The 60948-nt window shown below is 41.4% G+C and overlaps 1 long non-coding RNA gene across 1 annotated transcript; it reads right to left on the reverse strand.

The window, feature by feature from the left end:
• Window positions 1-29837: 29837 nt before the first annotated feature.
• LOC148055150 (uncharacterized) lies at window positions 29838-45580 on the reverse strand. The gene is made up of 3 exons (XR_015705802.1): window positions 45522-45580; window positions 37173-37302; window positions 29838-32029 (listed from the first exon to the last, which is right to left on the reverse strand). It is a non-coding gene; the product is annotated as an uncharacterized LOC148055150 (long non-coding RNA).
• Between the last annotated feature and the right edge of the window lie 15368 nt (window positions 45581-60948).

Consider the following 60948-nt stretch of genomic DNA (forward strand, 5'->3'; position numbering starts at 1 on the left):
TGAAAGTAGGGAAGTATTTCAAGTACCTAGGCATAAGTGTCTAGTGCCATTTTATACTCCCTCAAGTATGAGAAATATCTGCATGTGTCTGGCAGATCCTGAAGGTATGGAGAAGACTAGGCAGGGCATCTTGTGGCATTTAGAACAACACTAGACTCTTAAGATATAAACTAATCATATCCTGGTTTCTCTGAAGGTTAAAAGACTTCAGATACTTCCCCTTCTGTAGGACAAAATTACTGAAGCCAATCATCAAACTCTTTTCCTATTTAAAAATACCTATTGAATCTTTTATCATTACATTGAAGGAAAAAAATCCAAGTTTCCAGCACCTAACAAACTCCTGCTGACGCTCTTGTGCGCAGAGTCATCGGGAAGGAATGGGCTGGGGATTACAAGACAGGTAAGAAACAAACCAGATCACAGTACCAGGATGTATGTTCCAGTAACAGTTACGAACTGTAGCTATTCCTGAATGGATAGAAAGCAGGAGATGAGTTTGCTGTCATTAAACCAGAACAGCGTGTTCTGTGTGGTCTCAGACACAATGCATTTTCAGCTTTCAGGAACAAAGTTACTTAAAAAGGAATGAGAATATTGGAAACTTAATTTCTCCCTTCTATCATACATACAATATAAAAAGTTTCTCGTAATGAAGTAGTGGTCTGGGATATGACCTGTATTCTACCAGAAAAGTATTAGTAAGGAGGCTTCCTGATGAAATATGCAGTGATAGGACCAGAAGATATATGTCCATTACTCCTTTCTAAATTAAGTCAAAATAGACTGAACACTTTCAGTCCAAAAGTCAGCAAATACAGAATGCAATGATTAGATAGTGTGATATATAAATAATAATATATAGACTATATTATTCATATAAAATATTCATACAAAATTATCACACTACCAAACATCACATTCTATCACTCCACCAGGGACCAGACCTGTTGCTCCTAAACAAATCAAAAAAGTACATAGACATTTTCAGTTCAGTGAACTATAATGGAATGAAGAACCAATAAAGATGGCGAGATCATAGTGATATTACTCTGACATGCTTGAATATTATAATTTTTACTTCAATTATAACCACAGTCTCGTCACTACAAGAACTAGAACTACTAGAACACTACAAGAGCAGGAAACATTTTAAAGCATTTAACAAATGACTAGAGATCACAGAATGGTTTAGGTCAGAAGGGACATCTTGAGATCATCTGGTCCAACCCCCTGTTCAATCCGGGTCAGCCAGACCACGTGGGCCAGGACCATGTCCAGATGGGTTTTGGCTATCTCCAAGGACAGAGTCTCCACAGCCATTCTCTGGGTGACCTATCCCAGTGTTTGACCACCCTCACAATAAAAATGTTTTCTTGCTTGTGTTCAGAGAGCTACTATTATATAGTAATAGTATATATTACTATATAAGGTAATTATTCAAAATTTACTTAACAGATACCATAAGATTTATTTTCCAACACAATACTTCAAAGCAGCTGAGAAAATCAGTTCAAATAAAAGACTTAAAATCACTTGAAACTGAATAGCAGACAACTGAAAGACATTGGCAGCTTTCATATTTCTTATGAAATAAAGAACTTCAGTTATACCCTCATATACCCAAAAAAGTAAAGAAAACTTCTTTTTATATTATTACATAATACATATTCAATATAAACAAAACTACATATCATTACATATGCTCACCAATATTGTTTTGTTAAGATTTTGTCCTACTCATCAGTAGCACTGGTAAAACAGACTCAAGACAGCCTGTTGTCCAAGCTTCCCCACAACCTCTATCCTCATCTAAGGAATTCAACATTTGGCAACTTCCTCCTCTGTTGCTGGTTGGTAATTAGTGGAAGAGCCCAGCGAACAACAGAGAGTTTCCCTACCATCACTTGCAGTGTCCAGAAACAGAAAAAAATCCAAATTTTTAAACACAGATACGACAAGAAAAATGCTGCTCATACACTGGAAGCCCAAACAAGAAGAGATCCAATTTAGCCAGAAATCAAATTGCTTCTGAGGCTCACGTGTTTCTAAAAAGTGAAACCTCACCAAGCACAGGCACAGCTTTTCAAAAAAATATTCTCCTGCTAAGTTGAGGCTTACAGTCTTAACCATGAAAAAACCCCTACATTTCTCCACCCCCTCAACAAAGCAAGTGGTATTTATAGAAGATTGTGTTCAAGTATCTTGCTATCTTTTCTTGCAGAAACAGTTTTGTCTTTTTTTTTTTTTAAAGTTAATATTAAAACTTGGAGCAGTTATCCAGCAAAGAAGAAATCAGTCCAAGCAGTTCATCATAAAGTAGTAATTAAATGGCATTAGAATGAAAAGTTTCAGGGAACCTTAAGGTGCTACCAAGTCTGATTTATAAATGACAAATACTGCTATTTGCCTGCCATACAACAAATGCCAAAGTTCTTATACCACATGTAGAGAACTGCTAATGTAAAACAACAAGATGTCTCAAACAGCCTGGTGCTAAAACCACAATGCAGAGCGACGGTCGCTAGGACCCAGGACCGGACAGTACCCTGGAGTGAGGGTGAGGGAGGGAGCCCTGTGGAGACAGGGCGGCCTTGCCTCGGCCCCATTCCCCGTGGTCTGTGAAGCGTCTTATTCCCCCCCCACACACACCTACTGCCTGGGGGACAGTCCTGGTATCACTCCTCTTGGTTTTGACTGGTCGCTGATGTAATTTTCCAATTAGCAAAACTACTAACCACTTGTGCCTTGGGAAAGGAATTTGGGAGGGAGCTAAAAGATAGCAAACTGTGGAAAACTAACGGCTCTAACCTTGAAGAAGAGCTAACAAGCCGACAAAAGTGAACATCTTGGCACCAAAGACTGGACAGTGGCCAGAGAAGATAAAACTGCAGAAAGTAGGTGAAAGGTAAATGTGGCGAGGGGAGATCACGACCACCGACTCAATTCAGGACCGAAAAGACTTGCCCCCCCACACCTGAAAGGAGCATGCGTGCTAATTTACATAGCAAGCGAGGCTAATTTAAATACAGTAAACCAACAGTGTACGAAATGTTAATCACTAACCAATAAGTGTAAATTTAGGCGGGTTTATACTAATCATGTAGCCTGATAAATGTGCTGTAGTTTGTGTGTGTTGGGTGTGCTCGTGTGTGTACCGGTACTCGTGTTTACGTTCGTGCTCATGCTCGTGCGTGCGTGATTTGTGGAATTATTCTCACCGAGCACCCTGCGCAGAATTAACATCTCTATAAGAATCTTCTTCTTCCCTCACCGAATACCCTTGTTGGCAGGACCAACGCTGGATCCAGGACTGGTGATTTTCTCTCTCTCTCTCTCTCTTTTTGTTTCACTTTTCCTAAGGTGATTAAGTTGTTAAAGTTGTTAAATTGAAGTCAAGTACTGCATAGCCTACCTTGATTTTCTGTAAAACCGCATAGCTGGGGTGAATATAACTGTGAGAGGGTTGGCGGGTATCGAATATTTGTACTCAATATTTGTCTCTATAGAAGCTTTCTATTAAAGCTGGTGTTTGTGTACGGACCTTGAGTGTTGGCCCACCTTAATCCACACCGAGAGGATTTGCGAATCTTTGTCACTCCTCCCCCCTCCTCCCCAGGTGGGACGTGACACCACACCACACTAAGACAGACTTTCCCATTCTGCGAGGACCCTAAAAACCAAGCCTATCTGAAGTTTAACAGGGTCTAGACACAGGAAACCTTCTATAATGAAGTCTGCTTCTAAGCTCAGGGTTACAGAAGACTTCTTTTTTAATATTAAAAATTGTGGTATTATGCCCAAGGAAACCATAGACAAAATTTATAATCTTAAAAAAACCCAAACCACAATCAAAAGAGTCTCTACCCCACAAATTAAAGAGATAATTAATTTCTTTTCCCTTATATCAATCCAATTAAGCTTAAATGATGAAAAATTCACATAAAAACAAAACTATAAAACTTCTTAAAAATAAGAAGATGAAATTCCATGTTAAACATACAAATGACAGTTTAAAATAAGCACAACAATACACAATAATGGTCAATATTTTGTCAGAGCTAGCAATTAAAATAAATATTTCAAATTTGTTTCTTCCATTTATTCCTCAAGAGCCAGGCTACTTTCCATGATTCATGGCTTTAGGTATATATGTTCAAAGACTTGCTATTTTTCTCCTAAAAGTCCTTATTCTTTTAGGTAATTTTCTTCAGGCCTAACCCCCCCTTCCCCATCAGTTATGTCAGTCTCAACTTCTGAGCACTTAAATTGAGAAATAATTCAATAATTAATCCTAAAAATGTAATCTTGAGACTAGTACATAAGTACTGGTTTATAAATAACTTCACTATGACTGAAGCCCATGAGCAATCTGAAGTCACCATTTTTTTCCAGTCTTAATTAAACACCAAGAAATTTTTTTCCTGTAACCTGCAATTGTCTGAAACAAAGCTGAGCAGCCCTGAAAGTCACTGGGTTTTTTGTGAGACTACAGCTCCCAGCTCCATTTTGCTCTCTACAATGACCGTTGAAACTTCTGACCAAGTCAGCTGTTTTTAGAAGACACCCTCCAACATGGCACACACATTTGGTGGTGGATCTATATACCAGGACACCTGAAGCAGTCATTGCTTCCTGTGATCTTTGTCTCCTTGTGGAAACAGGGATGGCTGAACAGCTTGAAAAATCAGTTCCTAAACTGCTAGACTGCAGCTCAATGCATTCATGCAAACCTACAGCAACTTTGTTTTAAACATCTTCATGTATTAGGCTGTAAGTTGTAATGGTCCAGGAGCTATTTTGCAAACAACTCAGCAGTCCCAACAACTCCTGTGAAAAGGGCAGGGCAAAACATTTAAGCTGTAACGCATCACAGTGTTATCTGCCATCAAATATGTCGTTACCCAGAAAATTGTTGGAATTGTTCTTCCCACTTAGTTCCAAGTAGGTATTTTCACTCCAGAATACAGGTGTCTTGCTCTCATTCCGGTTAATACATGTTAAAGCTGAATACAGTTCATGAAAAAAAGGTTATTCAGAAACTGTTATTCACAAATAACTACTTCAAAAACAGCCTCTAAGTATTTCAAGACTAATAGGATAAATCAAGGACATTCTTCCTCGCAGTGTTCATGATCAGAATTAAAAATTCTACCCTTCAGGGAAGCTAAAAATAGGAATATAAAACTAAGTATTCTTGGTTAATGGGTAACTGTTAAAGTTTTGCAAGAATTTTAAGCATATTGCTCAAAAAAGGATTTTCCTCCATAACTGGTAAGTTTTCCAAATTTTTCTTTAGGTTTCTAAAGGCACAAGAAATCAGTTCAAAACGTTAAACCATCACTTGCTGGGAGTTAGCTCAACTTGAACAAAAGCAGCATATGTTTCTCAAAAAGTAAGGTAAATTTTAGTGAATGAAAATGCAAATATGCATTTTAGCAGTCTTTAATGTATTAATCTGATAGGGTTAATTTCCATTTTCCTGCATCAGCTTTATTTATAAAGTGTCATGCCCTATAAATATACTGTTATTTTGTATAGTCAAGCACCCTCTTAATAAATGTCATTAATATGTAAATTTAAGTCAATCAGTCTTCTCCCTGACAGCGCCATGAATTCCTAGTGCACTGTATAATTGGCTTTGACTTGGCATCCATTATTTATCAAAGATGTTAGAAAAATTATGGAAAATGCAGTGGCAATTGATATGACTGCAATTTACTTTGTCAACACTTAATTGTTCCTCAAATCATACATTTACATACAAACAGCCTAAATACTGATCCATAATGATGCAAATAAACTAAATTAAAAATCTCTTCTACTGCACAAGATGCCCTGTTGTCTGTGTTCATTTAAGAACCTATTGACATGCATTTCAACTAGCTCCAGAAAAAAATTCTGCTAATTTAATTGCTGAGTAGGCAGACAAACTAAATTTTGCACTGAAGCTCATGAAAGTGGAAACAGTGTTATTAATACTATACCACTGATGAACAATTATAGGTTGACACAGGCAGTATTGTTACACAAACCTTTTGCATTCCTACAGCAGAAGCCACAGCAACTGTCATCCATCTAGTTTAAAAGAAAAAAATATATTACAGTCTTAAAGAAACCTAGTCCCATCAAGGCCTCCAACCTCTCAGTCCAAGACAGGAGGTCATCCTCCTCTTCTACTCTTCCTTTGTCCAATCACAGACTAAAACTGTGTTAAAACAATTATGAAACCTTATCTTCAGATAATTATCTGAATTATCAATACTGATTCTTTTTAAAGTTCAGAGAGAAGAATGCAAGTTACTTTCTTTCAATAAGCAACATGTAATAAACGTTCTGCTTCAAGGACTTTAGGAAAACATATTACTTGAGTGTCTCATTATCTAAAAATACTCCCCTTATTTTAAGAAATTTTCTGGAAAGATGTGTTCTTGAAAAACAATTTAATTTTCATCTGAAATGAAAAAGGGAGTTCCAGAACCCAAATAATAGTGCAAAAATATGACTCTACTTCAGATGTTTTTGCTATGTTTCTAATTTCATAATAATTATATCCCCTGCTTATTTAAGATGAAGTGAATATAGCTGTAAAATAAATCTGGCTGAAATTAGCTGTTTGTCCAAATACATCTCCTTATAATTATTTTCACATAATAAATTATACATCTATTAACACAGAACGCCACTGTATTTCAGTTCCATTCCCAGGCAAAGGGTATTAAAAGACAGTTTGAAAGAATTCAGTGATAGCTGGTCTCATTCTGTATTCCAATGCTGGAGGGGGGGAATCTTAAAAAAATTGTAAATATGTTCTTATTTATGCTAGTTACAAACCACAGTAATCTGCACTGTGTTGTGGTTTAACCCCAGCCAGCAACTAAGCACCACACAGCCGCTCGCTCACTCCCCACCGGTGGGATGGGGGAGAGAATCGGAAGAGCAAAAGTGAGAAAACTCATGGGTTGAGATAAGAACAGTTTAATAATTGAAATAAAGTAAAATAATAGTAGCAGTAGTAGTAATAATGATAATAATAATAATATACAAAACAAGTGATGCACAATGCAATTGCTCACCACCTGCTGACCCATGCCCAGCCAGTCCCTGAGCAGTGGTCCCCGCCTCCCAGCCAATTCCCCCCAGCTTATATACTGAGGATGACATCATGTGGTATGGAATAGCCCTTTGGCCAGTCTGGGTCAGCTGTCCTGGCTGTGCCCCCTCCCAGCTTCTTGTGCACCTGGCAGAGCATGGGAAGCTGAAAAGTCCTTGACTGGTGTAAGCCCTACTTAGCAACCACTAAAACATCAGTGTGTTATCAGCATTATTCTCATCCTAAACCCAAAACATAGCCCCATACTAGCTACTCTAAAGAAAATTAACTCTATCCCAGCTGAAATCAGGACACACTGGAACAGCAGTGCCTGAACAGAAGCTGAGCTATAGCAGAACTACTTCAGTCTAGAGAAATACAGTGGGGGGGAATTAAATTAAAAAAAAAACCCACAAAACAAACGATGACATGTTCTCTAAGGTTCTGGGTTCATCTTATATTCATTACAAGTAGATACCTCAAACATCCTTTTATGTGACTGTACAAAGTCCATCTCCAACTACTGTTGCAAAACAGTATACATATCAATGAATATGCACATCTTTAAATATGAATCATAGAATCATAGAATCATTAAGGTTGGAAAAGACCCTTAAGATCATCGAGTCCAACTGCAAACCTAACACTGCCAAGTCCACCACTATACCATGTCCCTAAGCACCACATCTACCCTTCTTTTAAATACCTCCAGGGATGGAGACTCAACCACTTCCCTGGGCAGCCTGTTCCAATGCTTGACAACCCTCTCAGTGAAGAAGTTTTTCCTAATATCCAACCTAAACCTCCCCCTGCTGCAGCTTGAGGCCATTTCCTCTTGTCCTGTCACTTGCTACTTGGGAGAAGAAACTGACCCCCACCTCGCTACAACCTCCTTTCAGGTAGTGGTAGAGAGCGATAAGGTCTCCCCTCAGCCCCCTCTTCTCCAGGCTAAACAACCCCAGTTCCCTCAGCCGCTCCTCATAAGACTTGTTCTCCAGACCCTTCACCAGCTTCATTGCCCTTCTTTGGACACATTCCAGCACCTCGATGTCCTTCTTGTAGTGAGGGGCCCAAAACTGAACACAGTACTCGAGGTGCGGCCTCATCAGTGCCCAGTACAGGGGCACTATCACCTCCCTGGTCCTGCTGGCCACACTGTTCCTGATACAAGCCAGGATGCCACTGACCCTCTTGGCCACCTAGGCACGCTGCTGGCTCATGTTCAGCCAGCTGTCAACCAGCACCCCCAGGTCCTTTTCTGCCAGGCAGCTCTCCAGCCACTCTTCCCCAAGCCTGTAGAATTGCATGGGGTTGTTGTGACCCAAGTGCAGGACCCGGCACTTAGCCTTGTTGAAGCTCATACAGTTGGCCTCGGCCCATCGATCGAGCCTGTCCAGATCCCTCTGTAGAGCCTTCCTACCTTCCACCCAACACTTCCACCCAACTTGGTGTCATCTGCAAACTTACTGAGGGTGCACTCGATCCCCTCGTCCAGATCCTTGATAAAGATATTGAACAGCACCGGCCCCAACACTGAGCCCTGGAGAACACCACTCGTGACCGGCCGCCAACTGGATTTGACTCCATTCACCACCACTCTCTGGGCCAGGCCATTCAGCCTGTTTTTTACCTAGCAGAGAGTTCACTTATCGAAGCAGCCAGTTTCTCCAGGAGAATGCTGTGGGAGACAGTGTCAAAGGCTTTACTAAAGTCCAGGCAGACAACATCCACAGCCTTCCCCTCATCCACTAAGCGGGTCACCTTGTCATAGAAGGAGATCAGGTTGGTCAAGCAGGATCTTCCCTTCATGAACCCATGCTGGCTGGGCCTGATCCCCTGGTTGTCCCGCATATGCCCCGTGATGGCACTCAGGATGATCTGCTCCATAACTTTCCCTGGCACCGAGGTCAGGCTGACAGGCCTGTAGTTCCCCGGATCCTCCTTCCGACCCTTCTTGTAGAGGGGCGTCACATTAGCTAACTTCCAGTCAACTGGGACCTCTCCGGTTGCCCAGGACTGCTGGTAAATGATGGAAAGTGGCTTGGCAAGCTCCTCCGCCAGCTCCCTCAGTATCCTCGGGTGGATCCCATCTGGCCCCATAGACTTGTGGGCACCCAGGTGGAGGAACAGGTCGATAACTGTTACCTCTTCGATAACTGGGGCTTCATTTTGCTTCCTATCTCCATCTCCCAGCTCAGGGGCCTGAATACCCTGAGGATAACCAGTCTGAAATTAAATTATAAAACTTAACAGTTGTAACACCCCAAGACTGTAATAAATGCAAACAAACAGAGCTGTGGAGCAATTTTATACTGTTCTTTCCACAAGTATTCTGTCTTTTAATTGAAATTGTTATTCAGAGTTAAATCCCTATTGAAACCAACATTTATAGCATCAATTTCTTGATCTCTAGTTTTTCTGTTGCTAGAAGTGATAGGATTTATATTTTAAATATCCTTTTTCATAAATTTTAAATAAGAGTATACTCATACTTACATAATAAAAATAAAAATACCCCCTTTTTTTTTTTTACACTGTACATTTCAAAAACACATATGCAAGTCTCCACACAGTCCCTCAGCACATTACATTACTTGCCTGAGCTTTGTTAATGTTCAGCATGCTGTGATAGTGGTTATTCAGATCTACAATGAAAGCAGATTCTACCCAGTTTCAGGACAGAATGGCAAACCTTTTTAACTCTGACTCTGTCCTGGTTTCAGCTGGGATAGAGTTAATTTTTTTCCTAGTAGCTGGTATAGTGCTGTGTTTTGGATTTAGGATGAGAATAATGTTGATAACACACTGATGTTTTAGTTGTTGCTAAGTAGTGCTTACACTAGTCAAGGACTTTTCAGCTTCCCATGCTCTGCCAGGTACACAAGAAGCTGGGAGGGAGCAGAGCCAGGACAGCTGACCCAGACTGGCCAAAGGGCTATTCCATACCGTATGACGTCATGCTCAGCAATATAAAGTTGGGGGAAGAAGAAGGAAGGGGGGGACTTTCGGTGTGATGGCGTTCGTCTTCCCAAGTAACCGTTATGCGTGATGGAGCCCTGCTTTCCTGGAGATGGCTGAACACCTGCCTGCCCATGGGAAGTAGTGAATTAATTCCTTGCTTTGCTTTGCTTGCGCACACAGCTTTTGCTTTACCTATTAAACTGTTTTTATCTCAACCCACGAGTTTTCTCACTTTTACTCTTCTGATTCTCTCCTATCCCACCGGGGGGAGTGAGCGAGCGGCTGTGTGGTGCTTAGTTGCCGGCTGGGGTTAAACCACGACGGTCTCACAAAAAAAAAAAAAAATCTCCTACAAGAACCACGTCACTCAAAGAGCCACAGAAAAAGAACTCTCTCTCCTGCCAATGGGATGTGCCCAGGGTAAATCACAACAGGTTATAGTCTGGAAGAATTCTCATGCTCTGCAGAAGGGTGGATGCCTTGTGTTAGTGAAGCCTTAAAGAGCTAACTTATGCATTTGACTTCTAGTTTTATTAAAGTCTGCATAAAAACACATCTTAAAAGACTAAGTATATCCAACAATGGAAATAATTCCGAATGCAAGCACACAATCATAATTAAAAAAAGTCACAAACTTATCTTCTTCCATGGGCTTACAAATTGTGTACATGCATATTGAGTTAACATGTGGATTATAACAACTTAACCCCACTCTTCCACGTCAACCAACAAGTTACAGAGCTTTCGGTAGTTCTTGTGAATCAGATCTATTCTATCTGGACACACTTCCTCAAATGCCATCACAATGCTCCCAGCTACCAGCTAGAAAACAAAATATAAACCAGAAGGTCAGTGTTCCTTCCACAGTTCATCCACAAGTGAGAATCAAAATTAATACTAGCAGTTCTCAGCACTTTCGGATTGTTTCTATTCAGTGAAAAGAAACAACAACAAAAAAAACAACCCTAAGCCCACAGAAATGGCATCTTATTTAAAATAGAATTGAGATAAGTTTATTAGAACGGAGAAAAATTTGCTGTTTCTATTACACACATAAATCTTAGCTCCCAGTCCTGAAGACAGTGCAATGTAAGCATAAATTTTTTTGCTTACAGTTATAGTTTCCAAATAAATTATCAGAGAACTTGCAATTAACTCAGAAATAACAGGAAAAAATGACAAGTATAATACAGTGATGTGCCCGACAAGGTCTATTGGGATTCTCTTATCAACACCAGCATGATCAAACTAAAGAGGAGCTGGGGGTAAGTTTCCCAGCAGTACTGGGATCCAAACTTCTCTCTCAATACGGCTAAATTAACTGTCATGAAATTTTATCTTTAGTGTTTCATGCACACACTTTGCAAAAAGGGCAAAAAAATTAGCAGTACAGAGATACAGTAATACTTTCCCTCAAAGAACACAAGCAGAATTTCTGCATGTTGTTCAGCACTTTTCTACCGGTTCCAAAGTTACAGAAATGGATCATTTATGCCCTGCTGTGTCCTCACACATTTTTTGCCTCTATAAGAAATAAATCATTGTGTATATAATAAAGATCCTCATACTGACTATGATTATAAAAATAGCTTTGTTTTCATGAGAAAATGAAATAGATTCTCAACATTCTAACACTGGAAGGCTTATTCAAACCTTCTGATAGGGTATTTTTCAAAAATAAAGGAAGGAAGCCTTTACTGGGATTCCCGTTAAAATTCTGACAGCAGATTACTTTAACTGTGGGAAAACCGCAAAAGCTGACCATGCATTATAAGGACATGTCATTGTATGCATAGAATTTTTGTTCTTTCTCTTCTAATTGCTTTAATTAAGATTTTTTTTTTGTGTGTTAAAGTACATGTTAAGTCAAACAACTAAAATGATGAGACTTTATATGAAGCAGTTGATATGTATGTGGTTAGCATGCATGCAGTATAGCTTTCTGGCAGCAAATTAGCGTCATATTCTATCTGAACGCTGGGGATCTGCATTTCAACCTCTAAAATTTCCCCAATGACTTAAAGTAAGCAATTAAATAGAAGTGCAGTTTATTGAAATGGTAGTTTTTGAGAAATATTAAATACAATTATATTCATATGTTACATTTTTCTCCCAGTATTTGGCCGACGTTTGGTTTATTAGTATGCGCCCAACATTAAAATTGAAAGAAAACAGCTCAGAATATAGTCTTGCTATTATGCTAAACAAGTTTCAGGCTCTGTGGGGATTTTACGAATTACCAATAATAATAAACATGAAGTTGCATTTATTGTCTCCAGCCCCATCCACAAACTGGTACCTGCTGGTCCCAGCAAGTATACAACTCATTCCAGGAAGCAAAATTTTATTATTTGATACAGCTAAATAAATCACGCTTTCCATCTAAAATAATTTCCTATTTTTTGCTGTATCACAAAAACAATAGGTTTTGTTATGTTGTTGTATTAAACTTTCTTCTTAATAACCTGCTGCAGTAAGCTATTCTGTAATTAAAAACTGCTGCCAGTTGATGCTTAGGTGTGGGTCCAAAGCTCAGCAGAAGACAGTGGTTAACTCCAGGCAAATCACTGTCAGTCCTGAGTAGGTATTCAATTAGGCCAGCTAATCTGGGGAGGGAGAAGAGGAAGGACAAGAACAGTTATACATTAGCAGTCACTTGCAGCAATTTTATCAGGATGCAAAACCCTGAACTACAGTTAAGGCCAACTTCAGAGGACAGTGTGACGGACCTAAAGTTTTAGAAGAAAGGGATGACACTTTTAGACCACAGAGACTTTTTTTGGTCACTGTCCAACGGACTTTATTATGTATATCCTACTCTTCCACACTACAAGACAGTATATGGTCGCTTGACAGGTTTTACATACAAGGGGAGAAAAGGAGGGAGGGAAGGGGGGGGGAGAGAGGGAGAGAGAGAGAGAGAGAGTTACGACTATAAGAATGGTTGCAGCCTAACATTTAAAAATACCCATTTAGGTTTATAGGTGAAGGACAACACAGATGCTGGTGTCCAACTGTAGTTCTGGAGTGGATACCCTTGCCTTTTACTACTACTAGTACTGCACACGCATTTTGCACACACATTCTCTTTCATTTGGATATGATATAGTTTGAAAGTTGACATAAAATAATACATATAACACTAGTTTAGATCTTTTAAAACTGAGCACACACATTTTAAAAGTTCATTTACTGTGAGTAAAACAACTTGATACAAAGAAATAGTCATACTGAAATACCGGAATTCTAAATAATTATTTATTTCAATTCACATCAGTTACTCAAGTTTACACTGAGAATGCTGTCACTTGTGAACACTTAAAATATACTAATAAAAATTTGAACATACATTATGAAATGCAAGAGGTACACTGGATGAACAAGAATTTTATTCCTGTGGTGAGTCCCTAGATTTAGTTAGATTTTTAGTTAATACAGGAATTGCCATACATCACAACACTACTTAAGATCATGCCCCTCTCCCCCGTTATTACATTTCCAAAATTAAGCTTTTCATTTTAAGGGGGGGAGGGGAATAATGTGAGAATATAAAACAGATTCAAAATGCATTACTAACAAGAGGATTTATCTGAGAAAATTTCCTAATGCTTTCTTAATAAGAGATTATTTTCTAGTTGACACTGTTCCCTCTATAGTATGAACCTATTATACATCTAAACATCAGAGGAACAGCTAATAATCTTTGTTTATTAAATGCTCAACATTCCATAAAAATGTTTAGAATTAAAATAACATGATCCAATCAGAATATAAACCCAAAAAATAGTCAGTTAATTTCCATCTCACTGTGTCAATAGTAGCTTTTTGGACAAAATATAAAACACTCCAACAAAACTAACAATGAGCTCATCAAATTCAAATGCTGCTTTCCATTTATGTATTTTTTATATTAAAGCAATAAACATGGTTCATTTGTCTTCCACTGGCTGCCACGTTTTTCTGTGCTGTTGCTATGATCTTCAGCCATTACCTGTGCTCCAAGGTAAACTACATGAACCATAAACAAAAGTGACACACAATCTATGGAGTTCATATTTTCTCCAGATTATCTAAGCTAGCTGACAAGCTGGTAACAAAAAAAAAACCACACTAAGCAAATGGTTCCTCTAATTATCTATAAAATTATGAAGGGTACAAAAATGTTTCCTTGAATCTATTTTGTCATGAATTCTAATAAACGCTGCAAAAAACTGGGAGTTCTGGGTCATCACAAGAAGTGCATCAATTTGATTCATAATACAGTGCAAGTTGGCCTATGCTACCAAGATCCCCCTCTCTTAAATTAATGGCCACCTCACCTGCCCTAATCATACAGCCCAAATGATATTCCCCTTCTTATTTCAATTTTCTGGAGGCAAGGAAACTGGAAAAGATCAGTCATTTATCTTCTAATAGCTGAATAATAGATCTATCACAATAAAACATCTGCACAAACTCAGTATTTTTTTTTTCCACAAAACTGAAGCTTTTACCAACATTACATCAATAAGTTAAGAAAACACTATCTTAGCCACATGTATTGGGTTTACACGTCAAGGTTTTGATAGCAGGGGGGCTACAGGGGTGTTTTCTGAGAGAAACTGCTAGAAGCTTCCCCTATGTCCGATAGAGCCAGTTCCAGCCAGCTCCAAGACAGACCCACCACTGGCCAAGGCTCAGCCAATCAGCCACAGTAGTAGTGCCTCTGTGATAACATATTTAAGAATGGGGGAAAAAAAACCTGCTGCGCAACAGCAGCTGGAAGACAGGAGCGAGAATATGTGAGAGAAATAACTATGCAGACACTAAGGTCAGTGAAGAAGGAGGGGGAGGAGGTGCTCCAGGCACCGGAGCAGAGATTCCCCTGCAGCCTGTGGTGAAGACCATGGTGAGGCAGGCTGTCCCCCTGCAGCCCATGGAGGTCCACGGTGGAGCAGATATCCACCTACAGCCCATGGAGGACCCCATGCCAGAGCAGGTGGATGTGCCCAAAGGAGGCTGTGACCCCGTGGGAAACCCATGCTGGAGCAGTCTGTTCCTGAAGGACTGCACCCTGTGGAAAGGACCCACACTGGAGCATTTTGTGAAGAACTGCAGCCTGTGGGAAGGACTCATGCTGGAAAAGTTCGTAAAGGACTGTCTCCCATGAGAGTGACCCCACGCTGGAGCAGGGGAAGAGTGTGAGGAGTCCTCCCCCTGAGGAGGAAGGAGCGGCAGAGACAACAGTGTGATGAACTGACCGCAACCCCCATGCCCCATCCCCCTGCGCCACTGGGGAGGGGGAGGAGGTAGAGAAATTGGGAGTGAAGTTGAGCCCAGGAAGAAGGGAGGGGTGAGGGGAATGTGTTTTTAAGATTTGGTTTTATTTCTCATTACCCTACTCTGATTTGATTGGCAATAAATTAAATTAATTTCCCCAAGTCGAGTCTGTTTTTCCCGTGATGGTAATTGGTGAGTGATCTCTCTGTCCTTATCTTGACTCACGAGCCTTTCATCATATTTTCTCTCCCCTGTCCAGTTGAGGAGGGTGAGTGATAGAGTGGCGTGATGGGCACCTGGCAGCCAGCCAAGGTCAACCCATCACACCACACATTTGGGTTCTAAACTAAAACAATTAACTTATTAACAGAACCCTACTGCTAAAAAGTAGAGCCCAGCTTTCTTTCCCCATTATCACCAAATACACTGCTTTAGTTTAAAAGATCAAGATCCTCATTGCAAAGCCATCACCAATTCCTAGGATCATTTTTTAATGTTAGAGGTGTCACTTCCCAAGAATCTGTGCTTCATCTAGTAACCATGAAGTCTGTAAAAGAAATCTCAATACTCACATGTTTGTATAAATTCTTTTCACCCCATATTGAATTGAATTCATACTAAGTTACATCTGTTATATTTAAGAATAAATTTTCACACCAGAACAGAACAATAAATAAATGTAAATATTAGAAGTAGTTTAATGTGATTAAAATATTCCCATTGAAGGGGAAAATATTATTTAAGTAGAGGCTAAAGGAAAATTTAGCCTTTGGAAGAGAGTGTAAATCTTAATTAGCAATAAACAGATTCCATGCAATAAGCTAATTTACTATCAGTCTTCACCCAAAACTTGCCTCTATCCCGTACAATATTTCTTCACAACAGAGGTTTCTGGGGACAGAACACCAGGAGTACATACTTGGGAATCAATAAGCATCTGCAAGTCTGGCCAACACGTTTTGAAATTTCTCTCTAACATTCTTCTGTCTTAGAAGACTTCAAAGGCGGTGCTGCACTCTGTATACTACCTGGTCCCAGAACAAATGGCAAATGGTGGGGCTGTGTTCCCACCCCTGGGGCAGTTGATGCCAGGTGTACTGGAGGCCCCTCCAAGTGAAAGCAAACTGTGGCCTGCACTCTGCCACCAAAGGGATTGAGAAAAACGCATTAGCGATGTCAATTGTGGCATACCACTTGGCTGCCTGTGAGTCCAGTTCGTATTGAAGTTCTAGCATGTCCAGCACGGCAGCGCTCAGTGGTGGCATGACTTCGTTCAGGCCCCGATAGTCTACTGTTAGTCTCCACTCTCCATTAGACTTTCGCACTGGCCGTGTGGGACTGTTAAAAAGTGAGCGAGTCTTGCTGATCACTCCTTGGCTCTCCAGTCGACGAATCAACTTATGGATGGGAATCAGGGAGTCTCGGTTGGTGCAATATTGCTGCCAGTGCACCGTTGCGGTGGCGATTGGCACCCATTGTCCTTTGACCCTCAGCAACCCCACAACAGAAGGGTCCTTTGAGAGACCGGGCAGGGTAGACAGCTGTTTAATTTCCTCCATCTCCAAGGCAGCTATACCAAAAGCCCACCGGTACCCTTTTGGGTCCTTGAAATACCCTCTCCTGAGGTAGTCTATGCCAAGGACTGGCCTCTGGGCCAGTCACAATGGGGCGCTTCTGCCACTCGTTCCCGGTTAGGCTCACTTCGGCCTCCAATACAGTCAGCTCTTGGGATCCCCCTGTCACTCCAGAAATACAGATGGGTTCTGCCCCTTTATAGCTTGATGGCATTAGGGTACACTGTGCACAGGTGTCCACTAGAGCCTTCTACTCCTGTGAGTCTGATGTGCCAGGCCATCGAATCCACACAGTCCAGTAAACCTGGTTGTCCCTTTCCCCCACCTGGCTGGAGGCAGGGCCCCCCTAGTCCTGGTCATAGCATTCGTTACTCACTTCTTGTAAATGCAAATTAAAAATCCCTTTATTAAGATTGGAAACAAAATCACCCCTTCTGCTCTGTCTGGGGAACTGCTCACTGGAAACTGGAGCAGCAATTTTCCTGGGAGAACCGCCTTTTGTAGCTGTTTTTCCTTGCAATTCACGTACCCGTGCCTCTAGGGTCGAGGTAGATTTTCCATCCCACTTCCTCATGTCCTCTCTGTGGTCACGCAGATAAAACCACAGGGTGGCCCGTGGTGTGTATCCACTATATCGTCTCTCTTGAGCAGAGGGACGCTTACTCCTAATGGCTGAGATACTGGTCCGTACAGGTGAGGAGTAGGATATATCCTCTATGAGTTGCTGGACCTCCTGGGACAGTTTCTCCACAGCCGAGATGCAGGCCCGTAGGGAGGAAGAGAGACTTTCTTCCTATTGTCAGAGTTGGCTAGCCATTTCATCCACCGTCAGTCCCTCTTCATCTTTCCAGGTTGTTACTGCCAATGAATTTGCGTGAGATGATGGTGCGCTCCGTACAAACTTCCGCCACATGGGTCGTGTGCACTGGACTTCATCTGGATCTTTGGATAACTGCTTGTTGTCCAGGTCATTATAAATCACTTCCAGCACAGCTAATTCCCTCAGGTACTGGAGACCTCTCTCCATGGTGGTCCACTTGCCTGGGTGACATAGAACATCTTCCTTGAAGGGATACCTTTCCTTCACACCTGACAGGAGTCGCCTCCAAAGGCTGAGGACTTTCGCCCCTTTTCCAATCGCTTTGTCAATGCCCCCTTCCCTAGAAAGGGATCCCAGCTGCTTGGCTTCCCTACCCCCTAATTCCAGGCTACTGGCCCCATTATCCCAGCATCGGAGCAGCCAGGTGATGATGTGCTTGCCTGGACAACGACTGAAATCTTTTCGCATATCTCGTAGCTCACTCAGGGACAGGGATTGGGTTGTTACCATCTCATTTATGGGTTCTGCCTCTTCCTCCTCCTGTTCTCATGATGGCCCTGGCTCATCATCAGTCCTTACTAAACGAGCTGATCTTCTTGTGTATTTTTTCTTCTGTATAGGGGCAACTGATACTGGCACGGGCTGGTTCTCTGGTTCAGCCGCAGCGCCTGTCATAGGGGCTGGCACAGCCGCAGCATCTGTCATTTTGTCGTCAGATCCAGAGACCTTCTCTTCCCCTTGAGGGTTCTGAATAGTGTTGAATAGGGCTCGGTAGGCATGGGCCAGGCCCCAGCACGTTGCAGTGATTTGTGTCTCTCTGGAGTTGCCAGGGTGACAACATATACAAATACTTTACTAGTTTTTCAGGATTCTGCACTTGTTCAGGGGTGAAGTTCCAAAACATTGGAGGTGCCCACTGTCCTAGGTACTTGCCCACGGTCTCCCACACACCCTGCCACTCATAACTATCCAGCCTTGGAGCAGATCTCTGGATGATATTCTTAAACTGCTTATTAACCTTAGACAAAACCGAAACAATATTCCCAAGAACTACCAATAGATATATCTTAACTACCCAAGGATGTTCAAGATGATACTGAAAAGTTGTTGTATTGAAGGAGGAAACATCATAGAAGAAAGCAACGAAGGTGCCATTCTGTATGTCCTCCACAGAAAGCCTCTCAGAGGAAGAGGTATAATTGTTAATTGTCTCCATGAGGTGGTACCCGAAGTACAGTAATGGCTTCACTACAGAACCCAAATACCAGATAATGCTCAAGGTCAGTGTTTTAATAACAAATCTCCCAGGCAAAACATCACTAATCACTGCAGAGCACAGCAAACTGCAAAACCCAACACCAATCTTTAACACGTACTGCAAAAACAAGAGCATGGTGCAAATCAGGTAGACTAATACCGAGAACAGATGAATCAATATTATGACCGGCAACTGCTAACAGACACAAATTCCTTAATACACTCTGGTTAATCTGTTATCATCTGAAACCCTTCGAGCCCCACGTTGGGCGCCAAAAAGGACTGTTGTGGTTTAACCCCAGCCAGCAACTAAGCACCACCACAGCCACTCGCTCACTCCCCCCACCCCAGTGGGATGGGGGAGAGAATTGGAAGGGTGAAAGTGAGAAAACTCGTGGGTTGAGATAAAGACAGTTTAATAACTGAAGTAAAATAAAATAGAATAGCAGTAATAGTAGTAATAGTAGCAGCAGTAGCAGTAGTAGTACTAGTAGTAGTAGTAGTAGTAGTAATAATAATAATAATAATAATAATAATAATAATAATAATAATAGTAATACCATAATAATATAAAAAGCAAGTGATACACTATACAATTGGCTCACCATCCACCGACCGATGCCCAGCACGTCCCCGAGCAGCGATTGCTGCCCCCCAGCCAACTCCCCCCAGCTTATATACTGAGCATGACAGCATACGGTATGGAATAGCCCTTTGGCCAGTCTGGGTCAGCTGTCCTGGCTGTGCCCCCTCCCAGCTTCTTGTGCACCTGGCAGAGCATGGGAAGCTGAAAAGTCCTTGACTAGTGTAAGCACTACTTAGCAACAACTAAAACATCAGTGTGTTATCAACATTATTCTCATCCTAAATCCAAAACACAGCACTATACCAGCTCATATAAAAATTGACTCTATCCTAGCCAAAACCAGTACAGCTGGGTAAAAAAAATTCACTGTGCTAGTCATGTAGTATATTTATAAAAATGGAGTCTCTCAGCATTAGGATTGCAGAGTGAATCATAGAATCATAGAATCATTAAGGTTGGAAAAGACCCTTAAGATCATCGAGTCCAACCGTTAACTTGTCACTGCCAAGTCCACCACTAAACCATGTCCTCGAGCACCACGTCTACCCTTCTTTTAAATACCTCCAGGGATGGAGACTCAACCACTTCCCTGGGCAGCCTGTTCCAATGCCTGACGATCCTTTCGGTGAAGAAGTTTTTCCAAATATCCAATCTAAACTTCCCCTGGCGCAGCTTGAGGCCATTTCCTCTCGTCCTATCGCTTGTTACTAGGGAGAAGAGACTGACCCCCACCTCGCTACAACCTCCTTTCAGGTAGTTGTAGAGAGCGATAAGGTCTCCCCTCAACCCCCTCTTCTCCAGGCTAAACAACCCCAGCTCCCTCAGCCGCTCCTCATAAGACTTGTTCTCCAGACCCTTCACCAGCTTCGTTGCCCTTCTTTGGACACATTCCAGCACCTCGATGTCCTTCTTGTAGTGAGGGGCCCAAAACTGAACACAGTACTCGAGGTGCGGCCTCATCAGTGCCCAGTACAGGGGCACTATCACCTCCCTGGTCCTGCTGGCCACACTATTCCTGATACAAGCCAGTATGCCATTGGCCTTCTTGGCCACCTGGGCACGCTGCTGGCTCATGTTCAGCCAGCTGTCAACCAGCACCCCCAGGTCCTTTTCTGCCAGGCAGCTCTCCAGCCACTCCTCCCCAAGCCTGTAGCATTGCATGGAGTTGTTGTGACCCAAGTGCAGGACCCGGCACTTAGCCTTGTTGAAGCTCATACAGTTGGCCTCGGCCCATCGATCCAGCCTGTCCAGGTCCCTCTGTAGGGCCTTCCTACCCTCCAGCAGATCAACACTTCCACCCAACTTGGTGTCATCTGCAAACTTACTGAGGGTGCACTCGATCCCCTCGTCCAGATCCTTGATAAAGATATTGAACAGCACCGGCCCCAACACTGAGCCCTGGAGAACACCACTCGTGATCGGCCGCCAACTGGATTTGACTCCATTCACCACCACTCTCTGGGCTCGGCCATCCAGCCAGTTTTTAATCCAGCGCAGAGTTCACTTATCCAAGCCGTGAGCAGCCAGCTTCTCCAGGAGAATGCTGTGGGAGACTGTGTCAATGGCATTACTAAATTCCAGGCAGACAACATCCACAGCCTTCCCCTCATCCACTGAGCGGGTCACCTTGTCATAGAAGGAGACCAGGTTAGTGAGGCAGGATCTTCCCTTTCATAAACCCATGCTGTCTGAGCCTGATCCCCTGGTTGTCCCGCACGTGCCACGTAACGGCACTCAAGATGATCTGCTCCATGACCTTTCCCGGCACCGAGGTCAGGCTGACAGGCCTGTAGTTCCCCGGATCCTCCTTCCGGCCCTTCTTGTAGAGGGGCATCACATTTGCTAACTTCCAGTCATCTGGGACCTCCCCGGTTGACCAGGACTGCTGGTAAATGATGGAAAGTGGCTTGGCATTCTCCTCTGCCAGCTCCCTCAGTATCCTCGGGTGGATCCCGTCTGGCCCCATAGACTTGTGAGCATCCAGGTGGAGGAGCAGGTCGGTGACTGCCACCTCTTTGACAACTGGGACTTCATTCTGCTTCCTGTCTCCAGCTCCCAGCTCAGGGGCCTGAAAACCCCAAGGATGACCAGTCTGACTATTAAAGACTGAGGCAAAGGCAGCATTAAGTACCTCTGCCTTCTCTTCATCCTTTGTGGCAAAGTTTCCCTCTGCATCCAACAAAGGGGGGAAATTCTCCCTGGCCCTCCTTTTGTCGCCGATATATTTGTAAAAACTTTTTTTTTTTATCTTTAATGGCAGTGGCCAGTTTAAGTTCTAGCTGGGCCTTCGCCTTTCTAATCTTCTCCCTGTATAACCTCACAACAGCCTTGTAGTCCTCCTGCGTAGCCTGCCCCTTCTTCCAAAGGTGTTAGGCTCTCCTTTTTTTCCTGAGTTCCATCCAAAGCTCTCTGTTCAGCCAGGCCGGTCTTCTCCCCCGCCTGCTCGTCTTTCGGCACATGGGGACGGCCTGCTCCTGTGCCTTTGAGACTTCCTTCTGGAATAACATTCAGCCTTCCTGGACTCCTTTGCCCTTCAGGACTGCCTCCCAAGGGACTCTGTTAACCAGACTCCTAAACAAGCCAAAGTCTGCCCTTCTAAAGTTCAGGGTAGTGGTCTTGCTGACCCCCTTCCTTACTTCTCCAAGAATTGAAAACTCTATCATTTAATTTCTGAGCCCAAGACAGCCTCTGACCACCACATCACCCACCAGGCCTTCTCTGTTCATAAACAGCAGGTCCAGCAGGGCACCTCCCCTGGTTGGTTTGCTTACCAGCTGCATCAGGAAGTTATCTTCCACACACTCCAGGAACCTCCTAGACTGCTTCCTCTCTGCTGTGTTGTATTTCCAGCAGATATCTGGTAAGTTGAAGTCTCCCATGAGAACAAGGGCTAGAGATTGTGAGACTTCAGCCAACAACTTCTAGAATACTTCATCTGTTTCCTCATCCTGGTTGGGTGGTCTATAACAGACTCCCACCAGGATATCTGCCTTCTTAGCCTTCCCCCTGATCTTTACCCATAAGCACTCAACCTTATCATTACCTTCATTGAGCTCTAGACAATCAAAACACTCTCTAACGTATAAGGCTACCCCACCACCTCTCCTTCCTTGCCTATCCCTACTGAAGAGCTTGTAGCCATCCATTACAGCACTCCACTTGTGTGAGTCATCCCACCATGTTTCCGTGATGGCGACCACATCATAGTTTTCCTGCCGCGCAATGGCTTCCAGCTCCTCCTGTTTATTGCCCATGCTGCGTGCATTGGTGTAAATGCACTTCAGTTGAGCTATTGATCTTTTCTCCAACACAGGCATGCCACCCCTAGGCTCATCCCTAGCAAGCCTGGTTTTATCCCCTTCCCCCTTCGCATCTAGTTTAAAGCTCTCTCAATGAGGCCTGCTAACTCCTGAGCCAGAATCCTTTTCCCTCTTTGAGACAGGTGAACCCCATCTGTCTCCAGCAGGCCTGGTGCTATGTAAACTGCCCCATGATTGAAAAACCCAAAATTCCACCTCTGGCACCAGCCTCTGAGCCACGTGTTAATGAGATGGGTCTTCCTGTTCCTTTCCGTATGCCTCCCGGCTACTGACGGGATGGAGGAAAACACTACCTGCGCTCCTGATCCTTCAAGTAATCGCCCCAGTTCTCTAAAGTCCCTTTTGACCGTCTTTGTGCCTCTATCAGCTACCTCATCACTGCCAACCTGAACAATCAATAGTGGGTAATAATCGGACGATTTTACCAGCCTAGGGAGCTTCCTAGTAACATCTCTTATCCTTGCCCCAGGGAGGCAGCAGACTTCCCTATGGGATGGGTCCAGTCGGCATATCGGGCCCTCTGTTCCCCTCAGAAGGGAGTCGCCTATGACAATTACCCTTCTTTTTTTCTTACCAGTGGCCATTGTAATGCGTGGGGCTGACTGGTTCCTCCTAGTCAACCCCTTGGATGGATCACTGTCCGCATCTTCATCCTCCTGGCCCTCAAGTTCCAGAGCCTCATACCTATTGTGTAAGGGCACCTGGGAGGGCGAGGTAGGCCGGGAGAGGATTTGCCTGCTGCGCCGAGCAGGGATCTGTTTCCACCCTCCTCCTTCTCTTAGGTCTCCTCCTTCTGCCTGGTGGCAAGAGTGAAATCACTTTAACTCAATTAAACAAGTGTCTGTAGGGATTCATGATTAGACAAAATGTGATGTTACTAATAAAGTGCGTTTAAAATACGTTTTGTTCCACAGTACTTAAATGTTGGTTCTTTTGATAATTTAGAGGGTTTTTTCATGCTTTATTAATGTGAATGCCTGTGATTCTGGGCGATTACAGAAAAGTAGGTTTCAAATCTCAGAATCTTTTGGAAAGATGTGACTATTGGAGGGGGGAAATAGGTCCCATCTTGAGCAGAGAAGAAATTTTTGCTAATATGCAGTGTAATTCGAAATCTTTGGCTTACTTTTATTTATGTTTTACAAGATATGGAGACTTCAAACCAAGATCATACACACATCTTGGGAATATGCCCTTACTCATTTATTTTCTATGAAGAATTGTGGAAGGAGTTATATGAAGGGGCAGACAAGAACAATTTAAACTTCCTGTAAAAGCAGCTGATGAAGAATCTGAGTCAGAATCATCTGTGATAGGAGTTAATTTCTTGAGACAAGTTGCTTGACTAAATTTATTCAACTTGCACAAAATTGTGTGACTTTGGATTAATTAAAAGACTTGTTTAATAAGTGTTTTCAGTACTTCCATAGATAAAAACAATAGCAGAAATATAAGTTTTCTTTCTGGCTGTTTACCATCCATTTTAGTTTTGCAGCATTTGTGTCTGGTTTTGCCCCAATATCAGGTGTTAGACACAAAGTAGCTTGCTTCTGTATCTTTTTTCCTAATAAGAAAGCAAGACAAAAATCCATCTTGGACTACTGAAAATTAAAAAAAAAAATAAAAAAATTCCAGGAAGTTAAAAAATGGAGATTGACTGCCTTCAACTATGTGTTTAAATCCATAAGCTTACTGTGTGGCTCGAGGAAATCTAAAGCAGCATCTGCATTAGAAAGTTGTACAACCAGAGGCTTTATAAATAAAATGTTGCTCTGATGCTCACTGCCAGTACTATGCATACACTGTCAACTCTAGTGCAGAGGTATCAGAGTTATAGTTGATTTGACAAATGAAACCTGGTTGAAAATAACTTCTGTAAGTTTGCAGTTCCAGACAGCATAGTGACCAACAAGCATCAGTTTGAGGATAACAGAGCAAGTATGCAATGGTATTAGTTAATTCCTACTGCACAGGATCATAATTTTGGAAAAATGCAGGAAATAATGGTTGGAAACACTGGGTTTTAAGAAAAGTCAATTGAATGCATGTTCCAATTCTTCCCTCCTCTCCTGGAAATATGTACTTCAGCCCTCTATTATGAATGTGAACAAAAAGCTGCTGTTTTGCTGGCTTATGCCATTGAAGATTATATTTCCTGCAATGATGACTTCGGCAAACTCCTATTGTTCCCTAATGTGCTGCAATATAGCAGGTCAGATGTCCGTTTTCTTCCTTATTTTATGCTGATGGATAGTAATAGTCAAGTTTGAGCCTAATTTTAACTTTAAAGAAGTTCTTATTTAGCTACTACTTTAAAACTTTGCTTTTTCCATTCTTTGAAAGGATGCATATATTTGGCTGAGGTCAAATACTGAGCTCTGGCAAGTCAAGGAGGCATAAGTGTGCAAAGATGACAAATCAGCCAGCAACTAAGCACCACACAGCCGCTCGCTCACTCCCCCCACCCCAGTGGGATGGGGGAGAGAATTGGAAGGGTGAAAGTGAGAAAACTCGTGGGTTGAGATAAAGACAGTTTAATAACTGAAGTAAAATAAAATAGAATAGTAGTAATAGTAGCAGTAGTAGCAGCAGCAGCAGTAGTAGTAGTAGTAGTAGTAGTAATAATAATAGTAATACTATAATTATATAAAAAGCAAGTGATACACTATACAATTGGCTCACCATCCACCGACCGATGCCCAGCACGTCCCCGAGCAGCGATTGCTGCCCCCCAGCCAACTCCCCCCAGCTTATATACTGAGCATGACGTCATACGGTATGGAATAGCCCTTTGGCCAGTCTGGGTCAGCTGTCCTGGCTGTGCCCCCTCCCAGCTTCTTGTGCACCTGGCAGAGCATGGGAAGCTGAAAAGTCCTTGACTAGTGTAAGCACTACTTAGCAACAACTAAACCATCAGTGTGTTCTCAACATTATTCTCATCCTAAATCCAAAACACAGCACTATACCAGCTACTAGGAAGAAAAATTAACTCTATCCCAGCTGAAACCAGGACAGAGTCTTAAGCCAGAAAGGACCCTGACCATTATTTTTCATGCCGATTACTGCAAACAGCAACTGAAGAACAACTCTGAATATGCCATATTCTTATTAGTGCACACTTGGTCACTAAAACTGGCATCTTGCCTAGATTAAAACTAGGATTTCAGATTCCATTGAGCAACATTACCCACTTCTACAAAAAAAGGGTAGGAATAGGTGTATGTCACTAAGGTTTAAACCAGCTATGCCAGTGATAAATCTGTACCTCTCAGTTACTTTGTCTTCTCATAGGAACTATCAGAAACCTTTAATCTGCACTAAAATACCATCTGTGGCATATCATTTGCAACTGCACTGCATATTCTGAATAACTGTTAAGAGAACACTTACTCTACCCTGGTAAAATATGCATTTATTATATCTCCTATTCTTTTTAGCAACACCATAACATAAACCCAATAAATTGTCAGTACTTGCTACAGTTCTAATGTACCCAGTTACTGAAAGAAGTCACCTGCTAATAATAAGGCTTTTTTTGTAAAAAGCATAAGTTTCATAAATATCAAAACTGCAACTGAAGCCCAACTGGCAATGAAACGATGATTCTTTAGCTACAAAATCTTTACTCCTGGAAGTCTATCAGCCTGCTGTTTTACAAAATAAGAATTTAATTGTGATTCCCCATTCCATCTGTATTCCCCAAAAACCTGGGACCAGTTTTAATTACCTCTAAGAAAGGGGAAGGAATTTTAAACAAATAAACTCATTGTGAGACAGAGGCTGTTCATATACAGGGTGGGTACTTGGTTACTGCATGGATAAGATACAGGAAATACCAAACAAATCCACTGCAGAGGAGGAAGCAAGCTTCACTAGTTCTGGTGTTATGAAAACACCTGTTATAGAATGAGAACAAAAGTTACAAAAGTCCCATTCAAAAGAGTTTTCATAATGCATTTCTTGTTTTAAGTTCTCCATCCACTGCATACTTGCAGTTACACCATCTCAACTGCATTGTTCTTGCATTCAAAGTCTTTAAGAAACTTCAGTCTGGATTACATACTTTCAACCACACCATATGAAGATTTTTTTCTTGCCTGCAGCATAGCAAAATGTTCCAACATGAAGTTCAAAATACTGTGAATGTTACCAGGTTTGAAGCAGAAAATCCACACTGACAGAGCAACTTCACCATTGGTCTTGGTACCTGAGTTGTAATTAAGTCCTATGAAAGGTTCCCCCTCCTTCCTCCAAAAATCAGGTTTTTACATTTTACTGGCACTACAAAATCCTTAAATTGGTTTATTCTAGCTCAGGCAATTGTGTAAACTACAAACAAGTTAGAATTTAACACTTAAAGAGGAACTGTAAATGCATTTCAGAGCCATATAGCACAGAGTTTATTTTGCAGCTGATTCAGGTTCTTCCTCTAGCAGGAAATTAAGAAGTCGGAGTTTCACTGTGAGCATTTCATTCTATACCACAAACTGTTTGAATGACATCTTGTGGTGCTATTCAGTATTGTCATCCTCTTCCATTATACTGCTATTTATATTTATTGTCAATTCACAACACCAACATAGAATTAACTATTATTTCAAGGAAGACTCAAATCATGTGGCTATGAGTGCAACCATACTGCGGTTTAAAGGGAAATTATGAGATAAGAAATAATCTGTTTCCTTTTCAGCCACTCCTAACTTTTAAATCTGAAAAACAAACACACTACCCAAAAAGTAAATTTGATAGTTTTAAAGGTTAGACAGCAGAGATGCAAGGAAAAACAGGATAACTATACAGTATCCTGTAAGGCTGAGAGCCAGAGAAAAGAACAAGACATATTAGTCTGACCAGCAACATAATATAACTCATTAAATGATTGCTTTGCCACTAGTTTCTCAAAGCACTTGCCATCTGGATGGTTTAGATACAGTCACATCCTTCTCACTAAGGAAACATAAAGAAAAGTGTAAAGTTAAAACCGAATAAAGCATCTTCCCAGTTCCCTGTCATCAAACTATAGTACCTGAACGATGTTTGAGCAACTCGGTGCATGAACACCTGTAAGTTGCTGCTGCCACCAATATCAACGCAGGTATGTAAACAACCTACATTTCAAAAGCTCTAACAAGACAGCAGCTAATATGACATAAAGTAGTCTGAAAGCCCTTCTGGAGAGGACTGTGATTTAATCTAAGATTATCTATTGCCAGTAGAGTAGTTACAGACACTACTTCAACCCTGTGACAAGAAAAGTTGTCTGAAAGGATGAAAAGTACCAACGATGCAACACCACTGCATATGACCTCTTCTGATAGCGCCCAAAACTACAATGCTTCAGGGAAGCTTCTGAGAGAGAAAAAAAAAAAAATCTTCCTTGGTAGCAAAGACCAGTTTCCTGAAGCCTGAAAAAGTGGCATCTGAGGTGGTGCTGCCACTTAAGTGGTTGTGTCAATCTGCAGCCTATCTTGAGCAGGCCAGTGATCAGAATTTGCAGACATTTGAAGATCACTTAGCAGCATTTGATAATGTGAAGGAATTAAAGGAGAGCAAGAAGCAGCATTTCCAGCATTCCTGAAAATGGTGAGAAGACACTTCTTTTAAACATACCACCATAAAGGTGGTGCTGTCACTGCTAAAATCTACAACAGTGGTAGTATATTTAGAATAGAAACATAGAATCATTTATGTTGGAAAAGACCCTTAAGATAATAGAGTTATTAACTAACACTATGTTAGTTATGTTAACCTAACACTACCAAGTCCACCACTAAACCATGTCCCTAAGTGCCACATCTACACGTCTTTTAAATACCTCCAGGGATGGAGACTCAACCACTTCCCTGGGCAGCCTGGTCCAATGCCTGACGACCCTTTCGGTGAAGAAATTTTTCCTAATATCCAATCTAAACCTCCCCTGGTGCAACTTCAGACCATTTCCTCTTGTCCTATCATTTGTTGCTTGGGAAAAGAGACCTACCCCCACCTCACTACAACCTCCTTTCAGGTAGTTGTAGAGATCAATAAGGTCTCCCCTCAGCCTCCTCTTCTCCAGACTAAACAACCCCAGCTCCCTCAGCCGCTCCTCATAAGACTTGTGCTCTAGACCCTTCACCAGCTTCGTTGCCCTTCTTTGGACACACTCCAGCACCTCAATGTCTTTCTTGTAGTGAGGGGCCCAAAACTGAACACAGTACTCGAGGTGCAGCCTCACCAGTGCTGAGTACAGGAGGACAATCACCTCCCTGGTCCTGCTGGCCACACTATTTCTGACACAACCCAGGATGCCATTGGCCTTCGTGGCCACCTGGGCACACTGCCGGCTCATATTCAGCTGGCTGTCGACCAACACCCCCAGGTCCTTTTCCACCAGGCAGCTTTCCAGCCACTCCTCCCCAAGCCTGTACCGCTGCGTGGGGTTATTGTGGCCCAAGTGCAGGACCTGGCACTTAGCCTTGTTGAACCTCATACAATTGGCCTCAGCCTATCGATCCAGCCTGGTCCAGATCCCTCTGTAGGGCCTTCCTACCATCCAGCAGATCCACACTCCCGCCCAACTTGGTGTCATCTGCAAATTTACTGAGGGTGCACTCAATCCCCTCGTCCAGGTTGTTGATAAAGATATTAAACAGAACTGGCCCCAATACTGAGCCCTGGGTGTTGCTGTAATTGAGAAAACCCTCCAAACAAAAGACAAAGTCTAGTTTAGAGAGCCAATGTTGCTTTATTCCGTGCAGGGTGCTCGGTGGAAATTTCACAAATCAAGCACACTGTCATACAAAACTAGAATCATAGAATGTCCTGAGTTGGAAAGGACCCACAAGGATCATCGAGTCCAACTCCTGTCCCTGCAAAGGGACATATTTATTGGGTTACATGATTAGTATAAACCCACCCAAATTTACACTCATTGGTTAGTGATTAACATTGCATACACTATTGATTAACTGTATTTAAATTAGCCTCCCTTGCTATGTAAATTAGCATGCATGCTCCTTTCAGCTGGGGTCAGTCAGTCTGTCTGTCTGTCTGTCTGTCTTTTCGGTCCTGAATTGAGTCAGTGGTCATGATCTCCCCTCACCACATTTACCTTTCACCCAGTTTCTGCAGTTTTATCAGACTTCATGCTTCACTGGCCACCGCCCAGTCTTTGGCACCAAATGTTCCCTTTTATCAGCTTGTTAGCTCTTCTTCAAGGTTAGAGCCGTTAGTTTTCCATGGTTTATTACTTAAACAAACACTTCCATATCTCTTAGCTCCCTTCCAAATTCCTTTCCCAAGGCACAGGTGATTAGTAGTTTTGCTAACTGGAAAATTCTTGTTTCTGCAGGACATCATTTCCCCCCTTTGGAAGTTTCAAATAACATTATTTGATAGTTCCATATTCCTGGAGTGTCATTATTCTTCTCACAAACAGAGTTCATATTGTTGCCTGTTTTAAACATCCAATTATCATCAAATCTGTTAACGATGATCACGATTTGAGGACATGGTTTAGTGGTGGACTTGGCAGTAATAGGTTAACGGTTGGACTCGAAGATCTTAAGGGTCTTTTCCAACCTTAATGATTCTATGATTATAATTATAAAGCTTTGTACCAGACTTGCCAACCGTCCCATTAAAGACCATCCTCCCAGATGTTGTAAAATTTTATTTATCCAATTATTTTCTGAAGATTCCCGTAATTCCCTACTACTCTTTGCCACATTCCTCATTCTGTCAATTTGAGTCTGTAAATCTTCAGTTACATTAGGGATATGTACACAACAATGTTCCAAATTCAGTTTAATATATCCACACAGTCCATGTTCTCGAGCTAACAGTAGATCTAAAGCTAATCTATTTTGCATTGCCGTTTCCGAGTTGGCTTGTACTTGCTTATTCACTGCCAATAACCCTTGCTCCATAGCACTTGCTAAGGTTTCGACTTGCCACATTAGATTGGTTAACATCATACGATTCTTGTAGGCCATTGTACCTGGAGCAAAGAATGCCTGGAAACCCCATCCTACTCTGTCTGCAGTTCTCAGCTGCCATGGTTCATCTATTTCCCTCTTTGTCTTTCCCCACCATCCGGCACTTAAAGGACTATTCCTCCATAAAGGACATAAGGTAGATGCCCCCAAAGTGATTTGATGATCTGGTATATTCGCTGGTAATCGATTAGTCCATGTTCCATCACTTAAGACCCATACACTGTATCCTGGTGCAGGTAAAGTAACTGTGTGGCATGGGACTTTTCCTGTGAATCCCACATCACACTTAAATTTCTACATGCACAGCCAATAGCAACCGCATCATATACTCCCAGTATATCCTGTAACACACCTAAATTAGTAGTTATATACCCAAGAGCAATTCCATTTAGAGGTAAAATTTCCTGGTTTAGGGTGAGTGATTACTCCTTGGTAGTTGCTTGCCTCTGGCGATCCCATTTCTCCTTTCCATTCAAAACACCAAGTATTATCATTTATGTATTTCCATTTATCTCCTAATGGTCTTTTCCACTTTGAAAGGGGAAGGCCTTTCATAGCTTGTTCTCTGGTCCAATTGCTCAGCATGGCTAGATGAGTGGTACTTGAGTTAGTTATTACTCCCCACTCAATTGGTTCTTTGGCTGATTTCGGCAGTAGCAAACAGGCAGTAATACTGGTTACATTCTGAAGTCTACCAAACCCTTGTATCAGTCTTAAAACCGTATTATCCTCCACTCCTTCATTTCCCATCCAAATTATAAGCAAGATCATAAAAATTAAGGAAACTTTGGTTTCCATATTACAATCAAAAGAAAGAATAACATGATAGTTACTACAAAAACTGTCAGTCCTTGTGGACACTCAATTCAGTATATGCTAAACCTTGTTTCCAAGTGCAATTCATGAACTTATCTTTTTAATCTTAAGTCCTAATGGTTTGCTCATAACAGGGGTAACCTCCCATTTATCTGGTTCCTCTGCTTTCTTCAACCTGGAATAATGAATCCAAGGTCCAACTCCTCGTAGTTTCGCTGCAGTATATGTTGTCAGTAGTACCTGGAGTGGTCCCTTCCACCATTCTTTCAACGGTTCGTCGCTCCAGGTTCGAAGATAGACCCAGTCCCCTGGTTTGAAGGTGTGCACGGGCGTGTCCAATCTAAGAGGAGCTCTTAGCTGCAAATACCTGTTGATAGAAAACAATACTTCCCCTAGAGAAATCATATAGTTTTTCAAGTATCCATCTCCTAAGATTGTTACAGATCCTGGTTTTTGATTAGTCACTTGGTATGGTCTACCATACAATATTTCAAAAGGACTAAGCTTTTCCCTAGATTTTGGAGTTATTCTAATTCTCAGGAGAGCTAATGGCAATCCTTCTGTCCATTTCAATTGAGTCTCCTGACAAATCTTGCTCAGCTGTCTCTTTAGGGATTGATTCATCCTTTCTACCTGTCCACTCGACTGAGGTCTCTAGGGAGTATGTAAATCCCACCCAATATCTAAAACTCTAGCTAATTCCTGAATCACCTTAGCAACAAAATGTGGTCCCCTATCTGATGACAAACCTATAGGAATACCGAATCTAGGTATGATTTCCTTTAGTAATACTCTGCAAACTTCTCTAGCCTTGTTGGTTCGACAGGGAAAAGCTTCCGGCCATCCTGAAAAAGTGTCTACTAACACCAATAAATACCGATATCCATTTTGTTGGGGGAGCTCCAAAAAAAAATCTATTTGCCAGTAATCTCTGGGAGTGTTTCGTTTTTTTATTTGTCCTGGGGGTGGTCGTGGTTGGATTTGTGGATTATTCTTCTGACATATTTCACATTTCTTCACAATGCTTTTAGCCACTCCTCTCATCCCAACACCCAGCATTTGTAATTTCATATTATCTACGAGAGTTTCCATTCCCCAATGGGTACTTCTATGTTCCCGTTCCATTGTTTCCCTTTGTACAGGGTTTGGGACTATTACCCTATTGTTTTCTGTGATCCACCACCCTGAATCATTCTTTGTAGCTTTTAACAGTTCCGCCAAGTGCTTTTCTTCCTTGCTATATTCAGGAATTCCCTTTAATTCTCGATATTTGTTGGGTAGCATTAGTAAAATTTGTCCTTTTGCAGCCCGCCTTGCAGCCTGGTTGGCTCGTCGATTTCCCAAAATCTCTGGGGTGTGTCCTTGTTGATGTGCTTTACAGTGCATTATGGACACTTGTTTTGGTAGCAAAATTACCTTAAGTAGTTTCTGAATGAGTTCACCATACTTAATGGGAGAACCCTGTGATGTTAAGGGTCCTTGCTTTTTCCAAATAGCACCATGAGCATGTACTATCCCAAACACAAATTTAGAATCTGTCCAAATATTCACTCTTTTTCCTTCTGATAGCTCCAAGGCCCTAATTAGAGCTACCAACTCAGCTTTTTGTGCCGAAGAACTTGACGGGAGCGACCTAGCTTCTATCTCTAAGTCCTGAGTCACCACTGCATATCTGGCTTTTCAAGTCCCATTTTCTACAAAGCTACTACCTGTGGTGGTGCATTCTGCCCCCCCCCCCTTTCTTCTTGTGCACCTGGCAGAGCATGGGAAGTGAAGCTGCTTTACAATCTCAGTAACTCCCATCAAAACTTGGCCTTTGTGTAACGAGTTTGGCGGTTAAGCATCCCTTGACTCTATCAAAAACTCTTACATGGCTGAGGTGGGAGCAGCCCTGTCTGTGCCAGGGAGGCAGCCCTGACAACCTTGGAACATATTTTTTGTCTGTACTAGTCGTCACCTGGCAGCCTTGGGGCCTATCTTATCCGGGCTGTAACTCGGGAGGATCTGTACCAGCATCACTGGAATTTTTGAGAACTTTAGTAATTTCCAACACGGGCTGTGAAAGTAGAATGGAAATTTACTGATGCCTAAAGTCAATCACTTTGCGATCCTATAAACAGCAGTACCAAGTGAGACCCTTTGAGCTCTCCTGGACCGCAGCGGGCTGCACCAGAATCTCCCTCTGAGTGGGAAGCCTCTCAGAGCTGCGAACTCTTAAGTTTGCATATGGAGGCCTGGCAACAAAACCTGAGCTGATCTCTGGCACTCTTTGCTCCTCGAGGTTCGACTTTCACCCATTGAGACAGTCATTTAAAGTGAGTATTTCACTAAACCCGGCAGGGAATTTTTATTGGTGCCTTTAACTGCACATATTTCAATAGGTACCTTCATCTGCACATATAATGAGTATTTAGGCCTATTGTGTGTGTGTGACTCATCCGTGACACTACCATCCACAACAATATTCATATCTGGATTTGGAATAGGTGTATCACTCAGATCTATTCTGCTAGAGTACACCTGTTCAGTCATCTGGAGACAATCATGGACTAGCTCCTTGTCTCCTGGGACTGGTAACAGGGTTGCTGGATTTAATGTGGTAGTTACTTTTAGTTCCACATCATCTTGTTCTAATAGCACAACTTGATATTTCATCATACGGCTAGGAGACAGCCAACGACCCCCCTTTTGTTCCAAAACTGTGGTAACTGCATGGGGCACGAACACTATCATCTTTTGACCCGGAGTCAGTTTTCGTGCCTCCTGAATAAGAACAACAGTGGCCGCAACTGCTTTAAACACAACGGCCATCCTTGGCTGACTTTATCCAATTATTTGGAGAAATATCCTACTGGCCACTTCCATGACCCCACCTTTTGAGTCAAAACTCCTAAAGCAACATGAAGCCTTTCATGAACATACAGTTCAAAAAGTTTTTCTAAGTTTGGCAACCCCAAGGCAGGTGCAGACATCAGAGTCTGTTTCAGGCAGATGAAAGCATCCCGACATTCTGGTGTCCATTCTAATAGGTTTCCTGGGCCTTTGATGGCTTCATATAACAGTTTGGCTACAAGCCCAAAATTTACAATCCACAAGCAACACCACCCGGCCATTCCAAGAAATGCACGAAGCTCATGTTTAGACGTTGGTTCAGGAATTTGGCAAATAGCCTCCTTCCTTTCGGCGCTAAGGCTCCTCTGCCCCTGGGCAATAGTGAATCCCAGGTAGGTTACAACCTGTAAAGCAATCTGAGCTTTCCTTTTAGACGCTCGGTATCCGGTGGCACCTAGAAAGTTCAAAAGATTGATTGTCAATAACACAGTTTTCTCTCTAGTCTCTGCTCCCAAAAGGATATCATCCACATATTGAAACAAGGTAGCTTCTAGATTTTCCTGTTGCCATTCTTCTAGTTCTTTAGCAAGCTGATTTCCAAAGACAGTCGGGCTATTTTTAAATCCTTGTGGTAAAACGGTCCAACACAATTGTGCCTTTCAACCAGTCTGTGGATTTTCCCACTCAAAGGCAAATAGTTCTTGACTCTTAGTGTCCAGCGGAATACAAAAGAAGGCGTCTTTTAGATCTAATACTGTGAACCACCAGTCTGTGTACTTTATGGTAGTCAAAAGGGTATACGGGTTAGCAACCACAGGGTGTACATCCTGTGTAATCTGATTTATAATTCTTAAATCCTGCACCAATCGATATTCATTCAAATGCAGTTTCTTTACCAGCAAGATAGGGGTATTATATTGTGATTGGTATTCTCTTAACAGTCCATAAGTTAAAAATTTTGTAATTAAAGGTTCCAAACCTTTCCTGGCTTCTAATTTAATAGGATATTGTTTCCTTCTTACTGGTCTTGCTCCATGTTTTAACGACACGATTACCGGTTCTGCTTTTCTTGACCTCCCTGGGATCTCAGCTGCCCAAACCAGCGGGTTTACTGCATCCAGCACTTCTTCAGGAATTTTGTCCTTATTCTTTTTTCCATTCTCTTCTATTTCCTGTAAAACAAAGACTTGTGCCTCCAAGGCTTTTTCTTCTGGTATTTGTATGTTCCTTGCTCAAAGCTTATTTGTGCAAACAAAGTTACAAAAGTTAAATGATCAGTTTCTTTTTCTGGGCCCAGGTTAGAGAATTTCCTGGCTGTCTCACACAATCGTTCATAGAACGATGAAGGATTTTCATCTTTTCCCTGAACTATCTGATACAATTTGGAGAGATTCTTCTGTTTAGGTATAGCATATTTAGCTCCAAACAACACGAGCTTCTGATATTCAGTAATTAACAACCTCTGTATCAGATTATTCAGATTCCATTCCGGGTTGGTCAAAGGGAAATGATCTTCTACCCTCCCGGCTTGGGCATCCTGAACACGAACCCTCTCTGCCTCTTCTTTTCCCTTCGCTAATACAAGCCTACGTTCTTCATAAGACATCAGATTTCCCAAAACTACCTGTATATCCTGCCAATCCGGATCATGATTCTCCATTATAGTTTCTAAAACCTTAACCATTTTATCCAGATCCTCCTTGAAAGTCCCTGCCATTTCCTTCCATGCTCTTAAATCTGCCATTGAAAATGGGACCTTCACATATACTGGATTTCCATCCGGTCCTACCGCTTGTCTTAAAGGTGCCTGCAACACCGCTCCCCCTTGCCTTATTTGACTAGCTACCAGGCCAGACAAATCCTTCCTCTCTGTCTTCACTTTCCTCCTCCACCGGTGGCGGGGGGGGGGGAAGTTGGAGGCTTCAGCCCTTCTCCTAGGAGTTATTAACATCTATTCTACATCCTCATCCTCCTCTGGAGGTTCTCTCAACTTCTTACATCTTTTTCTGATGCTACAAGCTGAGCAACATCGTTTTGGTACCTTTCCATCTCTTTCTTTCTCCAATGCCAACACATTAGCATCTTTAGCAATCAAACCACAATCCTTTCTACTATCATAATCATTCCTCAACCCGAAAAACATGTCAACATACAGTATTTCATCCCATTTACCTTCCCGCCTACAGAACAACATAAGTTGCAAAATGGTATTATAATTTAGAGTTCCATTTTTAGGCCATTTCTCCTGATCTTCCAAAATATATAAAGGCCACCACTGATTGCAATACATAATTAATTTTCTTTTAGTTAGGGGGTCACCACCGTATCTATTCCAATGACTTAAAATACATCCTAACGGTGAATTCTTGGTGATTTCCCCTTCCGTAGATGACAAGATACCCATTTTATAACACCCACACAACAAGAACAAGATATCTTTTACGATCACAAAACAAAAACACTTGAGTACTTCACAACCAAATTCTCGTGCTCCAGTCATCACCATAATAACGCACGGGGATAACCCGGGATGTTCAAATTCACAATACCTTTACATAAATACTCCACCGATCCGTATCTCGAGCGGATACGCGTTACTCGGGGAATGAACCCAAAACAAATTAGAACCCAAAATAAATTAGCAATGTCTTAGTTTTGGATGTCTCCTAGGTACTCACCACCCACCAGGGGATCGCAAGATGGGAGTCCCCAAGGAAAGTCCTCTGGTGCCAGCTGGAGTCCGATCTGTGATTCCCTCCAGTGGCAGCAACATCCTAGTCGAGATCCAGACGAAATTCAGAGTCCCATCTGGGGAGCCAAAAACTGTTGCTGTAATTGAGAAAACCCTCCAAACGAAAGACAAAGTCCAGTTCAAGCAGACATTGCTTTATTCTGCACAGGGTGCTCAGTGGAAATTCCACAAATCAAGCACACCAGCATACAAAACTACAACATATTTATTGGGTTACATGATTAGTATAAACACACCCAAATTCACACTTATTGGTTAGTGATTAACAATTCATACACTATTGGTTTCACTGTATTTAAAGGAGTTTTGCTTGCTATGTAAATCAGCACACATGCTCCTTTCAGCCTTTTCAGTCCTGAATTGAGTCAGTGGTCATGATCTCCCCTCACCACATTTACCTTTCACCCAGTTTCTGCAGTTTTATCAGACTTTATGCTTCTCTGGCCACTGCCCAGTCTTTGGTGCCAAGATGTTCCCTTTTATCAGCTTGTTAGCTCTTCTTCAAGGTTAGAGCCGTTAGTTTTCCATGGTTTATTACTTAAACAAATACTTCCATATCTCTTAGCTCCCTCCCAAATTCCTTTCCCAAGGCACAGGTGATTAGTATTTTTGCTAACTGGAAAATTCTTGTTTCTGCAGGACATCATGGGGAACACCACTTGTGACTGGCCGCCAACTGGATTTAACTGCATTCACCACAACTCTTTGGGCCCAGACATCCAGCCAATTTTTTACCCAGCAAAGAGCACGCCCGTCCAAACCATGAGCAGCCAGTTTCTCCAGAAGAATGTTGTGGGAAACCATGTCAAAGGCTTTACTAAAATCCAGGCAGACAACATCCACAGCCTTTCCCTCATCCACTAAGCAGGTCACCTTAACATAGGAGATCAAGTTAGTCAAGGAGGACCTGTCTTTCATAAACCCATGCTGACTGGGCCTGATCCCCCGGTTGTCCCGTACATGCCACATGATGGCACTCAGGATGATCTGCTCCATAACCTTCCCCAGCACTGAGGTCAGGCTGACAGGCCTGTAGTTTCCCGGATTCTCCTTCCAGCCCTTCTTGTAAATGGGCATCACATTTGCTAACTTCCAGTCAACTGGGACCTCCCCAGTTAGCCAGGACTGCTGACAGATGATGGAAAGTGGCTTGGTGAGCACTTCTGCCAGCTCCCTCAGTACCCTTGGGTGGATCCCATCCGGCCCCATAGACTTGTGTGCGTCTACGTGGTGTAGCAGGTCGCTAACCATTTCCCCTTGGATTATGGGGGCTTCATTCTGCTCCCCGTCCCTGTCTTCCAGCTCAGGGGGCTGGGTACCCCCAGAACAACTGGTCTGACTATTAAAGACTGAGGCAAAGAGAAGGCATTAAGTACCTCAGCCTTTTCCTCATCCTTCGTCACTATGTTTCCCCCCACATCCAATAAAGGATGGAGATTCTCCTTAGTCCTCCTTTTGTTGTGAATGTATTTATAGAAACATTTTTTATTGTCTTTTATGGCAGTAGCTAGATTAATTCCTAGTTGGGCTTTGGCCCTTCTGATTTTCTCCCTGCATAACCTCACGACATTCTTGTAGTCCTCCTGAGTTGCCTGCCCCATCTTCCAAAGGTCATAAACTCTCCCCCCCCCAAGTTCCAGCTAAAGCACTCTGTTCAGCCAGGCCAGTCTTCTTCCCCATGGGCTCATCTTTCAGCACATAGGGACAGTCTGCTCCTTTAAGATTTCCTTCTTGAAGAATGTCCAGCCTTCCTGGACTCCTTTGCCCTTCAGGACTGTCTCCCAAGGGATTCTGTTATATATATGGCACTCATTTACATATATGACCATGATGTTTCAGAAACACTGTTTAAGAGCATTACAGTGTACTGCTGTTCATCTTCTAGCAGGATCCCAAGAGTCTTTAAACGTCAAAGGAATTCTGGTTTTCTCAAAGTAAGAAAACTACGGGGGGGGGGGGGGGGCATGGACAAGGACAGTCTTCAGAAAAGCAGAACTAAGAAAATCTGGAATTTTTTGCAAGTGTCAATCTTATATTGTAACAATGTTACAGAATTGCATTTTTAATGCCAGTCATGATGAAGATCATAGCAAGCGTCAAAGGAAAATATACAACAACAGAATAAATATGCAGAAACTACAGTAAAGAACTTCAACTATAATACTTGCCTTTCTGAGGAAATTAAAAAGCCTCAAAAAAATTTTTATGACTACTTTACAGAGAATCACAGCAAATCAACAGTTCATTGCTTGCATCTTCATATGTGCCAAATGCATGGCAATAAGAACACGTTCACTGTGTGTCACTTCTCATTAGATCTGACTGATTTCAGCTGGAAAAGTGCTCTGCAATAGCATGCTGATGTTTGTATACCACATTTAGTTCCTATCCTGGTACTGACTGCAGGGTTCACATTTTATCTTGTAGAGTCATCAGTTCATCCAAACCATTAATCTTTGCTGGCTTGTACATCCTACCAAATCTGGCATATCACCGTATTAGTGGGCATAGCGCCATTATAACAGACGGGGAAAGCAAGCAGACGTGCCAATGAGCTCGTGGATATATCAAGTTTGAATATTAGGGCTGGACTCTCCTCCAAGAATTTCACAAATGGCAGTCTGTATACAAGTTTTCCATGGCTGGTTGAACAGGATATGCCAAGGCAAAACTAGATCAATTTAAGACTCCAAGAACATCTCTGGCAGCTGTTGAAAGCAAGTTTTTAGCTCTGATGAATTTGGAAAAGTCTTCTACGCAGAAAATTGAGGAATGAGTATCTTAACGAAATCATCACCTTAGATCAGCTCTCTGCAAAACAGGCTAGCAAAAAAAAAAAAATAAAAAGGTTTTGCAGCCCTGCTGAGTTTTCTGATGAATAGCTCAACAGAATGAATAAGCCAGATCTGCAGGAAAAAAAAGTCTAATAAATTACAAATATATTTTGCTTGGCAGGAATATAGTTTAAAGATGCAAATCAGTAAAGTTGAAAATGCTTGTTATAAATTTTGCCATCTGCTTCAACACTGTACTTATCAATTGATATCTACTGATGTTACTCATTTGGTTCACCTGTACTTTTTTACATTTGGTTTAGATACAGCAACAGCTAGTTTTATTGCTGAAATCATATAGTTTCCAAGAACCAAACATTATTATATTTTAATCTTACATGCAGGTAATTTTTTTTTAAAATACAATGAACATATTAAAAACCTCTGTCCATCTGCAATTAACTGTATGCAGTAATAGCTGCACCCTAACATATGCAATTAACTGATTCTGGGCTACTAATTATCTCTAGCTTTTCTTCAAAGCTAGAAAGGGGTTAGTCTTTTCATCCCTCTGCATACAGCAATAATGCATACTTTAACCACAAAAATATCCTATTAACTTAAGTGATCTGCAGCAAATGGTATCTCTCTACACTATACAGACAATTTTGACAGTCTTCCAACTATACAGTGCCTATTTCATGGATTCCATCAACTAGACCACAGAGAAACAACTTGTGGTCCATAGGCTGGATTCAGTTTGTCTGTATGATTTACATGACCTCTCAGCTCTTTAACAATTTTCTGCAGAAAACTCCTATTATGAGCAAAGACTTGTCTGCAGACTATTTCCATTATTCTGATGGCCCACAACCTGATCCTTTTTCTTCTTTTTCAAAGATGTGGGGCATGTGAATGTACATACATCTGGAACACTCAGAGTGACCAATGCCTGGAACATAACCAGTTCACAGGCAAGTGTCAGACTATCTACCCAGACACGTGAATAAACTCCTAAAATGTAACTATACAAGTTGTATAAAGGAATACCATACACATCAGCTCATGTGACAGGTGTGGGGGAGAGAGGGGAAGGAGAGGAACAGGCATCTCCACTGGGGCCCGTTATACACAAAAAAGTTATAAGTTTAGACTGACTCATCTCAGGTACATAAAATCTTTTAATTATGCAGTTACTGAGATAACTGTTTTCAGTTACTGAGATATTTAACAGAATGAACGCAGAGACAAAGCTTCCACACTGAACACCGGATCCATTTCTGATATATTTGAAATGATCTAACCAACCAAAAGTTTTTAAAAGCAATACATACCAAATGGGTAAGTTACATTTGTCTCTTTAGTCAGGATTCAATACTCACAGAAAAAGCTAGCCCCAATCTCATATATTTGTCATGAAACCTCTTATTAAAGAACAGTTTCAGTTTAGTCAAAAACAGTAAGAAAACAGTTTCTTGTGTACATGTTGTACTTAATAATTTATATAATAGTCTTGTGGTGAGTTGACCCTGGCTGGCTGCCAGGTGCCCACCAAGCTGCTCTATCACTCCCCCTCCTCAGCTGGATAGGGGGGAGAAAAATATGACAAAAGGCTCATGGGTCGAGATAAGGACAGGGAGATCACTCACCAATTACCATCACAGGCAAAACAGACTCCACTTGGGAAATTAATTTAATTTATTGCCAATCAAAATCAGAGTAGGATAATGAGAAAAAAACCCGAATCTTAAAAACACATTCCCCCCACCCCTCCCTTCTTCCTGGGCTCAACTTCACTCCCAAATTCTCTATCTCCTCCCCCCCGAGTGGCACAGGGGGATGGGAAATGGGGGTTGCGGTCAGTTCATCACATGTTGTCTCTGCCACTCCTTCCTCCTCAGGGGGAAGGCTCCTCACACTCTTCCCCTGCTCCAGCATGGGGTCTCTCCCACAGGAGACAGTCCTCCATGAACTTCTCCAACGTGGGTCCTTCTCCTTCCTACGGGCTGCAGTTCTTCACGAACTGCTCCAGCATGGGTCCTTTCCATGGGGTGCAGTCCTTCAGGAACAGACTGCTCCAGCATGGGTCCCCCATGGGGGTCACAAGTCCTGCCAGTAAACCTGCTCCAGCACAGGCTCCGCTCTCCACAAGGTCCCAGCCTCCTTCGGGCACATCCACCTGCTCCAGCATGGGGTCCTCCATGGGCTGCAGGTGGATATCTGCTCCACCATTAACCTCCATGGGCTTCAGGGGGACAGCCTGCCTCACCATGGTCTTCACCATGGGCTGCAGGGGAATCTCTGCTCTGGTGCCTGGAGCACCTCCTCCACCTCCTTCTTCACTGACCTTGGTGTCTGCAGAGTTGTTTCTCTCACATATTCTTACTCCTCTCTTCCAGCTGCTGTTGCGCAGCAGTTTCCCCTCCCCCCCCCCCCCCCCCTTCTTAAATTATGTTATCACAGAGGCACTACCATTGTTGCTGATTGGCTCAGCCTTGGCCAGCGGCAGGTCCATCTTGGAGCCAGCTAGCATTGGCTCTATCAGACATAGGGGCAGCTTCTAGCATCTTCTCACAGAAGCCACCCCTGTAGCCCCCCCGCTACCAAAACCTTGCCACACAAACCCAGTACAATAACAAACACTGCAAGACTGAAGACAGTCTATCCCAATAAACAATTTGTTTATTTCAGAAGCATTATACTTGGCTTACTTCCACTTCATGACAAACAGGAGAAAACAGACAACAAAAGACAAGACACTGGGATATTTTTTTTTTTTTTAAGAAAGTGTTTAAAGTATAAATATCAAGATATTACTATAACTCCATGATACTGTTCATATTAACTGGCAACAGGCAAGCGCAGGCCTCTGGTTCAATAGTTATTCCAGGGCATTCTGTGCCATGTATTAGATACCTGCTTCTCCGCTGAAAAGGAGGAGTACTTCTTATATCATCAGTATGTCGGTCTAAGGAAAAAATGTCCCTTCCTCAGCAACCAAGTTTGCCAAGCACTGAAACACTGCAATGATATTAGGCCAGCAGTGTGGTCAGGTGGCCAAGAAGGCCAATGGCATCCTGGCCTGTATCAGGAATAGTGTGGCCAGCAGGACCAGGGAGGTGATAGTACCCCTATACTCGGCACTGGTGAGGCCGCACCTCGAATACTGTGTTCAGTTTTGGGCCCCTCACTACAAGAAGGACATCGAGGTGCTGGAATGTGTCCAAAGAAGGGCAATGAAGCTGGTGAAGGGTCTAGAGCACAAGTCTTATGAGGAGCAGCTGAGGGAACTGGGGTTGTTTAGTCTGGAGGAGGCTGAGGGGAGACCTTATCGCTCTACAACTACCTGAAAGGAGGTTGTAGCGAGGTGGGGGTCAGTCTCTTTTCTCAAGTACCAAGTGATAGGACAAGAGGAAACAGCCTCAAATTGTGCCAGGGGAGGTTTAGATTGGATATTAGGAAAAAAATTTTCACCGAAAGGGTCATCAGGCACTGGAACAGGCTGCCCAGGGAAGTGGTTGAGTCTCCATCCCTGGAGGTATTTAAAAGAAGGGTAGACATGGTGCTCGAGGACATGGTTTAGTGGTAGACTTGGCAGTGATAGGTTAACAGTTGAACTCGATGATCTTAAGGGTCTTTTCCAACCTTAATGATTCTATGATCTCAGTGCTCTTTGTAGCTGACAAACAAGTTCTTGTTAAAATAGGAAGTTATCAATTATTTAAACCTGTGTGGGTAAGCCACCATAAGTGCTCCAATGATTTAGTAAACTTTTAGAGATTATATACTATAAAGTCATACATATTCACAGGATTTCTGAGAACTCATTTACATAAACATGAGATTTCCTGGAACTTATTAACATATGCAAATGTCCAATCTGCATGCACAGTCATCTCCCGTGGTGGTCTTCAAGTGGTCTTTGGGGGTCTTCAGATGAAGGCTCGTAGTCTTCTTCACTGTGTTTGCTGATTGACCTTTGCTTCTGTACAAACTCAGTCCTAGGATCACGTAAAAGGTGTCCTTCAAGGCTGCTGTTGTCATCCTATTGTGACCTCCTATCTTCCATGCATTTGTTCTCCCAAGGCCCAGTTGTCTGAGATGGGATTATCCCGGAGCCCCCTTATCTTACAACCATTCTAACTACTCTCTAAATCACAAAGGCCTTTCTTTTGTTTAGTTAAGTGACTAAGATATTTAAAATATCCTCCTTGCCCCTAGGCTTTAATTCCTTCAGGAGGCATTTTGATGCAGTGGCTTTGTCTATCTTGGCTTTAACCCTTTCAGAAGGGTGCAAATAGCATAAATCAGATACAACACACAAGTCAGCAGAGGGGTATCCATGCTAGAGCATCAAAAATTAACTGAAACAGAACAAAAAGGAAAGTATGCAGTGGAATAGCAGGGGAAAAGAAACACGACTCATCTGGCAAACTGAGAAGGCCTATCAGCTGCTGTCTCACAGAGCTAAGCATCATAATGACAGTAGCTTCACCTTGTTGTGATTTACTTTGGTGTGGCACAAAAATAAACACATCAGTCAAGATTTCTAAGCATGGATGCTCTCTTTGTGCAGAACAATCAAACTGAAGAAGAAGTGATTGATTTTCTAATGTACACAAGACTTTAGTCCATGGTGCTTTTTATTGGTTGCTCTAGGAATAGATTTCCAACTTGCTGTAGGATACCATTCCAGCTTAGCAAATGTCTTGATCCTTCTATTTAGACACATTTTTTTTGTATCTCCAATTCACTTTTCCTTTAAGGAGTTGAAGGCTTTCTGTGCCAGTGCACTTCGGCTGTTTTTTTCCTCCTCCATTTCCTCATTTTGACTTCTGACCAAGACCCTACACTGTTAACTTCCTCCCACTTCAAGCTGGCCACCTCACCATGATCAACTACATTTCCAACTACAACTCTCACAAATACTTTTAAGCACTTTTTTTTTTTTTTTAAAAAAAGACCCATTTGAAAGAAAATTAAACTAATGCCAGCATGGTTAGTTGTCAAATAAAATTAAAAATTATAAGCAGCTTTTCAAACAAACAGAAAACTTTACCCATTCCACTATGAACACTTTAAAGGTAAGCAAGCAAACTTTTCCACTGAATAATGAGGGGGTAAAAGCAGGCAACCAAGGCACCACTTTCCTGCCACAGCCTCCCTGGAGCTGCCCCTGCCTGGGAGAAGCCCTGAGGCCACACTCCTTCCCCCACCGCCCGGCCCCCGCGCCTGAGAGCAGGGTCCCGCCAGCCCAGCACCGCCCTAACGCCCACGGAGGCGGTCACCGCTCACCCGCCCAACAACCCTGAGCGGGGCCCACCTGGACACCGAGGACAGGACAGGACAGGGCCGGGCCCCCCCCTTCTTGGTGTCACTGCTGAAAAGCCCGAAGGCCGCAGGAGCCAAAGAGGTTATGGTACGCACCGCCTCTGTTCGCTGTAGCTGAACCCGTCGCCAGACATACCACCACCGCTCCCCGCCCACTCCGCCAAACTTACCGGCGCGGCACACCCAGGCGCTCCGTCCGGAAGCGGCAGGCACGCGCCAGCACCGCGAGCAGGACACGAGGCGGGGCTAACCGGCCAGGGCAGAACTCGCCCTGTGTTGGAGTGCTGCCGTTGCTACGGCAACGCGCTCCGGTGGTGACGCGAGAGGGGCGTGAGGCGCCGGCCCGGCCCGGCCCGGCCCAGCCCGGCCGTTGCTGCTGCCCTCCGCTGCCATAACGGCTCCTGGCGGGGCCCGGGCTGGTGTCGCGGTGCAGCGGGGTTTGCCGCCCGGCCCCAGGGCGAGGGGAGCCGCGGGGTCCGCAGAAGGAGGCAGGCAGTTGCCTCCCCGCCGCGGAGGACTGCCTCGGGACTGCTGCTGTTTCCAGCCTCGCCTCTTACTGGCCCCGTTCTCCCTCCCCACCCATCCGGCGGCCCCGCAAGTCCCGGGGCCGGGCGAGCGGGCCCCACAGAGCCCAGCCTCGCTCGGCGCCCTTCTGGGAGAGCGCCGGGAGAAGCTGTGGCTCCGTGTCCCCTGTCAAGGACCGGCTGCGGCAGCCAGGCTGCGCCAGGAGCCCCGGGGTCTGGCGTGTCCTGCAGTAGAGGTACCCAGGCTCCTTGGGAGGCAAGCTTTGCTTCCCAGCCCTCCGCTGTGCCTTAAGTACAGCCGTTTTCTTGCATAAGCAAAATACAAAGTATGGCCTATAGCATCAGCTCATGTTTTGCTTCTAGTAATCCATATTACAAATTCATCTGTTTCCCAGTAAATGCCGATACCTCATGCTGACCTCCACTCTCACCATGACAGTAGTGGTGGGGTAGCCTAGACTAACAGCAGCAGTTTACACATGAGAGGCCATAAAATGTAAAAGGATAATTAGAAGTTGTCTGAGGAAAGTTTCTCCTAATTTCTTTTTACAATCTTATTTTCCTATGTACATATATGAACTCGTTTCCAAAAGGTTACAGTTCGCAATCAATACTTTTTATCTTGCAGAGAAAAAAAAAGGGAAATAAAAGGTTTTTCATAATATTTTTCTGAAGCACCTTTTGACTTGTCTTTCAGCAACTCATGAGTTTCTGATTGAAACTGAGTCATTGCCAAGCAAAAAAACTCGACAAAAGGAGTTACCAATACAGGATTTCTTAAAAGTGCGGGGCAGTTTACAAGGGCAGTTGTCCTCAGTAGTTGCCTTCTATGGATGCCAACATTTTGATTTTGTTTTATGATCTCTCACAGCTTTTTTCTTTGTAGCACAATCTCTTGAAAGTCATGGCTTAGAGTGTAAAAGGCCACTGTTGGCTTCCAGTCCCAATGTGAATATTCTTGATCATCGCCATTTTACCTGTTGGTTCTTTAGACTTACCATTTTTTGTCCTGTCATTTGCCATTTTTTACAGCAACAGGCATCATAGTTTTCTTTCCCTGTAGATGCAAATATCTCTTTATAACTACCACAAATGGTACAGTAGATGTTGATACTCTTCCAATAACGTGACTTGAGGTGGACACCTCTCAATCATACAGTCAGTTGGCATCCTACATCCTGAGTTTTAAAGGATCAAAAAACAGAGTAGACCGCTGGAGAATTCGATCTGAACCAGACAAAATCTGGGAGGCGATCTCCCCTTGAGTAGGGATGCCTCTCAAGGTTACTCCTCGAGGCTGAGAGATCCCTTACCTGACACCAGACATCGATGGGTTGGTAAGTGATATTTTTTGCATGCATGTAACATTTAAGATACATATAGTAAGCTTACGTGATAATCTTTGTATCCCATACTAACTTTAAGTGTAGTAAATAGTAGAGTATTGACTGCCAATCCATCTGTACTTATTAAATATTTTACATACCTAAATTTACTGGTTAGAACTCAAGAAACTAACTACTAGCTCAGATCTGTCTGAGTGATCTCTGACTATTGTGACACACATATAGTGTAGGAAGAGGTAACCTATACTAGGCCAAGTCCATAGTTTGTCAGGTAGATCTATTCTAGTTCTTTTTGAGACTGCCTGCCTGTTCTCTGAAGCAAGAGGTTTTAAACTGCTTGCTTCTTCGCATAAATATAAAAAATATGTGTATTTATTGTTAGCAATAAGAAACCTCTTAAGTACAACAAACTAATTCTCTTATTATTATGTATATAATTTAAAAAGTAATCTTAGAGGAAGGATTAACAGAAAAAGAGAACAGTAGATTAGAATATTTCAGAGAAATTTGTGAGCGTACAAACATAGGGAAAAGCAGAAAATGGGCTATTAAGGTGGATGATCTGTGATACGAGAAGAGGAGCAGATAATAACAGTGAAGCAGAGCTTGGGCCTTGAAACTGAGAACAGAAAGCAAATATTATATGAAGATTTATTAAGTATCTTTAAACAGTCCTATCAGGAGGGCTAGCTACAAGCTCTTGCTATCAGTTCTTGCTGTCTAGTTTTAGCCTGAAATATGCCACACCAGTTCCTTGAATAGCCTTCTCTTGGCTATATTAACTCTTCAAGATCCCCATGCAGTGATAATTTATTTGCACATTGAATTCATACCTGCACAAAATTATTTCAAAATAACTGGATTATGAAACAGAAAATACTACAGACTCTAAATTCTCCATTTACATTTATTGATTACAGTATTCTATATTTCAAGTTTTTGCACAGCACAAGAAAACTAATAGTCAAGGCTTAAAACAGGGAACACAGAGGGCTTTTGCTTCTCAGTTTTCCACTCATCATGTTTCTTTCTGAAACCATTTCACCTCCATGATTCATTTTTTATCACCATCTTCACAACTGCTGTAAAATATAGTACCTGGTAAATCGCATAGTTTCTTACTCTTCCATTCATAGATGTAAACAACTATGTAATATGTGATGTATGGACATAGCTTTTAAAAATTAATTGCACTGACAATAACTTTCAAGGCTCTATGGAAGGGAAGATGTATTTATATGTATAAATACATATGCATTTTCATCAAAACTCACATATTGTACATACATATACATTTTATGAAAAAAAGCTTCATGTTATTCAACAAACTGTAATTTTGTAATTCAAACAAACATTAACTTTGCTCAGTTTTCTGAAGCATTTGCAGAAGATATTTCGCAATGTTTTTTACAAAGGTAATTATGTCCATTTTGTGTTTTTCAGCTGAGCTGAGCTGCCATACACTTATTTGGTGCCCTCTTGTGATTCAGATTATTAATATGCTATTTGTCATGAAAAAGTCAGGACATGCATTGGTGAGGAAACTCATTTTTAATGGAATTCAAGCTCTGTATAACAGAAACATCAAGATATGAAATGCTTTGATCATATTTTCTATGGGAGTTGGACTTGATGATCCTTATGGGTCCTTTACAACTTGAGATATTCTATGATTCTATGATTCTATATTGCTGATAGTTTCTGATATACCTAAAATGTGCTGGTATTGCAGATCCTACACAAATGTGTAAGAGTTTTGACTTAATTTTTTTTTAGTAAATGTCATTGATGAAAGATAAGTAATGATACAATAAAAACTTCTGAACATTAAGATTTTTCATTCTGTAATGATTCGGAAATCTGATGTATAATCAGTTAGCTTAAAATTAAACACTGAGAACTCATTCTCTAACCTGGAATAATGGGGTTTCAGTCTGAGGCATGAACTCAGCTGCAAGTATTCCTGATCAGTTCAGGAAAACTTTTACACAAGTGAGAAAACTAGTGGGTCTGAAAAAAACTTTGATCTGCCTCTCTCCAACTGAATGTAGATTTAGGACTGTAATAGAAGCAAACCAGCGTTCTTTCAAAAGTACCTGTTCTCCATTCCTTCTTAGCAGAACTGGCTACCATATTACCCACAGGAGCTGCTCAAATATGCACTGTTGAAACCAGCAGACACCAAATACTCTCTTGTTCCTATAGCTCTTCTATAAACTCTAAGATTACACAATAGGAATAACGAATAGGAAAAGTAGAAAGCAAAAAGCAAACATGTAGAACACAAAAGAGACAATGTTTGAAAATAAAACAATTCTTCAGTTCTATGAGTTCTTTGTAATTTATTCAAGCATAAACAGCCTGGAGAAGAGAAGGCTCCAGGGAGACCTTATTACAGCCTTTCAATATATAAAGTGAGTTTATAAGAAAGATGCAGAGAGACTTTTTACTAAGGCCTGTAATGACAGGACAAGGGGCAACTGTTTTAAACTGAAAGAGGGTAGGTTTAGATTGGACATAAGGAAGAAATTTTTTATGATGAGAGTGGTGAAACACTGGAGCAGGTTGCCCAGAGAGGTTGTAGATGCCCCATCCCTGGAAATATTCAAGGTCAGGTTGGATGGGGCTTTGAGCAACCTGATCTAGTGAAAGATGTCTCTGCCCATGGCAGGGGGGTTGGACTAGATGATCTTTAAAGGTCCCTTCCAACTCAAACCATTCTGTTTCTATGAAAATAAGTATTACTAGAATTAGAACTTTCATGTATATATAAAATTATAATTTACTTTTAGATAGAGAATATTTTGGAATTAAAAAGATTAAGATTACATTCAAAAATATTACAAAAATATTAAAATCTCCAAATATAAATAAATAAATAAAATCAATAGAAAAAGTACTCTTATACTCTTGTTCTGATATCATACCTAGCACAGTATGGTAGTTAAAATGTATGTAAGATCCAAGGTGAATTAGTCTTCAAACCTTTCACTATAATTGAAAAGAGTATTTGTTAATACTTAATTATTTTTTAATCTTCCCAGATATTTAAATGTCATGCCATCAAATACCATATCAAAGTAGGAAACCTTAATTAACTTGCAACAAATTCCCAGTCATACATAATGCTCACAGAACTCAATTAATGATTTTTAAATGCTCAAAACAATGTTCAAATGTTTACTGAACTGTATCCTAATTTTAAAAAAATACATACTCCTATAGAACTAGAAAATTTCTTGTATCTCAGAGGATTTATCTTAACTAGGAGAAGAAATTCAGGGTGTGGTGGGTTCACTCAAATATCCCAGACAACCACAACTTTCTAATGCAGTTGCAAGTTACAGATTCTCTCTCGATCTACCTTGTTCACATCAATTCTAGATTTCCCCCTAGACCTATTGGCATACCAACTATAGGCATGGGTTTGCCAACTTATCTTCTGCTTTTCTTAATCTAGACAAACACAGGGTCTAGCTAAGTTAGAAGAAAATATTTTATGTAACTGTTTTAAGTAATGCAGCTTAAATAACTTTTTACAACCTTGTACCTATATAAACAATTTATACTGTAACATATCTGATTGGATAAGGTTACTGGGTTGAGGTCAGCTCCAGACTTCTTTAGGGGTTTGCCTTAATTGACAGATTAAAACAGAGGTTTTCCTGCCTTTATTAGTATTTCAAAGTTTGCTAGTTAAAGTTTGTAAGCTAGCAAGTTTATTTAAAGACTTTTTTAAGCTAGTTTGGAATAAAGGCTTTAAGAAGGAGGCACATGTACATGATTCGTGTGTTTATTATAATGTCTCTCCTTCTTTATTGTGCTGTCTCCTAGCGATTATCTAGAAACTCCACTGAGTTAGGCTGCCTTTGAAATACATGCCTTGACAGTTGGAAATAGGTCTTACTGGGTTCTGAGTTTGAAAAGAAAATCAAGCTGCACTTACTAAGGACTTCAACCTTCACGTTTCTTGTGTACCTGGACATCCTCCATGTTTTACTTTCTAAGTGTACTAGAACAGCTAATCCACTTTTGTGTTTGTGTTTGCTTTCTACTAGTACTACAAGTGAGTTGTTTGGCAGAAATAAAGGGATGAATATTCATAGAAGGAATGGCAGGATGATTAGAACTTCTTGGAGTGTGTTCCAGTCAGCGTCCAGAAATATACATCTGTCCTAAAGAACTTATATTCAGTTTTTGAGTTTTTAATTCAGTTTACTGCTAAGTAAACAACAATTACAATACATGCAACAATAAAAAGAGAAATTAGGCAATTTTGAGCAAGTGGTCCATAAGCAGGGAGAAGGCTAGATGTAAGCACATTGTGATTTCCTTGGCTTGGGGTCAATTATGCATCAGTTCTGCTATAGATTACAGCAGTATGGGAACAGGTCTTATGTTGAATGAATATAGCATACAAATACTTTCCACTGTCTGCATAGCTGGAGCATTATTTCCTTCAAACATACCACCTTCTTACTTCTGTGGCATTCAGGATGCCATGGGGTAAGAAAAGATAGCATACTACAAAAAAAATCCCTGTCCAAGGAGATTCAATTTCTTTTCTAGTATTTTTGTGCAATTTGAGTATACAAACTAATCAGACTGTAATAGAATCAGACCTATAAAGTAAGAAAAAAAAAAAGCCAGCAACTAAGCACCACACAGCCACTCGCTCACTCCCCCCCACCAGTGGGATGGGGGAGAGAATTGGAAGGGTAAAAGGGAAAAAAACTCATGGGTTGAGATAAGAACAGTTTAATAACTAAAGTAAAATAAAATAGAACAGTTTAATAGGTAAAGCAAAAGCCATGCACGCAAGCAAAGCAAAACAAGGAATTCATTCACTACTTCCCACACAGCTGCTCGCTCACTTCCCCCGCCCCCGGTGGGATAGGGGAGAGAATCGGAAGAGTAAAAGCGAGGAAATTCGTGGATTGAGATAAGAACAGTTTAATAATTGAAATAAAGTAAAATAGTAGTACTAGAAGTAATAATAATAATAATAGTAATAATAATAATAATAATAATAATAATAATAATAATAATAATAATAATAAAAAAAGAATATACAAAGCAAGTGATGCACGATGCAATTGCTCACCACCTGCCGACTGATGCTCAGTCAGTCCCCCAGCAGCGGTCACTGCCCCCCAGCCAATTCCCCCCAATTTATATACTGAGCATGATGTCATATGGTATGGAATACCCCTTTGGCCAGTTGGGGTCACTGTCCCAGCTGTATCCCCTCCCAACTTCTTGTGCACCCCCAGCCTACTCGCTGGCGGGGTGGTGTGAGAAGCAGAAAAGGCCTTGACTCTGTGTAAGCACTGCTCAGGAATAACTAAAACATCCCTGTATTATCAACACTGTTTCCAGCAGAAATCCAAAACAGAGCCCCATGCTAGCTACTATGAAGAAAATTAACTCTACCCCAGCCAAAACCAGCACAAACACCATGACTCTTTCAGGTGGTAGTGATTACAGAAGATAAAATTCTTCAACAGAATGTAATATGATTTGGGGGAAAGACATAGGAGAGTCTTTTACTGAAGGAGTAACAAAGTGAGAAAAGAAAGGAACAATGGCAAGAAATGGTTACTCCTCACATTTTCCTAAGAGTGAAATACATTACTTATCGTGCTGGATTTTTTTTAATGTATGATAATTTATAAATGGTTTCTGGAAAGAACATGAACTGGCTGGGAATCAGATCTGTAAGCAATTGCTACACTCAAGTGCACTTGTATATGAAAGGGGTGAAAAGGCCAATAAATTATTTTCCTGGCAGATCAAGAATGAGGAATTTTAAAGATTTATCTTGGAAATAACACTGGATAGACAGAAGGTAGTTTCAGACAAGGAAAAAAAACCAGCCTTTTTTTGTCACAGTCTCCCCTTGCAATCATGTCTGAATAGTGACCATTCCCAACCTGAAAGTCCAAAGACTGTGGAAACTTGTGTTCTTCTTGAACAATCTCTCTGGCTTGTCTTGGAATGAGATAAGGGTTTCTCAGCAACCTACACACTGTGATTCTAAAGCTAGCTCACGTATTTAATTAAATCTGAAGGTTTTTTCCTATAATAAACTGTTATCTCTCAGACAAGATATATGTCCTGTTTCTTTGAAAAATTTTTAGGCAATCCAAATTAAGGAGAATTTATGTGAAAATTCTCCTTTCAAAATAAATTTATTTTTATAACTTTTATATTTATAAAATTATAATTAAAATTATAATTGCATTTGTTTTAATTAAATTTCTTTAATTAAATAAGGGATCTGGGGATGCTGGTTGACAGCAGGCTCAATATGAGTCAGCAGTGTGCCCTGGCAGCCAAGAGGGCAAACCGCATCCTGGGGGGCATCAAACACGGTATAACCAGCTGGTCAAGAGAGGTGATTATATATTTATTCCTAAAATAAAGGAAATATAGTGCATATTTAGAAACTCTTACTGTTAATGCTATTTTGCATGTGAATTCACAACCCTTTTTTATAATGTAGGCTGCATTTAAATACAGAAGCTCTGTAGTCAGTCCTGGTCAGTACATCTCATGATGTGCTTAACAAAACTTGAAATGATACAGAGAGATCGAGATAAAGAATAACTTACATTTGAGAAAAAAACCCTAAATAGACTTGAACTCTGCAGCCTAGAAAAGAGACATTTGATAGAGATCTATCTGTTTTATGTTAGAGATCTATAAAATCATGAATCACACAGAGAACATGACTCATTTTCTCATCTGCTAGGACTAGGAGGCATCAAATGAAACTGGTAGATTGTAGGTCCAAAACAAAAGGAATTTTTTTTCATACAACACAACTGAAATGTGGATTTTTATAGTTACCATGAGATATTGCTGATGCCAAAAGTTTTTATGAGTTCAAAGAACAACAAGACAAATTCATGGAAGAAAAGGTTATTAAATACAAAGATAACATCTCTGGCTCAGGACGTCCCTGAACCACAGGTTTATTACAGAGAAGTATCATTATGTACTCTCCTTGTTCTGATACCGTTCCATAAGAATCTGGTATTAGTCAAACTTAATTATAAGTATTTGGGGCTAGATAGACCTTTGCAGGTGCAACTATTCTTATGTGATATATTTCAGTTCACTATTTCTATTGCAGCTGTGTAAATGTGTGCATATCCCACTGTCTTATAACACAGTTCAGCAGCTGAAAAATGAGAAAATGCAAGTGATAAAGTTTGTACGAACCACCCAGAAGTCCTCTGTGGAGCATCAACAGCCCATACACCGTAACTAGGAATTTCAATGCAATATGAAAGAAATAATAAGAATAATGAAATAAATTAGCACATATATTATCTAATGGCACGGTTCAACTTCTACCTAAAACTTGTAGTCCATTAGAATGGGAATTAAAGTCATGCAACCTTTCTGTTTCTCAGTTTCCTCTTCTAAGAAACGGGAACACACTATTCTACCACATCTGTAGTTGAAGAATGCCACGTATGAGGCAAGTCAGGCTACACATCCCATTCTGATCACAAAAGCTGAAACTTTAGTGAGGCTTCCTGTTTTATTTGAGAGGAAAAGAGACACATCCTTTGTTTTCAGTCTTATTTATCCCCTCAGGTCTTGTTTGCCGTTCTGCCTTTGAAGCTGTGAAAGAAAATTTGTGTTCACCCCTGCCAAACCACTGTGATAGGTCTTTAAAAATGTTAAATGTTTATAGGGCTATTATGACTATCTTTAAAACGTACTTGAGATGTTACATCTAGGATGACCCATCTGTTCTGCTCTCAGGGACACCAAGTCCCAGTTTGCTGGTTGTCTAGTCCTTCAGTTGTAAGGCTTTGGTGCTGCATGGTTATTATTTGGTGCTGCATGCTCTTTGCAAGCATGTGATAGAACCGTCCTTGGAGGTACAGGTTAAGTGCTGATAAGTGCTATCTTTTCTCTGTTCTTGTTCCTCCTTCTCCTACCTCCCTTTCAAAAAAAAACCCACAACCAAACACCACCAACTCTGCCCCCCCCACCCCCCAAACAAAAAACCAAACCAACCAGCCCCCCTCCTCCCCCCAAAACTCTGCTACCTGTTTGAAAAAGTTGTAACAAATACTCTTTATTGAAAAGTAGCCCAGTGACATTAACTGTGAACAGTGTTGTACAAGTGAGGGCCACAAAAATTATCAGAGGGATGGAACACCTCTCCTATGAGGAAAGGCTGAAAGAGCTGGGGTTGTTCAGCCTGGAGAAGAGAAGGCTCTGGAGAGACCTTATTGCGGCCTTTCAGTACTTAAAGGGGGCCTACAAGAAAGATGGGGATAGTCTTTTTAGCAGGGCCTGTTGTGATAGGACAAGGGGTAATGGTTTTAAACTAAAGGAAGGTAGATTTAGACTGAACACAAGGAAAAAATTTTTCACGATGAGGGTGGTGAAACACTGGAACGGGTTGCCCAGAGAGGTGGTAGGTGCCCAATCCCTGGAAACATTCAAGGTCAGGTTGGATGGGGCTCTGAGCAACCTGATCTAGTTGAAGATGTCCCTGCCCATTGCAGGAGGGATGGACTAGATGACCTTTAAAGGTCCCTTCCATCCCAAAGCATTCTATGATTCTTTGACCTCTTTTTCTGACCCACTATTACCTTTCTTATGTTTTTGTAATTGAGCCTGTGACATAGAAGTAGTACATGAAAAATCTCTTCTACAGCAGTAAGGGGAGAAAGTAGCATGAAATTTGTATGGAACAGAAAATGGGAAGTCAGAAATAAAATTACCTAGAAAACATGATTTTAGAAGAAGGATTGGAGGAATATACAACAGAAAATCTTTTGATTCTCTCCACAACTTGTAGGTTAAAGACACCAAATCTGATTCCCTAAAGATTTTTATATCATTTACTCATTTCTACCCACATAAAGTAAATTAAATACTAAGCCGCGAAACAGCAAAATAAAAATTTACAGTCACTTTTTTTTTTGCGCTTAAAGTTACTTTGAGATTTTTGAAGTAAACTTAGCTACTTAGCTTTGACATTTAATTTAACTTAGTTGCATTAAAAATCAGTGTTTTTGAAACTTCTTTTACATGGACTGATTTCCTGGCCTGGCCTTGTCCCTGGGGAGACCCCTGCTGTGCACTGACATGTTCTACACTTATGTTTATAATTCCGTAGACAGAAAAGGACTGTCCACAGATCCACATTTTCTTTACAGCATAAAGATCTATATTATTAGTATGTACAATTGTCAAAGGGAAATAATATATATTTAGTTTTATTCTAGAATGGTTAATGAAAATTAGTCTCGTCTGTGGCAGTTCCAACTTTGGGCACAAGAGGTAGATGTTTTCACATGAAACTTCCAGCAAATGCTCAACATTACTGAACAACTCCCTGTTACACTCCAAGGTAAGTGATGATCAGCAATTGTTCATTTCCTTTTCTATGTCTTGTGTAGGAACACATTTACAAAAAGTGAGATTAATTGTAAAGATGTAATGTGGAGATTGGGAGTAGCCATGAATTGACTTATAATGGACTACAGTGGGTTATTTATATGTGCCCAGGGGATCCTAGGACTTCAGAGGGGATGAAGTGTCTTGTCAATATTTTGTTCTCCAGACAAAGAATTTGAACCTTATATGCACTTATGAGACGAGTACAAACAGTAAAGCTGATTTGAGTGATGGAGTACATGTCACTGGCATTCACCTGCCCTGCACTGAATCTAATGATTTTCTACATGGATTGGAACTGTTTTGTGAGTTATTTCTTGCTCTCTGCAAGCTAAGCAATTAATGATTAAAAGTCAAGAGTAGCTGTGCTCTCAGACAATATTAAGTTTTAATCAGTGTTATGTTTACATTATGTGGTTGATATTTTTCTTTAATAAGAAGTCGTAGGGAAGAAATACTTGAGTCTATGAAAATATTTGAATTTTTAATATTGTGAGAATTTGTCCATTCCTAGATATCATGGAGAAAAAGTGACACATTACCTGTATTTACTTTCCATAGGGACTATCGTGGTTTAACCCCAGCCAGCAACTAAGCACCACCACAGCCACTCGCTCACTCCCCCCACCCCAGTGGGATGGGGGAGAGAATTGGAAGGGTGAAAATGAGAAAACTCGTGGGTTGAGATAAGAACAGTTTAATAATATTGAAGTAAAATGAAATAGAATAGTAGTAATAGTAATAGTAATAATAATAATAATATAATAATACGATAATAATATAAAAAGCAAGTGATACACTATACAATTGGCTCACCACCCACCGATCAATGCACAGCACATCCCCGAGCAGCGATCGCTGCCCCCTGGCCAACTCCCCCCAGCTTATATACTGAGCATGACGTCATAAGGTATGGACTAGCCCTTTGGCCAGTCTGGGTCAGCTGTCCTGGCTGTGCCCCCTCCCAGCTTCTTGTGCACCTGGCAGAGCATGGGAAGCTGAAAAGTCCTTGACTAGTGTAAGCCCTACTTAGCAACAACTAAACCATCAGTGTGTTATCAACATTATTCTCATACTAAATCCAAAACACAGCACTATACCAGCTCATATAAAGAAAATTAACTCTATCCCAGCTGAAACCAGGACAGGACCCTCACACATATTCCCTGATTAACTGCTACCTAGCAGCAGGATTATCAATGACAATTTTTTTAAAGGGGACTATGAAAGATATTTATATTAATGTGAACATGAGCATTGCTTTAGATATGGACCTAAATCAGATTATTATGTTCAATATCAATCAAAATATTCTCTGTATTTTAGTCTTCCAATAGTTACCTAAACATGATTTTTTAAAAGGCAGCAGTGTAGGCTTTAAACATAGACATACTTTTTCACAGATCTGTGTTACACAGACTCACAGTATCCAGTGTAAAAGCTCATTTTTTTCTTTCTGCATCTCAGGAGTAATAGGCTAGGGAGCTGAGATGATAAATATAGTGGGGTCTGGTTTTGTGTGTATGTTCATTAGCAGACCCATTAACTTCAGTGTAGTTATTTATGTGAGTGAGGACTGCTTGCACGAATAAAAGTTTCAGAAGGGGAACGAACTTTATCATATGTTGTGGCCTGGAAAGCTTTTGCAGGAACTGCAGTCAATGACAGACTTCACATTTTTTCAAGTCTCCGTTTCTACATGTTATCTGAAGGTTATATTTCTGTTGTCAGTAAGAAAATTATTGTATGGAGGATAATATTTACTTCAAAAGAGTCTGAAATTTTAAGTAATTACTTGTCACTAATTTTCTGAAATCCTATAGAGAAGTTCCTTTTTTCTGCTTCATTTATGTGACAAACCTAACTTTCCTGTGATGGACACTTCCAATATTTAGAGCATCAGCTTATGCAGTTATTTTTTGATAATCTGTGTTCACTCTAAAAATTGATCAATGCAGATTCCTGTATCCACTATACTGACTTTCTTCAGATGTCTTGGTACTTAATTGTATCATCAGTTCGGTTTTGCTCACAGGTTTGATGCTATATGTAATCCCTGACACAGCAAATGATCTGTAATTGCAGTCTCACACAGTGCAAAATACCAAACAAAATAAAATTACCCTTTTGTTGGTCCTTGTACCATTCATTGGCTCGTCAGCCATTCACTGTATTCCAACAGGTGTTCAGGTCATTATAGTTGAAAGTGAAGAAGCATTGATTTGAAGTAGTGTATTTGACAATACTCTCAGAAATCTCTGAGATTTTATCCTACTATTTCACATCAGTAAGAGCATTAAGACAGTACATAATAAAAGTGCAAATTCTGCATGAGGAAGATAGCATTAGTTCAGATTTTAAATTTGGATTTGCTTGAAAATTTTCACTGCATACATTATAACACTAGGTATTTCAGTTATGTTAATTTAATAACTTTCTTCACACTCATATAGCACTTTCCATGCATAAGATTCACATTTTCTCATAAATATTATATTACTTGTGGAACAATAACTGAAGAAAAACCCAGCTACAGCAGTTTTGTACTTCCAAATTCATTTCTTTCTTAAGAAAACCCTAAAGATGAACAATCCAAATAGATTCTATTAATACAATTTTAATAATTCAGGAATTTAAACAGAAAGAACAGAATGAGACAGGCTTGGGCAGTTAAGCACTGTCACTGATTGCCTTGGGGTGAGTTTCTAGAAAGCACAGACACAGAAAGCACAGGTGAGTTTCTAGTCAGCACAGACTGATTGCAGACTTGGTAGGTAAAGAGTCTGTACTAAGGAAAACCAGTCCAGCCTGCAGGAGCTGAATGTGACTTTAAATGAACTGCCTTTCTTATCAGCCAAAAATGGCTGTTTCATGCAGAAAGAACACAGATATACCCTATCCTGTCACCCCAGATATACCCTGTCCTGTCATGCAGGCAGTGAGAAGCCAGAAGCAGTGGTTCTGCAGTGCTACAGCAATACATATTTCAGGTCACAGGCTGCTTCTGTGAGCACAGATCAGCTACCACAAAACAGTTTTGCAGCGGTTCCTTTTTTTAGCTTTGCATTTAGCTTTGCATCCTGACTGACCCACTTGACAAGTTTTTAGTAACGAGGTTCTGAGCTCAGCTGGCATCCCAGTTCTTTACTACATAGAGCAAGAGCAGCCTAAAGGAAGGCTGAGTCATATGCCATAATACAGTAGTACATAGAGCAATATGTAAACTACAGCTTATGAATATATGAACTAGCTTATGAATATATAAGCTTGCCTTTGATGTGTGATTAGATTTTGTGAAGCAAATAGTCACAATATACTTATGCGATAAATGCCAAATATAATGAGTTACAGCAGGAAACTGAAGCACAAAGAAGTTAGAAGTACAAATTCACTTGGTTTTGTGAGTTGGATTTGGTTTCCTCTTTGAGAACCCAAAATGTACCAGACAAAAAGGTAAATGAAACTTGAAGAACCAGTGGGAAATAATGGGATGATGAATTGTGATTGCTACTTCAAACTCAACACCTGCTACCTTAAAATAAGGTGCATGATATTTAATGCTATGCACTTTACAGTTTTTAATGTTTTAGAATAACAATGTATGAAAAAAGCTAAACATAGAAGAACTTAGTTGAGGCATTGGACATTGTTTGACACATATTACAGAACAGTGCTAACATTGAAAAATAAATCCAACTATTAGTAAAATGTGAATGTTTTACAAACTTACTTTTGAACTATATTCTTTATATTTTTCAGAAATTTAATTGTCGTGGCTTAACCCCAGCCACCAACTAAGCACCACACAGCCATTTGCTCACTCCCCACCCCTGGTGGAATGGGAGAGAGAATCAGAAGAGTAAAAGTGAGGAAACTCATGGGTTGAGATAAGAACAGTTTAATAACTGAAATAAAATAAAGTAAAATAGTAGTAGTAGAAGCAGTAGTAGTACTACTACTGCTACTACTAATAATATACAAAGCAAGTGATGCACGATGCAATTGCTCACCACCCACCAACCGATGCCCAGCCCGTCCCAGAGCAGCGATGGCTGCCCCCCAGCCAAATCCCCCCAGCTTATATACTGAGGATGACGTCATATGGTATGGAATAGCCCTTTGGCCAGTCTGGGTCAGCTGTCCTGGCTGTGCCCCCTCCCAGCTTCTTGTGCACCTGGCAGAGTATGGGAAGCTGAAAAGTCCTTGACTAGTGTAAGCACTACTTAGCAACAACTAAAACATCAGTGTGTTATCAACATTATTCTCATCCTAAATCCAAAACACAGCACTATACC

Source organism: Nipponia nippon, unplaced genomic scaffold (genome assembly GCF_047370975.1).
Source record: "Nipponia nippon isolate SJK-2023a ecotype South Korea unplaced genomic scaffold, ASM4737097v1 scaffold_26, whole genome shotgun sequence".
Lineage (NCBI taxonomy): Eukaryota > Metazoa > Chordata > Aves > Pelecaniformes > Threskiornithidae > Nipponia > Nipponia nippon.